Here is a 51,103-nt window from a genome sequence, read left to right as displayed (position 1 = left end):
GCTGAGAACTTGGCCTCGGGCTGGAGGGAGGAGGCCCCGTGAGGACGGTTGTGCAACCCGGAGTGGAGCAAGCCGGCCCGGGGGTGCCCTCTCCGCCCCGCTGCCTCTACCGCGTGTGCACTCGCACGGGCCTGCTCCACGGGCGGGGGGGCCCTAACGCTCCCCCAAGCGAGCCGAGCGCGGGGCGTCCTGCCCCCGGGGCCCTGCAGCCTCGCTCCCGGGACGGGCGGACGCGGGCAGGACGCGGGTCCCAGCGCCGGGAGCTCGCGGCAGCCTCCGGACCGGAGGTCGAAGTGCGGGCCCGGCAGGGCGGGGCGGCTGGGCCCGCGGCGGAATCCTGGCTCGGTCCCCGGGGCGGGCGGGGCTCTCTCCCGCACCGAAGGCCGGAGCCCGCGGCGAACAAGTCGGGAGCGCGCAGGCCGAGCCCCCCTCGCCGGCGCACGCGACGCCACCCGGGCCGCGCAGCTCCCTCGGGCCCTGCACGGCGCGCACCTGCGCGTCCTCGCGGCCGCCGGGCCCGCTAACCGTCCGCCGCTGCGGGGCCCCGGCTCACGCCCCAGGGCCGACCTGGGCCCCGGCCGTCGCTGCGCCCGCGGGCCACGCTGCAGCCGCGAGTGAGCGGGCCCGGACCCCCTTTGATTTTATGCACTTTTAGAAGAAAACCCTCCAGTGCTCAGAGCTGGGGCGACTTCCCTGCGAGTTCGAGGCCCCGCCGCGGGTTTGCAGCGGGACCTCGGGCCGCCGGTGGCGCTGCGGGCAACGACCCGGGCAACCGCCCCCCCCCCCGCCCCAACGCGCGGCCCGCGACCTCCCGCAGCCCGCCCGCCGCCGAGCATGCGCAGTCGCCCACAGCCGTGGCACCGCCCCCGGGCCCAGCCCCGCCCCCGCCCAACCCTCATGCCGGCCTCCCATTGGCCGGCGTCACCACGCGTCCGCCCCTCCGCGCGTCGGACCAATGAGGGCGCCGGTGGGCGTGGCCTAGGGCGGGGAGGCGAGGCCCGCCGGCGCGCGTCCATTGGTCGGCTCAGCGAGGGGAGGAGCCGCTGCCTCCGGCGCCCCCGCCGCCGCGATGAGCCTCCGCCGCCTGTGCCGCCTGCTGAAGCCGGCGCTGCTGTGCGGGACCCTGGCCGCGCCCGGCCTGGCCAGCACCATGGTGAGCGCGGCGCCGCGGCGGGCCAGCGGCCGTTGGGCGGGCCGCGGGGCCGCGGGGGTCGGGCGGGGGCCCCGTTGGGCGCCTGCGGGCCGCGCGGGGTCGTGGCGCGGTGGCCGCGGGGGGCGGGCGGCCGGGCGCGGCGAGGGGTGGGGGCACCCGGCGGGCGGCGCTCCCGCCCCTCCCCCCTGCGCGCCCCGGGCCCGCGCGGAGGCGTCACAGACGGGCGCCCTGGCTACCGGCCCTCCGTCCCCTCCCGCCGCGCGGCCCGCGGTGGGCACAGGCGCGGCCGGACGCGGGCGGGCATGGGCCGCGCGGCCGCCGGGTCCTCGGGCCGCCGCGGGCAGCGGCGCCGGTTGCCGGGCAGGCGGCGGCGCCGAGTTCCCCGGCGGCGGAAGGCTGGGGCCTGCGGGCGCAAGAGGGCGCGCCCCCGGCGGGCGGAGCCGGGTCTCGAGACCCCGAGGGAGGCGGAGCCCGCGACCTGGCAGGGCTGCGGCGCGGAGTGCCCGGACCCGGTGCGCCCCCCGCCCCGCGGGGCCGCGGCTCCTCTGGGCCTCGGGGTCTCGGGTCCGACGTGCGCTGCGGGGCAAGGGGCGTGCGCGCTCGAGGAGGAGCGGCCGTCACTGTGTTGACGCCCCGGGGACTCGGTTTTCCCGGCCCGGCCCCGCCTGGGAGCCCTTCCTCCTCCGGGTGAGGGGGGGCGGGGGCCGGGCCGGGCGAGGGGCCAGGTGGCAGCCGCGGGCTCCTTGCCTTGCAGTGCGCGGCGCGGGACGACTGGCGCTGTGCTCAGTCTATGCACGAGTTCTCGGCCAAGGACATCGATGGACGCGTGGTGAACCTGGACAAGTACCGGTGGGTGCCTCTGCCCGGGGGGCCAGGCAGGGCAGCGGGGGCCCCGACCTGGCCTGACTGCCCCCCTCACCTCCAGGGGCTTCGTGTGCATCGTCACCAACGTGGCCTCGCAATGAGGCAAGACGGACGTAAACTATACTCAGCTTGTCGACCTGCACGCCCGATATGCTGAGTCCGGTTTACGCATCCTGGCCTTCCCCTGCAACCAGTTCGGGAGGCAGGTGCGTGGCTGTGCGCGGGCGGGGGGCCGGGGCGGGGGGGGGGGGGGGGGGACCGGCTTCTCGCTCACCCCGCACCCGCCGGCCACAGGAGCCAGGGAGCAATGCGGAGATCAAAGAGTTCGCCGCTGGCTATAACGTCAAGTTCGATATGTACAGCAAGATCTGCGTGAACGGAGACGACGCTCACCCGCTGTGGAAGTGGATGAAAATCCAGCCCAAGGGGAGGGGCATCCTGGGAAAGTGAGTGGGAGGCGAGGCGAGGGGAGGGGGGTGCAGGCGGTTGGGGGGACTCGTCTGACTTCACGTGTCTTTTGTAGTGCCATCAAGTGGAACTTCACCAAGGTAAGAGCTGGGACAGGCCAGCACTGCATCCAGGGCCTGCCCCTGCCCCTGCCCCTGGGCCCTGCCCCAAGGTGCTCCAGCCCTGGCCCAGCGGGGTGGGGGGGGCTGCTTGCCCCCAGCCCCTGTGGCAGGATCCCCCCAGCCTCCCGTGGTTTCTCCCCCACCCCAACCTCCCCCCTGCCCCCGTGGCTTCCCTCCCACCCTCCCGTGGCTTATCCCCCTCTCGCGGCTTCCCCCCTCCGCCACCCCTGTGGCTTCCCCCCCACACCCTCCCGTGGCTTCCCCATTTTGACACGGTCCCTCTTTGGGCAGTTCCTCATTGACAAGAACGGCTGTGTGGTGAAGCGGTATGGTCCCATGGAAGAGCCCCTGGTAGGTGCCCTTCCTGCAAGCCCGCTGGGGGTGGGGGCTGAGGGAAGAGGCCACCCCTGACCCCCCTTTCCCCCCCAGGTAATAGAGAAGGACTTGCCCTGCTACCTCTAGCTCCACAAGTATGCGCCTCCCCACGGCCCCTGCCCCTCGGAGCCTTCCACCCGGCACCCATGACGGTCTGTCTAAAAACCAGCCTGCTGGTGGGGCAGACCCGAGAACCCGGCGTGCACCCCCTGCCGGAGGAAGGTTCCTTTGCCCGGCTCGAGGCTTGGCGCCCCCCCCCACCCCTGGTTATCTTGTGGGAATAAAACATACAAATTGGCCTTGTGCTGCTGCCTCCCTGGGGCGGGGCGGGGGCAGGGCGGGGGCAGGGCAGGGGCAGGTGCTGTGGGCCCAGACTCTCCTGCGCGCCCTGGGGCCCCGATGCTAATCTTAGCAGCCCCACCCCTTGAGCCTGCAGAGCTGACCTGGGGGAGGTAATAGGAATTACTGGCTGTTCCTCCTGGCCCAGGGTGTTAAGCTGCCCAGAGACCGCTGTCCAGAGCCCAGAGGGGAGGTCAGGGGGCCTGGGCCTGGTGGCTCTGTCCCTGGGGGAGCCAGGCACCTGGGGCTGAGCAGCAGGCCAGGCTGGTCTGGGCACAGAGCCACGCTGGGCAGGGCTACTCCGAAGACTGGCCTCATTGTTGAACACTGAGCGCTGGCACCCAGGCCTGCCCCTGCCTCATCTGGCAGAGGGAGGGGAGTGTTACTTACAGCCCCCCCACCCCCTGCCCCAGGAGGATCCTTTGGATGGACACGTGTCCACCCTTGGGCGGGGGGCCCAAGCCTTCCTGCCTGCAGCTCCAGAGCCCTCCTGGTTAGGGGGTGGGGGACAGCATGGCTAGAGGGTGGCTGAGCCTGCCCCTCCCAACCAAACGCCAATTTCTAGTATCGGCAGTAAAGGTCAGTAGCTGAGAGGACTGGAACAAGCAGGTTAAGAACAAGCCCAGCCACCCTAAGCTGCTCTCTTGGGGTCTCCTGGCTCCTCACTTGTCCACATTCTAGCTGGTGACAGGCCAGACCCAGGTATGCTTCCCGTGGCTTCCAGGAAGGGCCCGGCTCTTGGGCCCTCCTGCTCCCAGGCTACCCCAGCTGCCCGCACCAAAGCTCTCTGACGCAGCCTTGGAAAAAACCAAAGTGGAGGCCACAGCTCTGCCCAGCAGAGAGGGACGGACTGGTCTCAGAGCACCCCCATGAGGCCTGGCACAGCTCAGAGACCGCTGGCCTACTGCACTGGTGGCAGGACAGTAGACAGTGGCCCCTCGGGGCAGGGACTGTCTCCTCCAGCCTGGCCCTGTTCTCACCTGGGTCAGCGAGAGGAGTGGGCTGGTCCCACCCACCCTCGGTGCCCTCTACAGGCGACAGCCACCTCGACCTCCCCTGCGTGAGGTCACTGTGGGCATCTGCTAAATGCTCCTGGAGGACACATGCAGGGCCCCCTCCCCGTCCTCACGGTCTCTGCAGGCTGGAGAAGCAGACAACCTGGGAAGTAGTGAAAAGGCACATATATTTAAAAAAGATTTCTTTACATATGTACACTTGAATTCATTATAAATACACATAGAAACCAAGGGGCCCGTCCACACCGCCAGCTCCACGTCAGATTCTGGGGCCTGGGAGAGGTGGCCGGGCAATAATTTAGGGAGCAAAGAGTGGGGAAGAATTGCATATATTAATGGGGGGAGGGTCTGTCCCATGGAGCCCCCCAGAGAAGGCAGGGCCCTGAGCACCTGGGGTTTCCTGAGTTTCCAGCTCTTGGGGCCACCCAGTTTTGTGGATTTCAGGGGTTCGGGTGGGACCAGGCCCCGTAAGGGTGGGTGGGGTGAGGTGGGGTGGGGAGCCCCTGCCTAGGCCTGGGGGGGAGGAGAAGTCAGGCACAGGGAGGTTGAGGCCCCCCACCCTCAGGCCCTGCCCGAGCCTAGACCCCGAGTCTAGACCCCGAGTCATCCTGAGTGGGACCTGCACTGCCCCGGAGGGCCCGGAGGGCGGGAAGGCACTGCAGTGGAGGCCTCCGGAGCTGCAGGAGGGCACCGCAGCCCCTCCCCGTGGTCAGCTCGGGCGCCAGGGCCCTGCGCACCACCCACGTGGGGAGGGGACAAGACCGAGTCCCCGCGGACGCGGTGCTATTGCAGAAACCGAGCTTCCTCTCGGACGCCGGCTGTGGGTCGCGCCCGGCCTAGGAGTTGGGGAAGGGGGGGCCGAACTGGATGACGCTCTGCCGCTCGGGGCCCCCGCCCCCGCCGGGCACCCCCACCGCCCCTGCGCCCGGCCCGGGGGGCCCGGGGGGCGGCCCCGCGTTGAGGGAGCGCAGCATGTCCTCCAACACCTCCTTGAAGTTGATGTCGCGGCCCTGGTGCGCCAGGGCGGCGGGGTCGGCGGCGGCGTCGGGGGCGCCCAGCGGCGGGCCGCGGGGGGCGGGCGCGGGGTCCGGGGGCGGGAAGGCGAAGGGCGGCGGGAAGGCCTGCGCGGGCGGGCTGTAGGTGAGGTCCAGGACTTCCCCGGGGCCGCAGGGCAGCGCGAGCGGGCGCAGGGCGGGCGGCGGCGCGGGGAAGCCTCGGCCGCGGGCGTTCTTGCGCTTCACGTCGGCGTCCATGAGCTGCAGCTCCTGCAGCACCCGGCGCACGCAGGCCTCGGGGATCTTGATGCCTGGGGGCGGCCGGCGGGTCAGGGCCTCCGCGGGCGCCCGCGCCCCCCCCCCCCGCGGCGTGCCCCCCCGCTCACCGACTTGCTTCTTCTTGTCCTTGGTCTTGAGGCGCACGATCTGCAGGTAGCTGCTGCTGGTGACGTCGGCCATGACGGCGGCGATGCGGCCCCACACGCGCAGCAGGGCCCCGCACAGCATGTAGTGGTGCCGCAGCCGCAGGCCCTGTGTGCAGTCCTTGCCCTCCTGCACCAGCCGGCAGTGGCGGTTCCTGCGGAGGCCAGGCGGGGCTCACACCGGTAACGGCCCCCACCACCCCTCCCGGGGAAGGGGGGTCCCGGACGGCCCAGGTGCTGACATGGACACGCCCCCTCCAGCCCGCCAGTACGGGCCAGTGGAGAGGAGGGGCCGGGCGGTCCCCCCCCACCATCCCACCCCGCCCCCGCCCTCACCATGCCGTGTGGCTGCAGTGCGTCAGCGAGAAGGTGTAGCTGTTTTCCCAATGCTCCCTGGCCTCCTCCGCTGTCACCTGGGGACACGCAGCTATGTGAGCCACCTGGACGACGGGCAGACCGTCCACGCTTCCCCGTGCAGAGCAGCCCAGGCCTGCTCCTCCTGCTCCTGGGAGCCGGGGGAGCACCCACCGAGGCCCCACCCCAGGACACTGGAGGAATAGGTGCACCCCGGCCCCGGGCCCCACCCATACCCGGCGGAACTTCCGGCGCAGGCTGTCGAACGTCTCCAGCTGGCTCTGCCGACCCACGTTAGGCTTATACACGGTGAAGTGCTTGCCGTGGTTCTGCTCGGCCAGGAGGCAGCTCAGCTTGTTGCCCCGAACCTGGGCAGGGGTGCGCATGAGGCCGGGAGGTACGGGCTGCCGCCCCTTGCCCGCCATGCTCCCTGTGGCTGGGGTCTTGCCCCTGGGGACCTGTCGGGGCCTCGCGGCCACCCACCTTGTAGGAGAGATAGAAGCCATCGTCGGTGCCCGTCAGCTCCAGCGACCTGGCGTAAGCCTCGTCCCACTTCAGGCCGCGGTCCACACTGATCTGCGAGAGCATGGGCGCTTAGAGCAGGGCCAGGGGCCCCGGGGGTGGGGCCAGGCCTGCCATGCTGGGCGGGCCAGTGTCTGCTCACCTTGTAGAAGACCACTTGCCCGTCCTGCGGGTGCCCGGGAGCCAGGAAAACCTGCTGGCTCTCCTCATAGATCTCGTCAATGCCTGGAGCCAGGTCTGTGGGGAGGACAAGCAGGGGTGAGACCCTCCTGCCCGGGGATCCCCCAGGGCAGGTCCTGGCTCCATGGGTCTCAGCATGCCCTGAGGCCGTGTGTGGCTCAGCAGGCTCCGGGCTCTGGGCTGTAGGGGGCCCCAAGTGCTCAAGTCCACCCAGAGATGCCCACCAGGGAGCACAGTGGCGGCTTTCCCCAGCATTGGCCTGGCCCCGACCCTACCCAGCAGCCTGGATAGGAAGCGGCCCCTCCCAGGGTGGCCTGGGGTCGCCCCCGCCCAGCACCTGCTGGACACTCACAGTAGGTGTGACTACAGACAACAGTGGCCCCTCTCTGCGCGGCTGTTGTGGGATGGTGGTTACGTAAGAGTCAGCAGACCACACTGCCACTGAGTTATGAATAAAGCTTTACTGGCACAAGAGCGTTCCTTTTCCTATAGTCTGTGCTTTCACTACCAGGGCCAAGTTGAACACTCAGAGACTGGCCCCCAAAGCTGAAAATACTGATTCTGGCCCTTTCTGGTGGGTTTGTAGCCTCATGGCCCCTGCTGTTCTGGTGGGGGCCTGGCTTGTGGGCCACAGGCCGTCAGGTTCCTTCGGGACAATGACAGCCAGCGTGGCAGGCTCAGCACCAGCAGGCCAAGCATGCCAGTACATGCAGTGCATCTAAATGAACTTTCCAGGCCTTGGGGGACACCCGAGAACGGGGCCATGTGGTACCCCCAGCACAGGACAGCACTCTGCTGCAGCAGCACCCCCTCTCCTGAGGTCTCCATGATGCCCCCGATCCTGTACCTTGGGCCCTGCCAGTGGCTTCTGGGGGTGGGGACTGCCCAGGCCCGGCCTCGCTCTCCCCATCTGCTGGGAGGGTGGCACTGGGGCAGGCACCGTACCGTGGGGGCCGTTCCTGCTCTGGAAATCCCTTTGTCACCGACAGGACCCTGCCTGGGGACCCTGAGCTGAGCCCCCCGGGGAAGCTGCCCTCACCCAGGATGCCCATGTCGTATTTGCCCTCCTTCTTGTCCATCTCGATGAGGTGATCGAAGGTGTCAGAGAAGTACTGGAACAGGGCGTTCTGCTTGTGCACTTCTAGCCCCAGGATGCGGTTCAGGAACTTGGTGATGGAGCAGTCTGGTGGGCGAGGGGGCGGCACTCAGGCTGTGTCAGGGGCCGCCACGGTGCTCCGGGGGCCTCCCCACCACAGGGCTGCGCCCAGCACTCACCCTTCTCCACATCCAGACAGCCCGTCCTGGACTCGCGTCCACCGATGCCAACTGACAGCAGGCCCTGCTTCATGTCTGTGGAAGGCAGGGCCTCGCATGTCTGCTCCCTGCCGGCCCCTCCCCAGCCCGCCCCCTGGTAAGTGTGCGTGGCAGGAGTGTCTGCACACAAATCCAGTGCACCCTTCCCAGGGCCCCGAACAGCTCAGGGCCTGTCCCTCACCCCTGCTCACCTCGGAAGAAGGCGGCATCTCCACCAGGGTAGCCCTGGGGTAGCGGCACCTTGTTCTCGGTCTGGTTCAGGATGGTGGTGAGGATGCAGCCAAGGGCCCGGGCGCCGTACTGAGTGGACAGACGAGGGAGATCAGGGGGGCCTGGGCCCAGGCCACCCCCCTCTCCTGCCCCCGCCCCTCTCCAGGTACCTTGTTCTCAAAGTTGTACTTGCTCAGGTCACGGGACTCAGTGGCACGCCGGTCCCCGTGGGTCAGAGCCCCCTGCCCGGGACGGGGAAGGCCATCATGAGCTGCCCACGCCCCTCCCAGTGTCCCGCTGCAGCCCCGCCCGCCCACTCACCAGGCTCTCCAGCCGCTTGGCAACGATGGAGGCAAACCTGCGCTCCCCCGCCAGCTCCGAGATGAGGAAGACATACTCCGGCGCAGAGACCTGGTTGGACCTGTGGGTCCGGCCTGGAAGCAGAGCAGGGCTCTCAGGGACCACCGGTGGCAGCGGGCGGGGTGGCCTGGGGTAGGGCGTCCTAGGATGGGGCTCACCGAACTGCTGGATGGCACGGTCAGCGCTCCAGGGCAGCTCGAGTGTCATGTGGACCCGGCGCCGCTGGTTCTGGACGCGGCGGTCAGCTTGGAGGGAGATGCCAGAGCTGGAGGCCTCGGAGATGATGGCTACGAGCTACGGGGATGAGGACGGGACAGTCGGCAGCCTGCCCGCTCCTCTGTGCCCTGCCCGCCTCGCTGGGTCACCAGGGCTCGTTTAGGGCAACCCATACGGAAGGCTGACACGTGTGTCCGTGGGGGAGCCCACGTGGGTGGTGAGTGGAGTCCCGGCCGCTCCGGCTGCCCCCGGCCCACCCTGGGTGGAGTGGAGCGGCCAGCCCTGCCCACACCCTCATCCCACGCTGGGTTTCAAGGGAAGGCCTCAGAGAAGCCACTGAGCAATGACAGCACCAGTGCCAGTGACTGAAGGTGGGACGGCCAGGGACACTGCAGGGGCCCCGCTCAGGCACACGTGCACACATGCCCTTACACTCACGCATACCCGCAGGCACGTACACACGCCCGTGCATGATGCACACACACCCAGGAGGGGCTGCAAGGGTCTGTGATCCTGGGGTCAGCCCCTCAGGAACCCTGCACCTCCCTGGTCCCACGGGGTCTTCACAGGCTCCCCCCAACACTGGCAGGAGCACCTGTTCACAGGTTCCCGGCCCCCCAGCCCCACCTCCACGGCCCCCACCTTCTCCCCACTCATGAAGCGCTCCTTCTCCCTGAGGTTCACGTGGTCAATGGAGAGCCCTTGCTCCGCCCGAGACTCGAAGGCCACTGTCCCGTCGGGCCTGGACACCACACGGCCCTTCCTGCCAGTCATCTGGGTGGGGGGAGGGGAACGACAGTCAGCTGCTGAGGCCACACGGGGGCTGGTCGTGCAGGCCTGACTCCCTGCCTGCGCACCTGTGCCCCCAGGCTCCTGAGTGTGTGTGCAGGGAAGGGGCGGGCTGCGGAGCCTGAGCCAGGACACGGCCTCTGCCCAGGGACCCCAGCTGCCCGCAGCCCGACAGCAAGACTTTCACTCCATCCTAAGTCTGTTATTGTAAAACGGCTGCCTGGGGCAGAACAGACCTGGCTGGCCACCACAGGACACCCCAGGAAGGGGTACAGTCGTGTAGGTGGGAGGCAGGGAGGGGACACGAGGGGACACATCCCAGGAAGGGGTACAGTCGTGTAGGTGGGAGGCAGGCTGGGGCACATGAGGGTGTGTGGGGACGGTGGGTGCAGAGCTGGGCCGGGGAGCAGGGGACCAGGTGTCAGTGGTCAAAGGAGGAGAGTCCCCGGCAGCCACCTGGGCCTGGTGGGCTGGGCAATGGAGGCTGGACCTTGGGGCTTCCGGGCCTGAACCCCGCCTCACCGTGCTGGGTGGGGACTTGGGGTGGGCACCAGGGGGCCTCAGAGCCTGACCCAGGTGGGGGCCCCAAGGAGCTCACCTCAGCTACCCGCTCAGGGCCCCCAAGCTGGTCGATGAGCTCATCCAGAGTGTTGACGGGCAGCTCCCGGCCCAGCATCCGCACCTTGGCCAGCAGGTCCTGCTTTAACCGCTCCACACGCTCCAGGATGCCAGGGCCATGTGGGTCCCGCTGCAGGGGGCACAGGGGCCCTGCAGGGCCAGAGGGTCAGGGGTAGCACGCACAGCAGTGGACGGCTGGCGCACGGGAGGGTGTCCCTCAGCCCGGACTGCTGGCGTGAACCCGCTGCCTCTGGGGACGGCCCTGCCAGCTCCCCGAGCCCGTCTCCCCCCGTCTGCAAAGTGCCAAATGCCGGGCTGCGGGCCTCACCGCGGTCATCGGCCGGCAGCCCCACGGCGTCCAAGATGAGCACGTCGTCGTCCAGCACGGACTCGGGGGAGGAGTGGAAGTCACTGTCCAGGCCGGCATCTGACTCTGTGCTGCTGTCGTCACTGATGCGGATCACGCCCGCCGCCTCGCACGCCAGCCTGGGTGCCTTGGCCCCGCGGCCCCGTGGCCGCCCTGCACACAAACAGCCAGGCTCACGGAGGCCCGGCCTGCTCCTCCCTCCTGGAGGGCCCAGCTCCCGGCGACACCCCACACGGGGAGGGGGGCAGCCGGGGCCAGGCACACGTGCTACAACACTAGGGGCCCGAGCCTCCAGTCCTGTCCGGCTTTGGGCTGCTCTCCTGGGGCCTGCCGTTGGCCCGGGCATGGTGTAAAGGGGCAGTTTTAACATCCCCATCTAATTTCCTGACGCTACGTTGTATCCTGGGGTGGTGCCCGGGAGGCCACCCTGACCTCACAAGGCAGGCTGGGCTGGTGGGCAGAGGATGTGTCCAGGTCCCAAGAAGATGGTGGTCCAGGCACCTTACGTGCACTCCCATAGTCCAGGATGCCCCAGAGGCCCCGCTGTGGGAGGGGAGGGGGGACTATGTCTCCCAGGTCTGGCTGTGTGAGCTCAGGGGAGTTGCTTGCCCTGAGCCTCACTTCCCATGGTGAGCTGATGCTCAGCGTCCACCGGAAGGAGGGTAACCACCTCGTCCAGGGATGCTCTTCGTGAGCCCCATCACGGCCCCAGGTACCAGAATCTGAACCCTGCACCCTCACCCCCGCCATCTGAGAGTGATGCTGGAGGCACAGGGGCATTGCTGCCTGAGGGCGAGCTAAGTGCACCATCCTGTTTTTTGCTAACTTGGCAGCTGAGGGGAGGTTTGGGGCCCTGCTGGCATCCGGGACTCCCTGGTGGGCAGTGCCTGGGGGCTGCTAGCCGCCCGGGGCTCTCTCCTGGGATGCTGTGCCGGGTGGCCTCTGCACCATCACCCCTGCACAGGGGGTGGGTGGGTGTCAGCAGGCAGGTCGGCTGAGGGCCAGAACCCCCCGCAGGCTGTGCAGCAAGCAGCAGAGAGGGGCGGATGCCCCGGGCCGGAGCCGGGCCGACAGGGAAACCTGGAAGGGCCACCAGCCAGGCTGTGTGGGGTCGGGGGTCAGAGGCTGCCGGCCGTGGCGGGGCCGTGGCGGGGGCACTTACGTTTTCTCTTACTGCCTGCTCCTCTCTCTCGCTTTCTTTTGGTTGAAGGAAAGTGCTTCTGAATTAGCGACAGAAAGACGCCCCTGAAAACAAGAGGCAGAATTTACTCCCGCTACAAAGAGGGTCATGCTGCCCAGCTGGAGGCCCGGGGTTCAGGGAGGGCGGGCGGCGGTGGGGAGGCAGTGGTGGGGGGTGCGGGGAGTGGGCACCTGGGAGCCTCGTCCTGAAACCCGGGTCCTTCTGCCAGCACCCTCTGAGCCCTGGGGTCACCCGTGGCTAGTCTTTCTGGTTTTAAAACTGGAGACTCTGGGGGCTGGGCTGGTGTCTGAGCAGAGGCACCCCTGGGCTCCCATGGCTGGGGTCACCAGGCACCGGCTGTCACACGGGGGGACGTGGGGGGATTGTCCCAGGACTGACTGTACCACCTGCCCTGTGGACGGCGGGCATCACTCACTCAGCAGCAGAGACAAAGCAGTCAAGCTGCCCATCCTTCTCGTCCAGCACCTCCCGGGTCCGAGCCTCACCCGTGGACTGCAGCCCGATGACCACACACTTGGGGGGGGTGGGGATGGAGTGGGGGTGAGCTGGGCTCTGGGACCCCCAGGCTCCAAGCCCAGCCCCAGAGTTGGCCTCAGTTTCTCTCTTTGCACCCTTTCTGTCCTGCTGGCTGCCAGGCCCCCCATACCCAGACCCACCCTAGAACTCCACACGGCAGCAGACAGCTGGCCTCAGCCCTCCTGGACCCTCTTCCTATTTTCTGCCCTGGCTCCTGCCCAGCTCCTCCTGTCTGGACATGGAGGACTGGCGGCAAGGCCGTGCCCGTCACGCGCTTCAGGGGAGCTGGTCAGGCAGGACCAGAGCCTTCTGGGCCTTGGCATCACTGGTGCCACATGCTGTCCTCACAGGCTCAGCCCAGCCACACGCGGACACGGGGGTCGTGGCGTAACCACAAAGCCCTGAGCCCCTGCCTGGCTCTTGAGAGGACGGGGGCAGAGTGTCCAGGCAGCCCTGCAGGTCCAGGCGCTGCGGCTACCAGCTCACCTTGTCCCGGGCCAGCTCCTCCCGGGCCAGCTCCACGAGCCGGTGCACTTTGGCGGCAACGCAGAGATACTTGAAGAAACGCTGGTGGGCCGACCAGAACTGGCCCCACAGGGACTTGCGAGACTCCAGGCCGATCCAGTCGGCTGCCTGCTGGAACACGCCCAGGGCCTCGGCCCACTGCAAGGACATGCCCAGCTGAGCCTGCTGCTGCCCAGCGGCTACCCGGCTCCTACCCAGGCCCGCCGGCCCCCACCCGGCTGAGCAGAAGACCACCGATACCTAACCGTAGGAAGCGTCAACAAACTGAGATGTGCAATGCTGGCAAGGCTGCGGGGAAACGGCACACTCAGGCCGCACAGGGGAGCGGACGGGGCCCTCAGGACCCCCCAGACTTGGGCGTCCAGCGGGGACGCTCCTGGCATCGGGCAGGTAGGCCCAGGGCTGGACGCCCCGCAGAGAAGGACCCACTGGGGCGTGAGGAGATGGCCCTACTGTGGTTCGAGCTGAGAACATCCTCTAGCACACCGTCAGGGCGGATGCTCAGGGCTGGCCCCGCCGCAGGTGAACTCTGCCCGTGAGAACCAGGGAGCCCACCCGCACGCAAAGAAGAGGTGGCCACGCCACAGGCAGAGATGTGGATGTGGGAAACTGCCATGAGCCCCAGGAACACGGGCTCCTGATGTGGCGGGAGGGTTGGTGGGGGCCCGGTTACACGCCCACATCACTCCAGTCCCGGAGGAGCTGCCCACGCCATCAAGGCGCTGGCCTCCAACCAAAGACCAGGCAGGTGGGCCCGACAAATGCCGTCAAGGGCCCTCTGATGACAGATTCCGAAGGTGACAGGGGCACAGTTCTGATGGGAAGCATACACACGTGTCCACGCAGAGGCTCCCGCTGCTCTACGTACCAGCAGCGCCGCGCGGTTGTAGACACGCTCGAAGGCCGGGGCCAGTGGGATCTCCTCGATGCGGAAGGTGACGCCGGAGAAGCTGAGCTGACGAGCAATGTACATGCCGCTGACCTTCATGTCCATAGCCACGATCTCCATGGCACCCACACCCCTGTGGACAGAGACAGGGCCACCCGACCACGTGCTGGGTCCCACTGATCAACAGAGTGACTTGGTGATTGGGGGGGGAAGGCACAGCTGCGGGTGAGGAAGGGCCAAGGACACAGACAGTGGAGGGTGCACATGCAAAGGCCCCCTGGTCAGCTTGGGCCGAGGAGGGGCAGGCGCCCAGGAGGGGCTCCGTCCCCCAGAGTGATGGGAAGCACCGGGCAGACAGAGGGTGAGATCGGACGTTTAAGGTCCCTCTGGTTGCTGGACAAGTTCAGGCCGGGAGGTGGAGCAAGCACAGCCGACATCAGGCCCCAGTGCGTGAGGAGCAGGGCTCTGATGGTCCCTGCCAGCCCGTCTCGGGCAGGGAAGGGCACCCACCTCTTCTCGATGGCGTGCAAAAACTCCTCAAAGGTTCGGAAGGGCGTGCCATCGCCCCAGATGCCCAGGCGGCTCATGTAGATCATGTTCCGGGGCTCAGAGGCACCTGGGTTGGGGCGCTGTGGTCAGCTCCTCTGGCCCACCAAGGTCAGGGCCCTGGACACAGGCCCAGGAAGGACTCGAGGGCTGGATACAGCACCCCCCACCTGTGTGCCCACCTGTGGCGCTGGCGTAGACCACCCTGGCCAGGGGCAGCTTGTTCTGCAGGTCCAGGACAGCCTTGCCCATCTTCGTGGAGCTGGCGTTCTTGGCTTTGTGGCACTCGTCAAACACGATCTGGTGCGGGAGGGGTTAAGGACTGTTCTGGAAGGCGGGCAGCCCCAGAGGCCCTGGCCTGATGCCCCAGGGGGACCTCAGCAAGGTGCCTGGAGGCCGTTGGGGCGAGGAGGGGAACAGGCAGGAGGCCCTGAGCACTGCTGGTGCACGGCTGACGGTGACGCCTTTATGAAGACCTTAGGGAGCACAGCGACGCAGACACGCACACAGTGAGCAGAGAAACGGGGTCTCTGAGCACGAGGGGCGGGCTGGGAGCAGGCCGGCATCCTGGCTGTCGCTGTCCCCCCAGAGGAGGAACTCTGTGGGGTGTCTGCGTAACTGCCCGCGGACGCTGAAGGCACTGAGCTAACGGACTGCAGTACGGGGTGCGGGAGGCACGGTCCACGCCAGTATGCGGATCGTGAACCTATTTTAAAGCGGGGTGTTCCTGCACACACGTGTGCACGTATACATACGACATGTGTGTAAGTTCACTGGAGAATTTACGAAAACAAGACTGAGCGGCAGGAGCACGGAGCGAGCACGGAGCAAGCACGCAGCCCCCGGGGGTGTTCTGTGTGCTGTCATTTGGCCAGGTGGTGCGTGCAGAGGGGTCACTGGTCCCGTCTTGAGGCCCGTGGGAGCCGCTCTGTAGCCCGGCCAGTGTCCGACCACAGTAAACCCGTGACCTGCCCATCGAACTGTGAGGACACAGAGGGCCAGCGTCCCTCTTCCTATCTGTGGCTGGGACCAGAAGCGACAGGGGCTTTTGGAGAGTGCTGGGTGGCCTTGGGGCCAGTCACCCTGCTTCTGGGAATGGGCCCGAGGAAAGAGAAGCAGTGATGGGTCACCCCGGCTGGGCCTGACCACTCAGGGCTGTTTACAACAGGGACGCTGGAAACCCCCGCAGTGTCCCTGACACAGGGAAATGGCTGAGTAAGGACAGGGCGGCAGGACACGTGGTGATGAGCAAACATGCCCAGGGAGGAGAAAAGTGATGTGCCAAGGTACACAGGGCACAGCGTCTGGGGCGGAACATCCTACGCAGAGGCCCCCCCCCCCCCAACCCTTCAGTGAGGGCCGGACCCTGCCCCAGAGCAGCAGCAGCGGTGCAGAGACAGCAGGCACACCAGGGGGCAGGGCCCGGGGTATGGAGTGGGCAGCAGAGCAGAAACCCCCAGTAAGGGCCGTGGGCCCCACACCGGGCACCTCATTGGGGCAGACGGACGGGGATCTGCTGGCAGAGCGCTGCCGACGCCCGATGTGCGGGACAGACAAGCGGTTAACACACGACCCACGCCAGACTGCCCCGCTTGTGCTTGGACCTTCTTGCGTGTAGCTGGAGCCCACACAGATACCAACACCTACCGACGGGCCAGCAGAGCCCCCAGCCCCGCAGCCGGGCCTCCGGCCCCACTGTCCCCTAGCTGCCCCCCCCACTGGAGGGGGAGGGGAGGAGGTGCTCCCCACCCCATTCCTGCAACCACAGGCCCCCGCCCCCCCGGGCCCCTTCCCACGCCTGTGGTCAGGGGTCCCGCCTGCTGGAGCCAGGAGGCCGGGCAGACAGCAGAGGACAACAGTGCTCCCTGGGGGCGAACTCCTGCCAGGAATTCCTTGCACCCACGGCTCCGCCCCTCCCTCTGACCCCACACCCATACCCACACCCCCCTCTGGCTTTCCGGCCCTCCGGTTCACAACCACCTAACCCGCCTAACCCGCCTGGCCCCTCGCTCCCTTAGACCCGCCTCCAGCCAGGATACGACGCCGTCGAAGGCCTCCCCGCACCACTCCAAGATCTGGCGGATGCGCGTGCGGTGCTGCCCGCCGGCCTGGCTCTCCCCGATCAGGGCAGAGTAGGTGGCGAAGAGGACGCCCTCTGAGGTAGTGTTGTCGCCGTACTTGATCTGGGGGAGAGGGGCGGGTGTGGGGGCGCGGCCGGACTGAGCTTGGGGGGGCCCCCCCCGGGAGGGGCAACCCCACCCACCTTGCTCAGCGCGTGCACCGCGATGCCCCGGGCTTCGATGTCCCGCAGGTCGCGCTCCGCGTCATACTTGAGATCATTGGAGACGCTGAACCTAGGGGTGCAGGCTGGTGGGTGCCACGGCGCCCGCTCCCCCGCCCGCCTGGGTGGAGGGTGGAGGGCACACTCACCACAGAGACTTTTTCCGGCCCCGCAGGTAGTTCTCCAGGATGATGCCGGCCACCGTGCGCCCCTTGCCGACGCCCGCGCCATCGCCGATGAGGAAGCCGGCCCGCTGCCCGCTGGGGAGCAGGACCTCGTGTTGCTGCAGGCGAGGGAGGCGGTCAGGGCCTGGCAGGCTGGGCCTCCCCGTGCCTGGCGGGCCTCCCACACGGGACGTGGGCCGCACGGGAGCCCCGGGGTCACCTGGCAGGCGTAGGTGATGGCCTCTAGCTGCAGCGCCGACAGGGCCCCACTGTCCGAAGCGGGCAAGGCAAGCGTGTAGGTGATATCTGGCGGTGGGACACTGGACAGTGTGCTGGTCTCCACCACGCGGTCCGGATGCTGTTTCCCGATCTTGGCTGGAGAGGCACAGCCAGGGGCGGGTCAGGGGCAGGTCAGGCTGTCAGGGTTGGTGGCCAGGGGCTAAGGTGGGCTGGGGGAGGCTCCCAGAAGGGAGAGGGGCAGAGCAGGGACCAGGGGAGAGGGCCCATTGGGGCTTTGCAGATCCATAAACTCCTGCTCACGGAGGAACGTGGGCTTAGTTCTCAACTACTCTCTGCTACCCCCGATGTGGGGATTACACAGCTGCCCCCAGGCCTGCCCACAGCTCCCGAGCCTTCCCCCCTCCAGAAACCCAGGAGCCGGCTGGCAACCTCCAGCCCTGCCCCTGCCTATGGCTGGAGCCCACTGGGGCCATGCGGGCCTGGCGGTGCCGCGGGCACTCACATTTGGACGGCACGTAGTCTGCGTAGGTCTCTGTGTGGCCCAGCTCCTCTCCTTCGTCTTCCTCTGCCTCATCTTCTTCCTCAGGCTGACTCTGAGACTGAAGGTTAGTGCCAGAGCTGTAGCCAGGGCTGGATGGGCCTGTCCTGCCCGGCCCGGCCGGCCTTCCCCAGGGCGCCGCCTGCACAGTGAACAGGCCTGGGGAGTGGCCCTCCCGACCCCAGTGTGCTGCGTCCCCAGGGCCTGTTTCCTCGTCTGTAAGATGGGCAGACCCATCTTCTAAACAGGTGCTTCTGAGCATCTGCAAGGGGCAGGCAGCGCTGCGGAGGGGCCCAGCCTACCTGGTAGCTGACAAGAAGCGGGGTGCTGGAAAGGGAGGACACAGGGTCCTCGAGGCCCGTCCACGGCCCACTGGGCAGGAGCAGCTAGAGGGGAAAGCGGACGAGATGTGGGGAGGAAGCGCCTGCATAGCGCCCCCAGCTTGGCCCCGTTCTTGCACTGTCCGCATGCCCCCCACCCCCCGCAGCTGCCTGCCTCCCTCCCACGGCCTGCCAGCTGGTTGGAGAGACGGGCTACAACCCCCATCACACAGAGAAATGAAGGAAGGACACGTCCCACGTCCCAGACCACAGTCACGGCCTAGGGAGACAGAGCACCTGAGGCTGGTCCAAGGAGACCAAGAACCTGGTGCACAAAGCGGGTGCCTGGGTGCATGAGGCCTACCTGGGGTCAGAGACCCAAACCCTCGGGGGCCCTGTCACCCCTGGCCCTCGACCTAGCCACCCTCAGGGAGTGACCACACCCTTGTCCAGTGCACTGAGGCTGGGGGGGGGGGGTTACTGCTCTGCCCCAGGACACAGTGGGGACACAGCAGGGGCCCGACCAGGGTCGGCAATTCCAAAACAGGCTTCCCCTTAAGATAAAAATCACATAGGTCATGCGGCTGTCCTGAAAACCGTGAACGTGAAAAACAAAATAGAAATGAAATCTAAATAAATAAGAAAAAGAAAAATAAATGAAGAAATCCCTTCCAGGCCCCGCCTCCTCCCAAGACCGGTGACCGCAAGCGCTAGGGGCTCACTGCTGGGCACACGTGGAGCTCCAGGGTCCGTTACGGTCCTGGGGGATGACAGGGGTCCCAAAGGGGCTTGGTCGTGAGATAACCCACTTGATTTTTACTGACTCCAGCTGTTCTCAAAGGTTAAGAACGTGCCCAAAGTTTTTGGGAAAAAAAATGTGATGAAAGTGCTAGGAGCCAGAAACCCATATTCAAATCCCTGGCCCCTTTTTTTTTAAGTTAACAAAAACAAACAGCCTCAGGCCCGGGTTCCTGGAAGGCTGAGTCAGGGCCCTGGCGGGCTGGCAGCAGCAGGCTGTGGGCGCCAGGCTTCAGCCGCCCTCCCGCCGGCCGCTTCGTGCCGCCTCCGCCTCACGGTCTCCGCCAAGCAGGGCGCCGCTCACAGGCCCTTCGCCCCGACTGCGAAGGGGGCCTGGGTTGCCCAAGGCTATCAAGGGCAGGGACTGCGCCAGGCGGCCCTGGGCACCTCCTGTCCCTCTGCCGGGCCCAGGCAGGGCCCCGGGCCTCCCAGACCTGTCCACTCGACCCTGCCTAAGGGGCCAAAGGTGCCGAGGAAGCTCCAGGTGGCTGGGCAGACAGCACGCCCGCTCGCGGTGCCACCGGGCAGGGCTCCGTGGGCTCTGATGAGGAGCCTGCCCTCCCTCCGGCGCACGTGGCCCTCCTCCGCGTTCCCAATGCCGCCTTTCAGAGCCTCGAACCAGGCTTCTGGCTCCCGAAAGCTCGGGGCTGCTCTCCGGGCAGAGAACCCCGGCCGGGCCCGGATGGGGCGGGGGTCCCTCACCGACGCGCCCGCTGCCCGGCCCTGGCACGCCTGAGGACCCTGCTCACCATCTGGCCTCACGTCACCCACGCTTCCCTGTCAGAGTCCTGCACCGGGAGCGTGACAGATGCCAAGCCAGCTCTTTGGCTCGTGGGCTCCCACCCACTCAAAGCCAGGAGCACCCACCCCCCGCCCGCCTGCCGCAACGCCTCCAGACCTTGCCCAGAATCACCAGAGGGAGAACCAGCGCTGGAAGCTGCCCTTTGCTTGTCTCCTGGTGAACCCCCGGTGAACCCCGTCTGCCCCGCGGAGCACGGTGTAGAGGCCGTCCCAGAGGCCGTGAGCGGGGCCTGCCTGGGACGGGACCCCTCGCAGGACAGCTGACGAGCCCAGCGCAGGAGCCACCCCCTGCCACCCCCGCCTCTGTATTTTCTGGACCCCTGAACCACCACCTCACTGGGTGACCTGGATCTGCCCCCGGCCTGTGGAGGGGGTCCTGGGACAGCAGCCTGTGCAGAGTCCTCAGGGTGAGCTGACCTTGTCTTGAGTGGAGGGGCCGGTGCTCACATCCCAGATGGTGGGCACCTGGCTGAGGCTGTCAGCCGGCAGGAAGTCAGGCGTGTCTGCGATGTCTGAGAGGGAGTCCACGGACGAGGAGAAAATGGAGGCGTTGGAGAGGTCGTCGAGGTACGCGGAGTCCTGGAAGATGAGCAGGATGAGAAGGGCCCAGCCACATGATGGACACTCCTGCCACCAGCAGGGGCGAGGCCCCCCCACCCGTCCCGGGGACAGACCCGGAGCCCACGACGCTCAGGGAGGGAACCAGACACAGGAGGCCCCACGGGGTGGGAGTCCACGTGTGTGACACGTGCAGGACGGGCTCCTCCACGGATAGGGAGGGGGCTGGGGGGGGCTGGGGTTGCCTTTGTGATGGAATGTTCTGGAATTAAGTGACACTGGGAGCATGTGACACTAGTGCTCACATGTCCAGACACAGAGAGCCCCGCAACTTCAAGGGGGAAGTTTGCTGTACAGGTTACACGTAGTTTAGGAACCTAAACTTTTATATAAACGTTTTAATTAGGGATCCGTGGGTGGCGCAGCAGTTTAGCGTCTGCCTTTGGCCCAGGGCGCGATCCTGGAGACCCGGGATCGAATCCCACGTCGGGCTCCCTGCAGGGAGCTTGCTTCTCCCTCTGCCTGGGTCTCTGCCTCTCTCTCTCTCTCTCTCTCTCTGTGACTATCATAAATAAATAAAAATTAAAAAAAAGAAAAGTCATAATAGGACATCATTTAAAAAAATAAATAAATAAAGGTTTTAATTATTTATTCATGAGAGACGCAGAGAGAGAGGCAGAGGCACAGGCAGAGGGAGAAGCAGGCTCCCTGCAGGGAGCCTGATGCGGGACTTGATCCCGAGACCCCGGGGTCAGGAACAAGCCCAAGACAGACGCTCCACCACTGAGCCCCCCAGGCGCCCCTAGAAACCTAAATTTAAAGACTATCGCTGCAATGCCAGGGGTGTTCCCATGCTGCCCCGCCCCAGGGCCACGGACACGGAGCCCCCCCCCCGTGAGGACACCTGGCGGCTCCTGGACCAGCCAGGAGTGGGCCCCGAGGCAGACACCCCACACAGGCCCTGCGGGTTGCGGTGTCCGTGCCACTGGCCACCAGGAGAGGGCAGTAGGTGTCCGTTTCACAGACAGAGACCCTGAGCACCTGAACTGGGGAGGGGGCAGGCCCAGGTCAGGGGGGCGGGGGCGGGGCACAGCGCTCAGCCGACTCCGACTCCTCACCCGACTCCTCACCCGGAGGGAAGCCCCACAGACCCTCCCAGATGAGGCTCTTCTAAGCCAACCCCGTGACAGAGGCCCCAGTCACATGGACGTGTCACATCAGTGGGAGCATTTCCTGAGCAGAGCGTGGGCCGGGGTGCAGGAGCAATGGAGGGGCCCCCAGGAGCCCCCGGGCCCTGCGCGACTGTTGGGGCCGTTGGAGGGCCAGGGCCAGTGGGCTGCGACGCCTGCACACTAACCACTGTGGGGTGGGGCAGGAGACGGCCAGGGCCAGCCAGCGGGGTCTGGGAGTCTGGGAAGGAAGAGACCGGTGGGCCTGGAGCCCACCCTGCTGTACCTGGCTCACCCCAGGTGAGCGGGCTTCTAGGGGTGGAGGGCAGCATCCATGGAGCCCCCAGTCACTGGGACCAGGCCCTGGTCTCAGCCAGGGCTGGGGACCACCCCATTCCACTGGGGAGCTCCCCTCCCATTCACTCTGTGCTGGAATCAGATCCCTGTTCTATGGGGGGGATCTCCAGGAGATGGCACTCAGCTTCCCGAGGGCCTGTTTGGACCCCAGAACGCGCACAGCCCCGGGACCAGGCAGGCTCGGGTCTGTCGTGCAGGGCCCCTCGGGAGGGGTGGGTGGGGATGGGCAGGAGCTGCGGTCATGTGTGTGCTGGATGGGGTGGTCACACAGCCCGGCTGCGACTCAGTCTGCGCAGGAAAGACCACCCTCGGCCACGTCAGTGGCGTGAGGCTGCGTGCCTGGACCCCGGTGGCTGCCGGCATAGGGGGGCAAGAGGGGCCACCACTCGCTCCCGCCCCTGGGCTGCACCCACCCTGGACCCACGGGAGGCAGACCCTGGCCGGACCTGCCAGCCTGGGCAAGTGCGGGAGAGGAGGCAGCCAGTGGGGGCAGGACCCGCCCGGGCAGGCGGTGGCCCGGAAAGTTTAGGAGTCTGCAGCACAAGGAGGCAGGAGGCCACAGCGACCCGAGAGGCCAGAGGCCACCGTGCCATTCCTTGGGGTGCCCAGGCCGAGCGCGAGGGCCCAGCAGCCAGCGCCCAGAGGGGCCGGGGGCGCCGAGGTGCCAGGAGGGGTCTGGCCCGCTGACCCTGAGGCCTGCTCTCTCCACCCACCGGGACCTCCTGGGAGTCCGCCACTTCCAGGAGGCTGGGGTCAGAGGCGGGGAGGCCACAGAAGCGGGCTGCTGGGTCCCTGTGAAGCACCCTGGGGCAGGGACCCCCTCCCGGGGCTGCCTGGGGCAGGGGTGGGTACAGGGGCCGGGGGTCTTTGCTAACATCCCCGTGGAACGGCGTCGGAGCGCGGCCTTCCCAGAGGGCGCCACCCAGCCTGGTCAGGGCGACAAGAGCCCCTGAGCCCATCAAGCTGGCAGCCCCCAGAGGCCCCGAGAGGCGGCCCTGCTTCCTGAGGGGGGGACAGCCGCGAGCCGGGGGGCAGGCGGGGGGCAGTCGCCCTGATGAGGGCAGGAGACGAATGGACCGGCCAAGGTGGACGCTCAGGGCGGTGCTCCACGGGGACAGCACCCCCGGCCAGGAGACCAGCGCCAGTGTCCGCAGGGACCCCGACGGGGCGGCGCGAGCGGGGCTCTTCCCTCAGAGCCGTCATGGGACGAGCCCGGCCTGGGGACGTCCTGCAGGACCCGGCCAGTCGTCCTCCCGATGCCCAGGGCGTCCACGCGAGGACAGGCGGACAGTGTGTCAGCCCGGAGGGACCATGAGGGGTCCTGGGCAGGGGACACAGGTGCCGCGGGGACCTCTGGTTGGTGATGAAGTATCGGTGCCTGGTCGGTGGGGACACAGGCAGCGCGCTACGGTGAGGAGGGGCCGCGGGGCTCGGTGCTGTCCCCTTCCTCCCACGGGAGACGCTGCTCCAAGGTAACGGGTTCCGCCCACTCTGGGGATGGCGCGTTCCCCAGATCCCCGACCCTCCCAGACTCTTGGGTCCGAGGGTCGCAGGGCCTCACGGGGGTCACCGGGGGGTCCCCCTCAGCCCGCTCCCTTACACAGTGGGTGGCAGGAAGAGACCGCGCGACCTGCTGCATCAGGACGTGATGCCCGGTGGCCCCAGCAGCCCTACAAGGTGACCCAGTCGCAGTCACCGTCCACGGACACCCCACGGAGACGTCCTCGGACCCCAGGCCCCCACCCTACTCGGTGGGCTGCAGCCCCTCAGGGGCAGGGAGTGGCGGTCACCCTGAGAGCTTGGGGGACCAGGGAGGTCACAGGGTCAGCTACCATGGTCACCAGCTCTCAGAGTTTGGGGTTCCCTGGACCAAACGAGGACCTGGTGGGACCTGGTGCAGCTGCCAAAAGGTGTCCCCTAATTCAGCCAGAGACCAGCGGGCCGGGCCGGGCTGCCCCAGACCCCTCTGGGCCTCCCCTGGGACCCCAGCAGCGCCCGGCAGACACAGGTGCGTCCGCTAGTCCTGGGCCGGCGCCCGTCCTGCTCCCGGGGGGGCTCCGCCAGCTGTCCCAGCGGCCACCCTGGGGCGGGGGGCGGGGGGGGGGGGCGGCCAGGGCCAGAGCGATCCCGGCCCGCGGAGGGGGAGGCGGAGGCGGCGGAGCAGGAGGAGGAGCGGGGCGGGGGAGGCGGAGCGGGCAGGCCGGGCCTTACCTGGTTGAGGGCCGCGAAGTGCAGCCAGAACTGCAGCTGGGACATGGCGGCGCGTCCCCGTCCCCGTCCCCGAGCCCGAGCGCGGTGGCCGGGTCCCCGACGGCGGCTCCCTCATCCCGCGGCCCCGCTCCCGCCCCGGCCCCGGCCCCGCCGCATTTGCATGTGGCTTTAGTCAGCGGCGGCGCCTACTTCCCCTCGGGCGCTGACTTTCAGGAAATGATGGCAGCCCGGGAAGCGCCGATTACCGGCAGGGCCAGGATTCCTGTACTGGGCGGAATCCACCGCAGGCCCGGCCGCCGCCCCGCCCGCGCCCCGGCCACCCGGGCCTGTGTGGGGCCCCACTGGGCGCCCCCAGCAGGGCCCTGCCCGGCTACGGCCCCACCCGCGGGCCTCCCCGTGGGAACCTGCCCCCCCCCCCCCCCCCCCCCCCGCTCCTTGTCTTGGACCCTTGCCAAGGGGCACGGCTGTCCCGACACCCCGCTCCTTCCTCTCCCGCCACCCCAGGCCCCTGGGCCCTGCACACAGCCGGCACGGGCAGGGCAGTGCCCTCAAGCTCCAGGTGGGCTCACAGACCTTGCACCAGGCCCCCGGCGCCCTGTCCCACGGGAAACAACAGCTGCGCTCAGCAGCCCCACTTCGGGGGACGGTTCTGTGTGGCGGTGTCGCCCCTCGGCCGAGAGGAGCAAGCTCGGGGTCACGGACACCTGCGGGGCCCCGGCCTGGTCACGGCCTGTGAGGGGTCACGGGCGTGTGCGAACCTCACAGGCCACAGGCAGCACAGCCCCCCCCTGGCCCCGGCGCCGGCGCTGCCTGTGAAAGGGAAAGTCCCAGCAGCGACACCCCAGCGGGCGGCCCAGCGCCCTGGGCCCAGACACCGCACCCCAGAACCCGGGACACGCGGCCTGCCCGCAACACACGATGACAAGTGGCGGCGAGGACGCGAGGACGCGGAGCCATCAGAACCCCACCAGGCCGGGGGGCCGTGACCCGGGGCAGCCGCTTCAGACACGGCCCCGCGGTCCCTGGAAGAGCCGCACACAGTCATCGACCGACCCCGCGGTTCCGCGGCTGCGCACGCGCCCGGGGGACAACGAAGACGCACGTTACACAAAACCCACCATCGCACGTCCACGGGGGATGTGGCCCAGCCACGTGCGGGAGCGCGACTCGGTCACCAGCGGGAGTGAGGCCCCCTGACACTGCCCCGGGGACGGACCCTGAGCCCCCGATGCTCGGGGAGGGAACCAGACACAGGAGGCCCCTCGGGGTGCGAGTCCACGCGTGTGACACGTCCAGGACGGGCTCGTCCACGCACGGGGAGGGGGCTGGGGGGCCGGGTGATGACTGATGGGGATGGGGTGCCCTTGGGGTGATGGAATGTTCTGGAACTGGATAGGCTGGTGGGTGCATGACCCTGTGAATTCGACCTTAAAAGGGTGGGTTTTCTTTTACTTTCTGTGACAGTTTTTATTCACTCATTCTTTTTTTTTCGTAAACAGCCTCTACCCCCAACATGGGGCTCAAACTCAAGACCCTGATATCGTGAGTCCCACGCTCCCCTGACTGAGCAAGCCAGGCACCCCAGAAACGTGGATTTTGACTCTGTTTTAAAACAATCACGAGGAACCAAAGTAGAAGACGCACAGCGCGTACACCGAGCTCTCATCGTCCGAGGTAACAGGCATAGAGTCCGTCGCGCTGCCAACACGGATTCCGACCTCTGACTTCCGTCCCCGAAATCTCAGTGCCACACGGTTCACTGATGGGCAAGGGTGGCCTGGACGAGACAGGGAAGCCAGCACCCACCGGGCCGCCCTGTCCCCTGGCGTCACAGGTCACAGGCCTGCGTGACTATGTGCCTGGATGGAGGTGGCAGGGCTGCTCGGCCCCAGGGGAAGTCACACTCGGTGACCTAGGCACAAGCGCAAGCAGAGCTGCCCTGCTCCATCCCTGTCTGGCTGCCTCGGAGCTGTGGGGCCGTCTGGCGGGGCCCTCCCTGGCCCCAGGCTGACCCTCTGTCCTGTGGCCAGCCCGGGGGTGGAGGGACGGGCATGGCCCAGCTGCCCTGTGCTTCCCAAGAACCCCCAGTCTGTTCTGGGGCTCCCCGCTCCCCGCTGCCTCGTCCAGTCCTCCCCCAGCTGGCGGAGCCTCCGGAGAGGCCCTTGGCCCCAGAACCGTGAGGGCTTGCTCTGTGGTTCACCAGAGCCCCACTTGGGGTGCTTTGCGGGAGCTGCTCCAGCTCACGTGGCGCCCTAAGGAACCGCCCTGTTAGCCTAGAGCTGTGGGGACAGTGGCCTCAGCCAGAAAACTGCCCCTGAGCACTTCACGGTGTAGCAGGTGAGGGGCGCTGGAGCCCTGCTGCTGTGGCTGGACCCCGACCAGGGGCTTTCTGCAGGGCCCTCTCCAGGAGCCTGTTCGTGCAGCAGCCCTGGCCTCCCCGCCCCTCACTTCCTGGTCCCCTGGCTCCGGGAGTCCAGTGTCTGTGCAGAGACCCTCTGGGGACAGCCATGCTCCTGCTCCGCTGGCCTGTGGCCCTCAGGACAGACCACGGGGCGGGCTCTTGGCCACGGCTCAGTGTGAGCCAGGGGCTTCCGTCCAGGAGAAACGTCTTGCTCACTCTTGCTGCCAGTAACTGCTGGGGGCCTGCTGGTGGGGGCGAGCCTGGACCTCTGATCCCTGCTGAAATCCATTTGCGGAGCAGTCGATGCCGCCCGCCCCTCAGCGGAGAGCTGCTGAGAGTTTGCAAAGCACTTTTCTGAGCTGTGACCTCATCCTTGCTTCCCAGAAGCCCCAGGCTGGCAGACGGAAAGTGTCCGTACTGGGTGGATGCAGGACCCACCCGGCATGCCTAGAGGGACTTTCAGGGCCGCTGCCTGCCCCGCTGACTGCATGCAGGGGCTCAGTGTGCAGGCTCCCCCAGCGCCCCCAGGGCCTGGCCAGGATGTTAGGGGTCCAGGTGGACTTGGGAGGAGGGCTCAGGGCAGCACCCGCTCCTAGGGCACGTGTGCCAGGCAGCGTGAGAGGGCAGAGCGGCCACACCCACAACAGGACCCCAGAGGCAACCAGGTGGGGAGAACGCAGAGGAGGGCCCGGAGGCACGAGGCCTTGGGAGGGCTGATCTGCAACGCTGAGTCATCCCCCGCACCTGACCTCAACATGTCCCCAAGCAGTGCCCCCAATCAGATTCAGCCACACCTGGAACACAGATCCACACGGAAGCTTGTTCACGGGTGTTCACAGCAGCACAATTCACGATCACCAAAATCCACAGTGTGGGAACCACCCAGGTGCCCATCAGCGAGGAGCAATAAACGGAACACATCCCCCACCCACGGGCGCATCCCTGGGCCCCCGAGCAGGAGCAAGGTGCCCACACGCTGCCCCAGGGATGGACCCCGAGCTCCCGATGCTCAGGGAGGGCTCGAGACACAGGAGGCCCCGCAGGTGGGAGTCCACGTGTGTGACATGTGCAGGACGGGCTCGTCCATGCACGGGGAGGGGGCTCGGGGGGCCGGGGGCTGGGGTGACAGCTGGTGGATCTGGGGTTTCCTTTTGGGATGATGGAATATTATGGAATTACTGGAATATTCTGGAAGAGGTAATACTCGCATGACCTGCAAATTTACTAAAAACCACTGAGTTGATGTGCGATTCACATCCTAGGAGTGCAGAAGGAAAGGAACGCCCTGCACCCACAGCAACGCACAGCCCTCCCGGGGTAGGAGGCCCCCACAGGGCCCCTCGACCATTCGGGTCACCGACGAGAGCCGCAGGTGCCAAGTCAGCAGAGGCCCTTCCTCGGGGAGGCAGGTGGCGTGAAGGCTGAGGGGGGTCTCCATGGGCTCAGCCTGGACCACCCCTACGGCTACGAGGGGGGACAGGGACGGACACTCCCAAGGCCAACACAGACGCAGGGAATAGGACGGCACCGACCGTGGCCCAGGCCGTCAGCAACATGTGACTAGGGGCAGGGAAGGGACAGCTCTCCCTGAGGAAGCCCTCCCGGGGACCAACACACAGGAGCAAGGACAGAGCCCGGTGACCGTCACCGTAGGGCACACCCACCAGTGCAGGGTGAAATCCACCACCGCCACCACCGCCACCACCACGAGCGCCGGGGGAGGGGGCAAGGAGCGGACGGGGTGGGGGCTCGGGGTCAGCACCGTCTGCAGGGAGACGCATCGCGGGGCTGCGGGCGGGGCGGGCTGCAGGCGCCGAGAACACAGCGCCCCTCGCACACCAGGGGCCCCGGAGCTGACCCGGCTGCTCTGGTGCTCACGGCGCGGCAGGGTCCTCGCTGTGAGGACAGACCACGGCTGTGCCCCCCGACGGCGACGCGCCAGGAAACCGGAGAGCGAGCGGGGCTGGCGGGCTCGGCTGCGGCCTGGCGCTCTCGACAGACCTCGACTACCCTGAAATTCATTTTGTTACAAAAACCTTCAAACACACAGAAAAGGGTATCAGACCTTAAGGTTTTAGGTGAGCCCAGGGCGCAGGTTCCGGCCCTCCACGCTGGGGCCGCCGCAGTGGGTCCGGTGGGACCGGCAGCAGCCGGCCTCGGAGCGGGAGCGGGAGCGGGGCTTAGCCTCGACCTTCTGCATTCCTGACAGCGGGGTCCCGCGGGATGTAGGCCCCACCCAGAACTGGTAAAACGGGAGCCCCAGGGTGCCTGGCCCGCTCGGTCAGTGGAGCATGTGACTCTTCATCTCAGGGTCATGAGTTCAAGCCCCACTTTGGGCGTAGACTTGACTTAAAAATAAAAGTTAAAACAGAAACAAAACCACCCCCCTCTGGGCCCAGAGAGGGGCACAGTCAACCTGCCACCAGCTGGCTCCTGTGTGGAAGCAAGGGAGGGCCCCAGGCCCTGTAGTGTCCAACCGTCCAGCCCTAGTGCCATCGGACGGAAGCAGGCCCTCAGACGGAGAGGCGGAGGCTAGAGCAGCTGCGGGCTGCGACCCAAGGGCACCCCCGGCCCAGGAAGGTGGGGGAGGGCGCTGACCCCGACGGAAATTGGGAGAGAAGCTTTTTCCTCACAGGCGACAAGTCACACTGCTCATCTCCTTTCTCTTTTTGCTCTGGCTGCCAGGAAACTCAGGGCTCGGGTTCAATTAGGAAGAGGTATGTTGTCCTGTAGCTTCGTGTGCACTTCTCGCTGCAGCCCAGCTCCAGTTTGTTTTTTTTAAGATTTATTTACTTGAGGGCAAATGAGAGAGTGCACGAGTGGGGGAGGGGCAGGCAGGCTCAGGGCAGAGCAGGACCCGGGCTCACGACCTGAGCTGAAGTCAGATGCTTCACTGACTGAGCCACTCGGGCTCCCCTCAGGGAACACTTCTAGAGTGTGCCACGGCCACGCGGGGCTTCACACGGACCTCAGTCTCCTGCGGGTACTGAACAAGCTACACACACGTCACGGCCCACAACGGCACGTGTGACCCTGTGGTTCTGGAGTTCAGAGGTCCAAAATGGAGAGCTACGTCCCCCGGGTCCCAGGAAGACCCCCTGCCCCCCGCCTTCCAGGAGCGCCCCCTCCCCAGCCCCTCCTCCGTCCTCAACGTCAGCAGTGCGGGGTCTCCCCGTCTCTGGGGTTCACCCTGCCTCCTTCTCAGGGAGACCTGGTGAGGACACCAGGCCCCCGGGAACCCAGGGTCACCCCACTGTGGGGCCTCGACCAGGCCCCCTCTGGTCGGTGACATGTTCTGGGTCAGGTCCCAGGACCAGGACGGGGACATCCTCGAGGCTATGGCTTCGCTGGTCGTCATGGTGATGTCATCTGGTCAGGCAGGAACAGAGGGTGCCCGCGGTGGGTCCACTGGCCGAGGCTCAGCCTCCTCTGGCGCCCTGCCTGGCTTGGCCCGCAGGCCCAGGGGTCACCAGGGGGGTGGTGGAGGCCAACAGGGCCACAGGGCCCTTCACCCCAGCTGAACCCTGGCCTCACATCTGTCTAACCTCACGCTTGGCACCGGGGTCAGGTTCTGCCTGAATGCGGTTCTGCTGCTTTAGAAGCAGGATTCGGGTCCGAGGCCCCCGTGCAGGGCAGGCCGCGGCCGTGTTCCGCAGGCGCTCAGTAACGTGGGCGGAGGCAGCTGCTGTCCGCTCCACCAGGGAGTGACGACAGGCAGCGCCCCAAGGCTTGGGGAAGGAACCGTGTTGGCTCTGGGCAGGCCGGACGCATGAGCGCGCTGCGGGGGGCTCAGTGTCCTCAGCCTGTCGCGCAGGTGACCCCCCGCAGAGGACACAGGTCACAACGTGGCAGGTCTGGGACGTGTGCGGAGGACCTTGGCCAGAGCTCAGGGCCAGGGACGGCAGGCTCGGGGAGGGTCTCAGGCCGGGGACCGTCGGCCGCTGCAGCCCCTCATGGAGATCAGTGCCCCCGGGCTGAGCCTCAGCAGCCACTAAACCAGGGAGGCCAGCGTGTCCTTGTGCTTCGTGGCCGCAGAAGACACCCAGTGCACCTGGCAAGGCTGGCGGGCCGCTCCACAGGCCCTCCCGTGCCCCTTGTACTGACACCCCCAGGAGGGTGGAGGGCCAGACGAGCCCACCGTGCTCGCGTCTCCTCCAGGCCCAAGATGGGGGAGGGCTTGCACAGCAGACGCGTCTGCTCCCGTGGTCCTGCGGGGCGGACATCCCGGTCAAGGCGGTCAAGGCGCCCCAGGCCGCTCTCCCCAGGAAGCTCCAGGGAAGGCCCTTCCTGCTGCCCCAGCTCCCGGCACCTCTGCCATGCTGCGGGGCTCACCGTCTCCACTGTCGTGCTTTCTCCTCTGTGTCCCTCCCAGACCCCCTGGGTTTAGGGCCACCCTGCTCCAGGATCCCCTGGTCCCCATCTTTAACCAAATGACATCTGCAAAGTCCCGGTTTCCTCATGCGGTCCTGTTCCGAGATTCTCGGTGGGCTTGGATGGGTGGGACGCTGGTGCAGGTCCGCGGCCCTGCTCGGTGCTGCATGGACACGGGCCGGGCTCCACGAGGAGGGAGCCAGGCCGAGCTGACCTCGCGTGGGCCCAGCAGATGCCAGCTGGCGGCTCTGAGCCGCGTCCTCCCAGACGGCCACCCGGCTGGCCCCACACACCCCACTGCTCAGGGAAAGCTGCGGCGCAGGGGAGCTGAGCCCCTGGGGCCAGCCAAGCTGGAGAGCTTCCACACCGGGTGCTGGGGAACCAGTGGCGCCAAGTGCCCCACATTTCTGAGGGCACCTCACCACTGCCAGGCTGCCGCCGGCCCCAGCCTCAGATCCCACCTGGGCCCTTCCCACATCATCTCTGTGGCACCTGGGGCCCACCCCAGGGTCCCTCGGGGCCCACCGTGAGGGACACTTGCCGGAGATGCTCCACCTCGTTCCCCCCCAAAATGAAATCACACGAATCTCTTCCTTCGCTTCGGCTGGGTTACACTGCCAATGGCGGCCGTTCGGGGACCTCAGCGCCAATGATGGCGTGTGCACCTGACGGAGTGTCGCTCGGGCCAGGCACACGGGCAGTGTGGCGGACCCTTGCTGAGATACCGAGGCCCAGACAGAGCAAGCACGGGGGCCTCTGTCCAGGGCAGGAAGGTGCTGCGGTTTGGGAAAGTGGATCGGGCACTCCCGGAGGCTGCCCCACGACCCACGCCTGGGGCACGAGCGGCAAGCTGACAGGGATGTGGCCCCGCCCCAGGTGGGAGCCGCGGGGACACCAGCTGTTCTCAAGTACAGGCCGCGGCTCCACGGGGCCCAGAGCCTGGCCAGGGCTGCCAGCGCGAGGCAGGGGCCTCCTGGGCCCCAGGGCATCGAGGGGTGGCTGTGGCTCGAGGTCCCTACCTGAGGAAAGTCGCCCGTCTTTGGCAGGAAGCTAGGGGTGGTGGTGGAGGGTCCATAGCTGGTGTCGGCGCAGGGCTGGCTGGCGATGAAGGAGGTGGAGCTCATGAACTGGCTGCGGGAAGACAGGGAAGAGGGGCAGGCGTCGGGACTGAGGGAGCGCTCTGGCACCTGGGGAGCTCAGCTCGGCAGAGAGCCCACGTGCCCGCGACCAGGGCACAGTGCCCCGCAGAGACCCCGAGGCTCTGGCTCCGTGCTGCTGGGCCCTCTCAGCGGGCGGCTCCTGGGCCTGGTGTTGTCTGCGTCTGCTGCCCACCCACCCCCGGCCCAAGCTCCTACTCACTTTGCAAAACCCCTCCTGCCGCTGCCCTCTGCAGGAAAGTGCCCTCCCAGCTCCTTTGCCCCCAAAGTTCTCACCCCCCACACCCGGGTCAGCGTCCCCCTCCACCCCCGGCCAGAGGGCACCCACAGAGCTCTTCTCCCTTCTTCCTGATGGGCTCTTCCTGAGACCTGCCACAGCTGGTCAGTCTCAGGGGCCTCCATGTGGCCAGAGCCTGGCCCACGACCCCCTCCGCAGGATGCTGAAGCCCTTCGCTGGCCGTGAGCTCTATTCTTGTTTAACCAGTGACCACAGAACCTAGAAAGCCCTTGAGGATATGGTGGCCACGGAGCGGGCGTGCTGGAGCGTGTCGGGCCCTGGAGGCCACAGGAACTTACTGGCTTTCGCTGGAGAAGGCTGGGTACGGCGTGGGCGAGAAGGGACTCCACCAGGAGCAGTGCAGCATGGTGTTCTGAAACAGAGCGAGTGTCAGGAGCGCCCTGCTACCCCTGCCCGGGCAGCTTCACCCAGGGGTCCCCCATCTGGGTCGTCCGGGAGCGGCTGCACAGCTCCATGAGTCCATCTGCCCGTCCGCACGGGAACCCACCCGGTGCAGCACAGCAAAGACGAAGGAGCCTCTCGGGGCGTGTGAGGGGCTCTGAAGGCAGGGCTGGGACTGGGGCAAGGCAGCACGAGGCCCAAGGGACGTCCGTGTGGCAGAGGGCTCGTCAGGGGGCTCCCACCGGCCCTCCCAGGGGCCTGGCCTTCTCAGAGCTCCCTCAGGCCAAGCCTGTGTGGCCCAAGGCTGCAGCACAGGTGGGGGTTCCGGGGAGCCTGCTTTGAGAAGCATTCAGTGGATGGCTGGAAGGACAGCCTGAGGTCCGCGGGGGCTTGGGGGGACCCTGCACTGGGCTTTGACAGGACCAGCTTCGGGGAGCAGGACAGTGGACACTCGTGGCCCCCGGACGACACAGGTGGCTTGTCCCACCCTGACACACAGGCCTGCGCACAACATGGCCTGTGTGGGATCACGTCAGGGCGGTCCCTGTCCGCCGCTGGGGAGAGGCCTGATGGCTACAGTCGCTGTCCCCAGAGGGACGGGGGACCAGCGGGAGTCCTGCGCTCAGTAAGGCCGCCGGAAGCAATCCCCAGCCACCGCTTCCTGCTGTCTGCAGGGCTCCGCACATGAGCTGGCCCGGAACCAGCCCAGATGGCGGGGAGACGAGGAGCCTTCCTGGGCGCCTGTGTCTGGAGGAAGGAGCTGGCCGTGACTTCCCACCAGGGCGCGCCCCCCACCCCGACCCCGCAGGGAGAACCAGGACGCAGGAAGGAGAGAGATACGCCGTCAAGGGGTCCCGCCTGCTGTTCCAGAGTCTGCACAGGCTGCGAAATAACCCTATCGACACGGAGCGGGACAAACAGCACAGGACCCTCCCCAGCATGAAGGCTGGGGGGATGAACACTTAGGAGAAACCGTGGAAGCCTCTGGAAGGCTCCCCTCTAGGAGAGCAGGCTGAGGTCACCCCGGGGCCCCGGTCTAGGGTCACTTCTCTCCAGCCCCCGTTCAAGGAGAAGAATCCAGGGGCGCCCAGCTGGCTCAGTCAGTGGAGCCTATGACTCTTGGTCTGGGGGTTGTAGGTTCGAGGCCCACACTGGGTATGGAGATTACTTAAAAAAAAAAAAAAAAAAAAAGAAAAAAGAAAGGAGAGAACTCCAACTCCAGAGAGGGATGTAAACTTCCCAGGGCCACAGGCACTCCCAGAACATTCTGTGAACTAGCACGAACTGTCCTGAGTGCACACAAGGCATGGGCCACTCGGGACCCACAGCAGGCAGAGCCAGCCTTGAGGGGGCTTCCCCACCTTTCCTGCTGTGCCCAGACCCCCAGGTCTCCTCGGATGGATGCATCGTCCAGGAAGCCAGGTGCTGGCCCCAGCGCGGGGCTCTGCGAGGCTGCGAGTCCTCCCCCAAGGGCGCACCACACAGCCAATCAGAGCCTTCCCTGGGGTTTTCCCCGGGGGGCCAGAGGCGTACCTCTGCCTTTCCAGGGCAGGCCCCTGGGACACGACCTTGAGGTGGGCGCCTGACCCCCACCAGCCAATCCAAGCCTGCCTGGGGAGGTTCCAGGCTTCCCTCCCCTGAGGAGCCACATGCCCTGGGACATTAATCCAGAGCTCCCTGGGCCACGTGTGAGCTGATGTAGGAAGGTGACACTTTTCCTTGGGCAGCAGATGAAATACAGCTGTCAGATAAAATACAAGGTATCTAGCGAAACTGAGATTTCTGACAAACAGTACACAATTACAGTGTAAATACTAAGCGGGAAGCACACTAAAATATCGCTTGTGTTTACGTGAAACTTAAGTTGCATTAAATGTCTCTATTTTTATTGCTAAATCAGGCCACCGTTAGTGACAGTGACAGTCCAGGGGGTCGGTCCCCTCCTGAGCTTGGTTCAGCCCAGCTGGGACAGAGGGGCGGGGAGGAGTCTGACCACACACACATCCGGGGTCAGCACCAGCTGGATCGGTGTGGCCTGCTGGGGGCGGGGGCCCTCCTGGTTGGCGTCCTGCGGGGACAGGTTCCGTATACACCCTGGGACGGGTGGCCCAGCCTCAAAAGCACCATGGAGAGCGCTCCGCCGAGTTCTGACAGCCGAGGGGCTCCTGGCCAAAGTGGGCTTGGCTCACAGAGGCTTCTCCCTTGCATCGGGTGCACGTCGCGGCCCCAGGTGCCCCTCCACGCCACCATCTGGGAGTGCTGGCATCCTAGCCACCGCCCTGGGCCACCATAAAGGTGGCATGATAGGTGCACGATCCTGTGGAGCTGCCCCAAGCTCTGCGACCCCACCCAGTGCTCCCTCTGACCCAGGAATCTGATTCAGAAGGACACCCCTGGCCTAATCCACTATGGGGGGTGGACATACTGGTGCTATTTACAGCAGCAGAAAACTGGAATCACCCCAAAAGCCCAACAATAGGGAAATAATTCAGCAAACCATGGGATGCTGACAAGAGGGAAACATTATAGAAACGACAAGAGCACTCTCTGAGCCTACATAATGGGGTGAGAGCGAGCCCTGGGAACGCACCCGTCTACCACCGCAGGCCAGGTGGCACGTGGGGAACAGGAAGGCATTGGCCACGACAACGTGGCCGGAAGTCCAGAGGGAGGCGGGGGGGGGGGATAGGGAGGGTCAGGGGATGTGTGGCCACGGCTCCCACAGGAAGGGCAGAGAGAGGAGGCACGCCGCGGGGTCTGGGACCCTGGCCAGAGGCACTGGATGCCAGCCACGGCCTGGGATTGGCGTCTTCAGCGGGAACTCATTTTTGCCCTCCCCAGGCGGTTGTGGCCCCTGCTAGTAGTTCGGTTTCTGTGCCCGTTATGTCAGGTGACAATGTGGGCACACCTGGACACAGGGTGAATTCTGGGCCCACAACTGCTTTCCAACACCTGATTACGGACCCAGGATCCCTCCTGATGGCTCTGGGCACTTCACCCTGAGCTGTGCCTGACCCTAGTGGCCCACTTCCCGGCTCCTCTGAAACCCAAGTGTGATTCTCATGATTCTCGCTCTCTCCTGCCACCTGGCCGCCTCCCAGTCCAAAGGCAGCAGGATGGAGGGGACGGAGAGCCCCGTGGCAGCCACAGCCATGTGTCCCTTGCTGCTGTGCCCTGGCACCTCTCTTCCTGCCCTCCAGGCAGCTCTAGTCTCCCTGCTGAGAAACAGTTTGCTTTTCTACATCAGAAAGAACCCTGGTTTTGCCCCAGAAGAGGGGGCTCCAGGCCTGACTGGAGCAGAATTCTGGATCCTTCATACATTCCACCATATGAGGAGGCCAGGCTGGACCCTGCGTGGCTTTGTTACTTATGATACTTCATCACACTCGTCAGAATTTAGGAGCAACTGAGGTGCCGTTCAGTTGTGGATGGACAGACCGCTCCACCCAGACAAGGGAGTGTCATTCAGCCCGGAAAAGAACCGAGCCGCAGAGCCAGACACAGGGAAGCCACACATCCGTGGCTCCAGGTCTAGGACCTTCTGGAAAAGGCGGAGCCATGGAGGAGGCAGTGACAGGGCCTGTGGTGCCCGGGGTGGGGACGGTGCTTCGGTGGAGCAGGGGGTCTGCAGGGCCGGGGCCTCCTCTGGGCCACGCGGGGACAGTGGCTCGGTGTCCGTAACATTCGTGTGAACCCACAGGGCGTGCAGCAGCAACGGTGAACCCCGGTCACCTGCGGGCTGTGACCGATAATGCCCTGATGCTGGTCATCAGTTGTTAAGAACTTAGCATGAATATTGATGCAAAATGTTAACAATGGGGAAAGGAGGGTGTGGGGAAACTTTGTGTTTTATTTTCCTGTAATCCTAACACTGTTTAAGATGTAAACTTTGGGGCCCCCGGTGGCTCAGTCCGTTAAATATCTGACTCTTGATTTCCGCTCAGGTCGTGATCTCAGGGTCCTGGGATCGAGTTCTGCCTCGGCCCTGCACTCAGCAGGGAGCCTGCTGGAGACTCTCCCTTCCTCCCCCTCCTTCTCTCTCTCAAATAAATAAATAAATAAATAAGTCTGTTAACCTGAAAATAAAAACAACTTGAGCGTCCCACTGAGCACCAGTCGTGCCCTTGGCAAAACAAACCTGGTGGCTCATGTTTGAGAAACTCGGTGGCAGCTGAGGCCAGGGGTCCTCCTCTCTCCAATGCTGGGGGCTGGGACATCCCCTCGATGCCCCAGAAGGGGAGGCTGCAGCTGCACCCCCAGGGCGGCGCCCACCCTGGGCCGACCTTGGCGTGGGCAGCACTCACCTGGACACTGGACCCGCACAGCGGGGTCTGCAGGGCGGGTGGGCTGTAGAGGATGCTGCCCGCTGGTGGGGGCTCATGCTGAGGAAAGTCCCCGTCCATGGCGGGCCCCACTGCCAGCATCAGGTGGCTCCACGACCCAGGCCGTGGGGGCGTCTATCTGGGCTTCTTGCTCCTCGGTGGCGGCATCATGACCTGAGGAGACACGGCACACGCCGAGGTCACCCTGTGAGCCCCTACGGGCGTGTGCGCACCCCGCAGGGACAAGGGAGAGGGGGTGGGCTCCGGGCGGCGGGCCCGCATCTAGGAAGGAGGGTGTGAGCCGAGGCTGCCCGAACACTAACACTGCAGGGTGGCCAGGGCACCTCTGGGTTCCCAGCCTCCTCCCAGGGGCTGTGCTGGGGCAGGGCGGAGGCCTCTATCTCAAGTCCAGCCTGAACATGCTTGAGCAGCCGCTCGGCTGCCAAGACAGGACCTGGGCTCGGCCCCCACCGCCACCTGGTGGCCCCTCCTGGGGACACTGGGCCTGGACTCCTGACCACCAACCCGCCCTGGGCATCAAGTGCCACCCAGTGGGGCTCCTGGCCACAGGGAGCGGTACCTGGGGCAGCACGGAGACAGGCTCCGGGGACGGCCCCCAGGATGGTGGCAGGCCTTCCAGGGCGGCTGGGCCACCCCAGCCCTGCTGTTCACACGGCCATGTCAGGCTGCCCGGCCCACCCAGTAACAAATAACCCGGGCCCTGGGGGGCCGCTCCCGCCACCCACGGAGAGAGCCACGGGCCCTGGTGTGAGCCCGGAGCCTCAGCGGCTCCCACGGGCCTGCCTCTGTGACCCAGTCTCAGGCCGGGAGGCAAAGTCCAACCCTGTCCCTCTGCAGCCAGGCTAGGCTTGCAGGGGGGCCCCAGGGGAGCCAGGGCCAAGCTGAGGCAGGAAGGGGTAAGGACACAGCGGCCCCGCCGGGAAGCCTCTGGTTCTCCACAGCAGGCCAGGAGGGTGCCGCGGGGCTGACGGCAGATGCACAGGACTTGCCACCCGGTTCCATCTGCCCCAGGCCTGCGCCCTGGGCTCCCCTGGGCCCCACCCACCACTGCGGTGCGCGTCCTGGGGCAGGCAGTGGCTGAGGACATTAATCACACGGGGCAGGAAGGGGAGGCAGCTGCCACTCCCGGCCAAGCCTGGATGAAGAAATCCTCGGGACTTCCAGTAATCACTGTCCGGGCAGCTTATGCAATCCCTCAGGGGGCGGGGAGGGGCTGCCTCTACCCCAGCTCCGCCAGAAAAGGGGCCTCCGGCCTGAGCTCCGCAGACCGAGGCGTCTGGGCCCTCGAGCCTTGGCGCTGCCCCGCTGGGCTCCAGGCCTGCACCGCGCCCGCCTGCTGCCAGGACCCCACTTCCACAGCGCCGTGGGCCCGGCCTGCTCCGGCCTGCGCCTGGGCTCCTGCGGGCTGGGGCCCGGACAGACTGAGCAGCCCGGGGTGGAAAGTCCTCGGGTCTCCCTTGACAAACAGCGAATGGTGATTCAGGGTCTCGGCAGTTCCTTTGAAAGATTCTGGGGTCATGCAGACAGGGTCAGAACCCAGCTCAGCCTTCCAACAACCGGATTATTGTCTGACAACTCAGGGCACCGCAGCTGTGCTGAGCCCCAGGATTGCTCTGCAGAACCGGGTTGTTGGGAGGTCCACGGGCAAGGCTGGTCAGGCACTCAGCAGGGACCAAGGCCTCTGCAATCTGGGCCTTGCCACTTAAGTGACCACTGCCTTCACTGAGGCCCCAGAACTCTCCTGGATTTGGGGGATTTCCCAAGGGGGCTCTGTTCCCAGCACCCGGGACAAGAGTCAGGCAGGAATGACCTTTACTCAACAGAGAAAGCTCACATAGCTGACCACAGGTGCTGGCTGGCTTGCCCTTGTCCCTGGGTTGGATCACCAGCCCCTTCTCTGCGGCAGGTATCCGCCACCCCCCCACCCCCCCCCCCACCCCGCCCCAGACAGCCTGGTAAACCCAGTCCACGCCCCGCCCACCACAGCTTCCCTCTCTTGGCAGCCACATCCTGGAGCAAAGCTGAACCCCTTCCCACAAACACCGTCCTTCCAGGCTCTGCAGCCACCGAGCCCTGGGCTGCCCCCTTAGAAAGCACCATCCAGAGGCCAGAGGCCAAGGAGTATGGGGGTCTACTACGGGCAGCTTCCCAGGAACCCAGGAGAAATGAAAACATTTGTCCACACAAAACCTGTATGCACATGTTCACAGCAGCACGAGTCACAAGAGCCGGAGAATGGAAGGACCTGATGTCCATCAACAGGTGAATGGAGGGCAGCCCGGGTGGCTCAGCCGTTTAGCGCCACCTTCGGCCCAGGGCATAATCCTGAGGTCCCGGGATCGAGTCCTGCATTGGGCTCCCCGCATGGAGCCGGCTTCTCCCTCTGCCTGTGTCTCTGCCTCTCTGTGTCTCTCATGAACAAATAAATAAAATCTTTAAAAAAAAATAGGTGAATGGATAAATACAACATGGTCTATCCACACACGGGCACGAACAGGAGGTGCCCACGTGCCGCCCCGGGGACAGATCCCGAGCCCCCGACACTCAGGGAGGGGACCAGACACAGGAGGCCCCACAGGGTGTGAGTACACGTGCGTGACATGTGCAGGACAGGCTCGCCCGCAGATAGGGAGGAAGCTGCGGGGGCTGGAGAGGTGACGGCTGGGGGGGTGGGGTTGTTGTTGGGGTGATGGAATATTCCAGAACTAGATACTGGTGATGTCTGTATAACGTTAGGAATATAGGAGGGGCACCTGGGGGGCTCAGTGGTTGAGCATCTGCCTTCGGCTCAGGGCGTGACCCCAGGGTCCTGGGATCTAGTCCTCCATCGGGCTCCCTACGGGGAGCCTGCTTCTCCCTCTGCCTGTGTCTCTGCCTCTCTCTCTCTCAGGAATAAAAAAAGTCTTTTTAAAAAACTAGGAATACAGGAAAAACACTGAATTGTGCAGTTTGAAAGAGCAAATTTTACGTTGCATTAATTTCACCCCATGCTCCCGACCACCCCATGCCCTCGGAGGCCACCCTACAGTCCCCCGTTCCTCCAACACCCAGGTCCAATGTCTCTCTCGCCACCGCAGAGCCTCCACAGCCTCAAGCTTCCTGTTCCCCAACCCCCCAAGTCACTGGGGCAGCCCCCAAACACAGCCCTCCTTCCATCTAGCCTCAGGACTCCCTGTCCCAGCCCCAAACCTTCTGGCCTCGGCTGACCCCCCTCACCTCCCACTCCGTGGTGCTGCCTGGGAGCCCTGCTCCTGAGCCCCCAAACATGGATGTCACTGGGCAGTCCAGCCGCCTTGGGTCCAAGCCCAGTGGGTGCCAGGTGGGGTCTCGGGGCACAGAGGGACGTAACAAGACCGCACCCGGCTGGGTCAGAGCTCAGCACCCATGCAGTGGGCCCAGTGTGTATTTTTAGAACATCCCATGACAGGTGAAGCGTGGGTGCTCACAGGCCTGCGCTTCACAATCATGGTTTATGTTCACAGAATTTCCTTCCGAGATCAGGTTTTCAAATGAGTCATTGTAAAAGAAAAAGACCAAGGAATCAGCGGCCCAGACAAGACAACTGGGCAGTGCGACGTGGGCAGAGGCTGAGGCCTGGGAGAGCCTGGCCCCCAGCCTCTCCGCCGACCCCCTCAGCCCTGTCACCCCAGCTCTGCTGGCTCAGCCCCCCAGACTCCGAGCAGACCGTCCCGACCCCACCTGGGGGTGTCCAGACCCCGCTGGCCACCTGGACTACCCGCCCACCGCGGCTCGTTGCCCCATCTGCACCCCGCCAGGCGGGGATGAGGCCGCCCCTGGGACTGCGTCTCGGGGCACAGGGCCTTGCTGGCCCCCCACTGGGCACACCATGGCAGCCTCTCTGGCCACCTTTCCACTCGGCTGGGTGAAGGTCCTGGGATCCCAGGATGGGGCGGGGGCGGCGGGGGGGGGGGGAGGGGCAGAGGCCCTGGTAAAATAGGACTGATCTTGGGGCCCCACCCTGGCCAAGCAGGACCATCTGGGGAGGGTCTGCGCAGAGCCGCGGGCGGGGAGCCACCAGAGTGGCCGGGGCCGTCCCCAGCGCGGTGCCCAGCCAACAAGGGCCCTGCCGAGGCCGGCGGCGGGAGAGGCCAGCGGCCCTGACACGGCTCGGTGTGGGGTGAGACCCAGCGGTCGGTCCTGGGGGGCACCAGTCCCGAGCTGAGGTCCTAGCTGGGCTCTGGGCGTGCCTTGGCTCTCCCAGGCCTCCGACGGGGCACACGGCCCAGACAGCTCCTCCAGGGGGTGCTGGACCCGAAGACTGAAAGCAAGGGGAGGGAGGAGCTAGGGTACCGAGGGAGGATGGTGGGGCGTGCTCGTTGCTCCCTCACCGACGGACTACTGAGGCCAGAGCGGCGGGCAAAGCGGCGAAGGGGGGCCGGGGGCCAGGCAGGGGACTGAACCCGGCTGGTGGGTGACAAGGGTGGCCTTGGAGGAGCGCGGGCCCAGTGGAGGGCGAGCAATGGGGCGGCAGAGCTGTGCGTGGCGGATGGTCCGTAAGTTCACGTCCCCCGGGAACCTGCGAACAGGCCCTCACCCGGACACAGGGTCCCTGCAGTCGTAGCGGGCAGGGCGGGCCTGGTGCCAGGGCAGACAGAGAGCAGCTGCCCCGTGCCTCTGAGGCAGGGGAGCGAGGTGGCCCCGGGCCCCCAGGAAGGACCCTCCCCGGGAGCCTGGAGAGGCAGAGCTCCACCTCAGGCTTCTGGGCTCCGGGCCCGGGAGACACGAAAGTTCTGTGGCTTAAGGGCCCAGCGTAAGGCCAGTTAAGGCCACCCCCCAACATTAGGACTGGAAGGGAAGCAAACCCCAGCTGGAGCCCCCCCCAGTCCAAATCCCTGTGACCCCTGGGGGCCGGGAGCTCTGCTGAGGGGAGCTCCGGGGAGGCTGTCACCAAGCATGTGACCTCACATTTCTAGAGTTCCCAGGAGGCATTTGAACACACCAGCTCTGGGATGCCAAAGACGGGCAGGGGCCTAGGCCCCGTGCACAGGCCAGGCCGGGCAGGAAGGGGAGCCCCCCCACCCAGGCCCACCCAGAGTCCCCACTGGAGAGCACAGCATCCAAGGGCTGAACTTCCGGTTCTGTTACCAAGCAGTGAAGGTGACCTGTAGGACCCCACAGGCCCCCGCAGGCCCGTCCCCCAGGAGCACTGCCCCAACTGATGGGGCTCCCACAAAACCTCTCGTCCTGCTGGGTCAGAAAGGGAGGGCGTGCCGGGGACGGGCACGAGGAGGAGGCCCCAACAGCGAAGGGCTTGGCACAGGCGGTGGCCACGCTGGGCTGGGCAGGGGCCCCCCACGTCTCTTCCATGCCAGACCACCTCAGCCCTGGCCTGGCACAGCCGACACCCAGCTGAGTGCAAGACCAGGGAGCCGAGAGTGAACAGAGGTGCCCCGGTAGGAGGACCAGCACGCGGCCCGTTACCCCAGCCTGAACCCCGAGAGCAGAATCAGCAGAGCTAGACCATGTGGGGGACACACACAGGACCCGCGGGCCACCCCAGGAGCTGAGGGCAGGGACGTGCACGTGCCGAAGGACAGACCCAGGCCCTGCAATGTGTGAAAGGCCAGCCCTGCGGGAGAACCTGCATCTGGGGAAGCAGAACGGGTCCCAGGTGGTACGACCGGGGGACTGCTGTTGCCCCCCAGGAAAACACGGAGCGCGTGGAGCTGGCTTCCGGAGATCGGGGGTCACCGGTGGCTCGCTGTCCGCCTCCGCAGTCAGCACGTCTGCTGGCCACGGGCCCACAGACCCCGCCGCCCGTCAGGGGACCGGCTGCCCCGGAGCGGCCGCCGTGACAGCCCCACGGAGGGCACAGCAGGTGACGCCCTGAGCCCGTCGGTGGGGCCGACGCAACTTAGGTGGTTCCTAAAGCAACCTAGGACAGCCAGCCGGAGCGGGCCACGCCGGAGTTCACGAGGACCGGCCAGCGGCGCGTAGCCCGCGGGGTGGGCAGCTTCGGGGGCACACAGCCCTTGGCACCCCCACGAAGAGCCCAGAGCATGGGGCCTCCTTGCCATGGGTGAGGACATCAGAGCCTGGGCCTCGGGGGCGCCCTGGGTGCCCCCATTTCCGGGCCGGGTCAGCCTTGCCAGGGAGGGCCCAACGGCTTCCCAGGGGGCGGTACCCACCGCCTGCCCAGCGGCGGGACGGCGTTGCGGCTGCTGCGCCCGCCAGCCCCCACCCAGGGGTGGCCGACCTCCACACCTCGATCCGCACCGGCACTTGCTACGGGCGCCGAGCACCTTCCACGTGGCTTCTTCTGGGAAGTGTCTACTCAGGTCTTGTATTTACTCGCGGTTTTTAAAAGGCTCCACACACACTGCGTCTGTGGTCTCCCGTGAACCCATGTCTTCTCCCCGTGAGCAGGTATTAGGCCAAATCCCACTGGCCCCGGACTTCCTGGTCCTCGGACTCCGATGTGCCCCACTCTGTCCCCCCTGGTGCTTGCTTCAGCCTGGAGGGCGGCCAAGTGTCTCTCCCGAGCCCCCCGGAGAGCCCTGAGCAGGACACAGCAGCGCCAGGCGAGTGGCCTGACCGGTCAGCACCCCCGCAGCCTCCTTCGGTCCAGTCTGGTGCCAAGAACATCACGAGGGACCTCTGCCCAAACCCCAAGAGGGCTGGTGTCCTGCAGGAAGACTCCTCCCGGCTCTGGGCTGGCCTTGGGCACAGCCCCCGAGCCGCGCAGTCCACTCGCCCCATCCCCAGCAAATGCCAGCAGTGGGCTGGGCCCTGTGCCGCCTCCGGAAAGAGGGCAGAGGCCCCCCAAATCACAGTAGCAGGAGCCCCAAGAGCTCCGTCTCTGTTTCTCCCGTGGCAGGCGGCACCCCAGGCCTGCCTCGGGTCCCACAGGCCAGCAGTCGGGCGGGCTTGCCACCCTCGCCCGGGACCCCCGAGCCTGGGCTGCGCGCGGAGCCTCTGCGGAGATCTGCCTCCCAGCGCACGCGGCTGTCAGCAGGACAGAGGGCCCGTGTCCCCGCCACTGGCAGCGGCACACAGAGGCCCACTCAAGCCTCGAGTGTCTCACTCCCCTTCGGCCTCCGCTGGACAAAGTTCTCTGCCTTTGAGGACCGCGTGAGGACGCTGGGCCCTGGGGAGTCCGGGGTCACCGCCCTCTCGGGGGCCTTGGGTGACCTGGCCTCTGGGGCCACCGCGGAGCCGACCGCGGAGCTCAGGTGGCGCGTAACCCCTACGTGGACCGGCGGCCCAGCCTCCCTCACACTAACAGGTTCTGGGGACAGACACCCCAGCACGCCCTGGGGGGCCGGCCAGGCGGGGGAGCCAGCTGGGCGCGCCCAGGGCTTCCAGGGGGGCTGCTTCTTCGGGGGGAGCGGGTCTCGGCTCGGGGGTGCAGCCCTGATTCCTCCGGCCGCCGGCCCTCAGGCCCACCTCCCGAACGGGGCGCCTTGCTCCAGGTCCCCGCAACGCCACCCCCCCCCGCCCTCGGGGCAACCTGGACCCTTTGCCAAGGCTGTTCCTGACAGCCCCTGCCAGCGACCCGGGGCCCCGTCCCTCCGAGCCCCAACCTCAAAACCGTGGGCCGAGTTCCTGACGAAATCTGACGAAAACCCCGAGAATGGCCCAGGGCAGCTCACGTACACCTGAACGACGCCGGGGGAGGCTCCGCTGCCCTGCGCCACGGCGGTGCCCAGCTCAGAACCCCGCTGCGACCCGGCAGGGGAGGGAGGGACCCCACACGGCCACGTCACAGCTCCCAGGGCCAGTGGCCAAGGAGGACGTTCCAGGCACCCTGAAGCCACCCCACTGAGCCCCTGGTGCCCCGCTGAGCTCCAGCCCCACGCGGACCCCGCGCAAACCTAGCCACAGACAGGTCGGGACGCCCGCGGCGCCCCAGTCAGACGAGGGTTTGAGCGGGCCAGCGCGCCGCACCTTGCCGCCGCCACACCTGCCTCTGGCACCTGCGGCTGCTGGGAGGGCGAGGGCAGCCTTTCCTTAATCTACGTCACGGGCGGAGAAAGATGCGATCTTGCTCTGGCTAGAGGCCAGGCTGCAGGTTGGGGGCGGGGTACCAGCCACCCCTGGCACCCCTGGGCCACCCCTGGGGCAGGGAGTTTTGCCCCACCTGGTGAGTCAGTGCCATTAAAGTTTACTGCCCGCTGCAGACCTGCGGCCGGACCCCCTCCCTTCCTCCTGGCAGCCCAGTATCCTACGTCAGCGGCCTCTGACCCTCTGGGCTGGGGCTCCGAGAGAACAGGAGCGACCTGCCTTCCAGAATGCGGCACCGCGGCTCTGAGACGCACAGGCCTGGGAACAAGGGCGAGGAGGGCCTCTTTCAGTTTCACTCGGGCACCTGTTCCTAAGGTGACAAAGGCCGATCCTGACAGACAACCCGGGCGCCTACTCTCAATGCCACCGCACAAGGAAGGACACGGCATCCACAGCACTTCGCGCAGGGAGCATGTTCTGGAAGGCACGGGAGCCTGGGCAACGGTGTGCCCGGGGAGGCAGCAGGGGAGGACACCGTCCTCGTGAATGGTGGTGGTGCCCCTGCTGCAGGGCTCTGGGGGCCTGCAGGTACCAGCCGCGAGGAGCTGCCGCAGACACACAGGCAGACCAGGAGCCCCGGGGAGGTCGGGACACCCAAAACTGCCCCCATCACACAGCAGGGCCTAGTTAAGTGCCTTTCCCTGCCAGGTACCTTGTTGGCTTTCCCACGTCCCTGCCCGCCCTCCTGTGGACAGCATGGGAGCGGGGCACCCCTGCAGCTGACCGAGGAGCTACAGCACATGGAAGACCCGAGCTGGGACCGCTCGGCACCAAGTCACGGGGGGGGGGGGGGGGGGTGTCACCTGGCCTCATGGGGGTGGGGGCACGGCAGTCAGGGCACTCCGCAGGAGAGCCATTCCCGTCTCCTCCAGGGCCCAGGCTCTAGGGGGGAGCTTCCCCGGGGCCTCCCACCCAGGGCACCCAGATCCCGAAGTCCAAGTGCCCCCAGGACAACTTGGTACACGACACAGATGTCCACCCAGGGCAGACCTGGCGCTTGGCGAGGGGCTCCCAGCCTCCGTACGGCGGGGAGGAGGCACTTCCTCCGTCCTCCTCATGGGGCCCGAGGTCGCCTGGCAAACCGACCAGTGCCCGCATGAGCTGCGGCTGCAGGGTGCCGTGCTTGGGGCCCGCTCCCCGACCCCTGCCCACCCCCGGTCACAGCACGTGGCCATCTGACGGGCAAGGACAGGCCCTGCTTTTTTTGTTAAACGTTTTGTTTTGTGAAGGCACAACTCACAAACCATACAATTCGTGCATTTAGAGCATACAACTCCGTGGTTTTCATGTGTTCAGAGTTGTGCAACCATCATCTCTAGCTAGTGCCAGAACATTCCATCAGCCCAAAAGAAACCCTGTCCCCATCAGCTGTCACTCCCCTGCTCCCAGCCCCCTACCCATCCATGGAGGAGCCCGTCCTGGACGTGTCACACATGTGGACTCACACCCCGAGGGGCCTCCTGTGTCTGGTGCCCTCCCTGAGCGTCGGGTTTTGAGGTCTATCCACATGGTAGTACGTGAACAAATGATGAGTTTTATCTCTGCCCCCCGCCCCGGGGCCTGGCAAGCCAGAACAGCAGGTGACGGAGCCTGAGCATCAGAAATCAGTTCACCCTCACCCGAGTCACCTGCCTCGCAGCAAGGGAAGCAGGGAACCTGTGGGTCAGCTGTCACCAATGGCAAGAGGATGAAGGAGGTTTGCTCAGCAGGATGGGAGAACGGGCTGATCCCAGGGACAGGGACTGGGGCCCACTGGGGGAGAGGCACACGCCTCGGACACCTGGGCTCGAGGCTGCACCCAGGTATGAGCAGGTGAGGAGGAGGCAGCGGAGCCTGGAACGGTCGGGGCGGCCATGCTCTCTGGCTACTGGACTCCGTCCCCCCTCCATGGACCCCACGGCCCCCGGCTGTGGGCACAGTGGCTGGAGACACTCCAAGCCTGCGCCTCACAAATCCCACGCCCGTGACAGTGTTCTGCAATGTCCACACACGGCACGACACGCACGTACACCTGAAGGTGTGCAGCGCGTGAGCACACTCACATGGACCCCCTGTGTGGGTGTGCACGCTACACACACGGACGCACACCTGTGCTCGCACTCGCACACACGCTCACGTGTCCACGCGTGCACGGTGTTGGCACCATGGGGGCTGCCTCCCCACTCTGCACGCCAGCCTCACGGGGTGTTTATGCTTCGACGTGACCTCACCTCCACCAGCCGCCCCGCAGCAGCAGCAGCAGCAGCAGCAGCAGCAGCAGCAGCAGCGGCGGCAGCACAGGACAGGAGGGGACGACAAGCAGATCCCCGCCCCCGCCCAGCAGCCCTACTGGCCTCTTATCCAGGGGAGGCCATCCTGGGAGGGAGGCGGCCCCTGGGGACTGGACACAGTTGCCTCTTTATTCCCGGCCGCGCTCGCTCGGGCAGCGTTTCCGGCCTGGCCCTTGCTGGAGGGGCCTCTGACACTTTGCTAGAACTAAGCCGGGCCAGCCTGAGCTGGTCTCGCCCCAGTGGGAGCCAGGCCTGCAGGGTTTGGGGACCCAGGCTCCGTGTCCCTCCAGGTCAGGCCAGCGACTGAACCAAGGTGACGCACGCAGCTGGAGGACACCGGCTCCCGCCCACCCCGGCTTCAGGGGCTCTCCCGGGTCCGGCCCCTGCCCCTCTGCCAAGACACAGGCCCCCCGCACAAAACACACACCCCAGGCAGCTGCAGCCTGCTCCGGGGTTCAGCGCTGAACAGCAGCGCCCTCCCCGCCGCTGAGATCCCAGGATGCCGGCCCCGGGTCCCCGCTTGCCGGGCTCCCCGGGCCTGTCGGCATCGCCGCGGGGGACCCGGGGCCGCTCGCCCACCTCGCCCGCCCGCCCCCCGCCCGCCGGGGGCCCAGACGCAGGCTCAGCGTCCTCAGGACTCCGCCGACGGCTGCAGGCGCGGCCGGGGTCAGGACACGAGCTCCGAGCGGCCGGCGGGCGCCTCCGGGGCACTCGGGGAGGCTGGGGAGGAAGGACCGGGCGGGCCACGGCCGGCCGCCCCCAGCACAGCGCGGCCCCGGCCCCGACCCGGCCCCAGGGCCCTCGAGCGGTGGCCGCCCTCCTCCCGGCGGGGTCGCGGCCCGGCCCGGCCGCTCCTTCCCGGCCTGCCCGACCCCCCCGAGCCCCCGCCCCGGGCGGCAGCGCCCTGTCCCCGACACCTGCGCGGGCGGGGCGCGCCCTCCGAGAGGCGGAAGTCGGGGAGCCCCGCACCCCCGGCCGCCCGACCTCCCCCGGCCCCGGCCCCGGCCCCGGCCCCCGCCCCGGCCCCGCCGCCGCGTCCCACCCACACGCCGGGCAGCCCCGCGGGGAGGGGAGGCCGGGCCGCGGCGCCGGGCAGCGCGGGCGGGAGTCGCCGCGGAGCCGGGCCGGGGCGCGCACCGAGGGGCGTCAGCGGCGCCGCGCCGCCACGCTCCCCGGGCGGGGTCGGGGGTCGGGGGTCACCCAGGCGGCGTCGGGGTCAGCACGGAGGGTCCCCTTCCCGGGCGGCGGCGGGGGCCCCCGAAGACGCGCGGAAGTAAAGGGGGCGCCGCGGGGCGGGGTCAGGGGTCACGCGGGGTCGGGGGTCGGGGGTCGCCAGGAGGGCGGGGATACGCCGCCGCCTCCCTCCGCTCGCGGCCCCGGAACCCCGGCACCCCCGGCCCGGGCGCGCGCTTCCGCGGCGGGCGGGGCCCCAACGGGGCCGGGGAGCGCGGCTCAGGGCCGGGGCGGCGGCGGCGGAGCCGCGGCGAGCGTCGGGCCGGACGCGCCTCACCTCCGACCTGGGTCCGGCCGGGCGCGGAGCCCGCGGCGCCTCCGTCTCCGAGCTTCGCTTCAGCCGCGCTCACTTCCGGGTTTCGGGCGCCATCTTGGGGGCCCCGCTCACTTCCGGTCATGCCGCGGGGCGGGGCTTCGGGGGCGGGGCCTCCCGGGGGCGGGGCCTGCCGCCTTCCTGCGGGGCTGGGACTCGGTGAGTCACGGGTTCGCATCCCGCCCCCGCCTGTTTCTGTTGGGACCCCGGCAGGTGGGTTACCTGCGAGCCTGTTTCTTCCTCCGGCAAACGTGAAGATGGACTTGAATCCGCCGCACCCCTGCGCTCTCGCACCTGACCTTTCGGCCACCGGGGTCCTCCTGTAACCCCGGCCTGAGCTCGAGGCCCCCTCCTCGGATACTCCCTAGAGACCCTCAGAAACGGCCGCCGCCCCCGCGAGCTCTCCCTTAGTCGCCTCTGTCTGCGCCCCAGTAGGAGTCTGGGACCTCGGGGACCCCCTAACATGGAGCTCAGCGCACAGGGCAGTCTGGGGCGCCCCACGAGCCACCCCAAGGGCGAGCAAGGTCTTCTCAGGCAGCCGGGGGATTGAGATGCTCCCCAGCTGCCCGCCCCCGTTAGGGCGTCCCAGGGCCTGATGCAAACGAGGCGGGGATTGGCGGCGCTGCCAGGAAGAGGGTGGGACTCGCCTTTGGCACGGACGGTAGGTTTCCTGCGACTTGAACCCCGCACTGCCGAGTGGGCCAGGCCGGTTCGGGCAGATCCAGCCTGGGAGGCACCACCCCTTCCGTAGCTGGGTTTTCAGTAGTGAAAGCTCTGTCCCCATTTCACCGCCAGCCACAGGCCTCCTCTGCCCGGTTCCAGGTCCCTCTCTGGGTGCTTGCTTGCGTATTGTGAACTCTGTGCCTGGCCTTGAGCTGGACAAAGTTGGGGCCCCAGAGGACTCAGTGCTCAGGCCCGCCCCCGGGGAAGCTCCCAGTCTAGGCGAGACAGAGCCAGGACCAGATACTCCCATCTGCCCCATCAAGCCTGGGGCCCAGGGAGGGGTGACATCTCTGCCTAGTGAATTCCAGAGGAGGAGGGTATTGAAGCTGGGGCTCTGAAGTTCAAGTAGGAGTTTGCCAGATAGACGAGCGTAGGAAGGGCGGTCTGGACAAATACGAGCTGTTCAGAAACACGTAAAGGTCCATAAAGGACATGAGTATGCTTAAAACCTGTTTGCCCCACAAAATCCCCGGCCGGGGACTCCCTGCAGCCAAACCTGCAGGCACAAGGAGCCGATGGGGAAACCGAGGCCCAGAGAAGAGAAATAATTCATTCGGAACGAGCTCTGCCCGGTATGTGTAGCTTCTGGCAGTTGGGGTTGTAGTTTTGACTTTGAGACTATTTTTCATAGCTAATGAAAATAAACCGTGTTGAGCAATAAGCAGTTAAGATTTGAAAGCACGAACAAGCTGACATGGGGGACAGATGGCTTCCGGTTGCATTTTCCCATTTCCTCCCACACGGGACCGGCTGCAGAATTTGTGGCGCCCGGCGCGAAACGACGGCGGAGCCCCTCGTTCAGCAAGTACTGGGAAGGTCACCGCGGCGACAGCAGAGCGTCAGAGCAAGCGCAGGGCCCCGGGTGCGAGGTTTGGCCAAAGCCCCGGGTCACACCCGCGACGTCCCCAGGTGGGGACCGCCGTTACCTGTGTGTCGCTGGCAGGCGCGCGGCGCTGCGGAGCCGTCCAGGAGCCGGCTCGGGGTCACGGAGCGAGCCGCAGGGCGGCATGGACGCGACCTGTGCCACGTCCACCTCGGGAAGCCACAAGGTCCCTGTGGGTAACTGCCTGGAACGGGGGCAGTCTGCCCGGCCGGGGTGGGTCCAGCCGTCTCCGCAGGGAGCAGCTGCCAAGTCCGGGGATGTCTAGGGACTTAGTCAGATTCGGGGATTTCCAGGGAATCGCAAGAGGCAGCCTGGGGGAGCCGCAGCGACAGGGCTCCCGAGCCCGAGGCCCCGCCAGGGGGCCCCGCCCGGGGGCTCCAGGGCCCTGCGACCCCCCACAGCGCCGCCCCCCACCCGTCAAGTGGGCATGGGCGTGGGGCGCCGCCCCTTCTAGGTCCCTGACACAGCCAACCGAGCCCAGCGCCCGGCCGTCAGGGACATTTCACGTGACCCCGTGGACCCTTCCTGAGGACAGTCCACCGCCACCTGAGTGAGCGCTGAGCACCAGCGGCACCGCGAGGAAGCCTGAGGCCAGAGTCGGAGACGAGGAATTGGTTTTTTATATCGGGGGGCAAGAGGCGGGGATGGGGTCCCCCCGACAGCCGCAGCTCTCGCGGCTCGGGTGGCACAAGGCCTCCCCCGAGGGCCGGAGCCCGCCCGGTCAGATGCGCCCCCTCCCCGCTGCGCTGGGGCAGGGCTCGCAGAAGGCCCCGGGCTGTGCGGAGAGGCTGTGCCCGGAGAGCCTCCCGCAGGCCGTCCCCCTGTCCGAGCCCCCCCAGGGGTTCTGCCCCCGCTCGAGGCAGTAGGGCCGCCAGGTGCCACACGGGGCACCCAGGTACGCGGAGAACAGGGTTTCGGGGGTTAAGTG

The 51,103-nt window shown here is 66.7% G+C and overlaps 2 protein-coding genes across 7 annotated transcripts; one reads left to right on the top strand and one right to left on the bottom strand.

Annotated features, from left to right (window-relative positions):
* Nucleotides 1-1,006: 1,006 nt before the first annotated feature.
* On the top strand, nucleotides 1,007-3,260 carry GPX4 (glutathione peroxidase 4). Its single transcript, XM_072722040.1, has 7 exons — nucleotides 1,007-1,153; nucleotides 1,908-2,002; nucleotides 2,079-2,223; nucleotides 2,312-2,463; nucleotides 2,541-2,565; nucleotides 2,878-2,937; nucleotides 3,016-3,260. The coding sequence occupies exons 1-7, from the start codon at nucleotides 1,070-1,072 to the stop codon at nucleotides 3,046-3,048; spliced, it is 594 nt and encodes a 197-aa protein (XP_072578141.1). The 5' UTR covers nucleotides 1,007-1,069; the 3' UTR covers nucleotides 3,049-3,260.
* A 1,533-nt stretch (nucleotides 3,261-4,793) lies between these two features.
* Nucleotides 4,794-50,347, bottom strand: SBNO2 (strawberry notch homolog 2). 6 transcript variants are annotated; one of them, XM_072722036.1, is made up of 32 exons: nucleotides 50,219-50,347; nucleotides 36,690-36,881; nucleotides 32,283-32,356; nucleotides 31,569-31,680; nucleotides 19,900-20,061; nucleotides 17,866-17,949; nucleotides 17,528-17,624; nucleotides 17,006-17,160; nucleotides 16,771-16,904; nucleotides 16,604-16,694; nucleotides 16,380-16,523; nucleotides 14,523-14,640; nucleotides 14,305-14,410; nucleotides 13,774-13,927; nucleotides 12,867-13,043; nucleotides 12,280-12,377; nucleotides 11,826-11,908; nucleotides 10,625-10,816; nucleotides 10,277-10,446; nucleotides 9,532-9,663; nucleotides 8,832-8,967; nucleotides 8,635-8,747; nucleotides 8,484-8,555; nucleotides 8,295-8,403; nucleotides 8,065-8,139; nucleotides 7,829-7,972; nucleotides 6,752-6,846; nucleotides 6,571-6,663; nucleotides 6,324-6,455; nucleotides 6,070-6,146; nucleotides 5,698-5,888; nucleotides 4,794-5,622 (listed from the first exon to the last, which is right to left on the bottom strand). In XM_072722036.1, the coding sequence occupies exons 2-32, from the start codon at nucleotides 36,807-36,809 to the stop codon at nucleotides 5,153-5,155; spliced, it is 4,110 nt and encodes a 1,369-aa protein (XP_072578137.1). In that variant the 5' UTR covers nucleotides 36,810-36,881; nucleotides 50,219-50,347; the 3' UTR covers nucleotides 4,794-5,152. The 6 variants fall into 6 exon arrangements, with proteins under 6 accessions (XP_072578137.1, XP_072578133.1, XP_072578136.1 ...); XM_072722032.1 differs by lacking the exon at nucleotides 50,219-50,347 and adding an exon at nucleotides 48,534-48,652; XM_072722035.1 differs by lacking the exon at nucleotides 50,219-50,347 and adding an exon at nucleotides 48,541-48,604.
* Nucleotides 50,348-51,103: the final 756 nt, after the last annotated feature.

This window comes from Vulpes vulpes, chromosome 9, assembly GCF_048418805.1.
Source record: "Vulpes vulpes isolate BD-2025 chromosome 9, VulVul3, whole genome shotgun sequence".
Lineage (NCBI taxonomy): Eukaryota > Metazoa > Chordata > Mammalia > Carnivora > Canidae > Vulpes > Vulpes vulpes.
The sequence above is the reverse complement of the archived record's forward strand: the minus strand, read 5'-3'. Positions and strand labels throughout refer to the sequence as shown.

Bases quoted from the DNA above. Each gene is read 5' to 3' on its own strand.
- SBNO2 (XM_072722036.1), bottom strand. From the start codon at position 36,809: ATGCTGGCAGTGGGGCCCGCCATGGACGGGGACTTTCCTCAGCATGAG. The intron at 16,905-17,005 runs GTGACCCCGGGG...CCTCGCCTGCAG, and splicing joins CCATCACCTACGCCTGCCAG to CAACACGAGGTCCTGCTCCC. The intron at 8,556-8,634 runs GTGAGTGGGCGG...CGTCCCGGGCAG, and splicing joins CCAAGCGGCTGGAGAGCCTG to GGGGCTCTGACCCACGGGGA.